Source organism: Juglans microcarpa x Juglans regia, chromosome 1D (genome assembly GCF_004785595.1).
Source record: "Juglans microcarpa x Juglans regia isolate MS1-56 chromosome 1D, Jm3101_v1.0, whole genome shotgun sequence".
Lineage (NCBI taxonomy): Eukaryota > Viridiplantae > Streptophyta > Magnoliopsida > Fagales > Juglandaceae > Juglans > Juglans microcarpa x Juglans regia.
Window position 1 is genome coordinate 22,445,551 of NC_054594.1, and position 66,461 is coordinate 22,512,011.

Consider the following 66,461-nt stretch of genomic DNA (forward strand, 5'->3'; position numbering starts at 1 on the left):
TCAATAATTGACTAGAGAGATTTTAGGAAGAGTGATTTAAGGGATTGAATGTGATTGTTAATTTCTTAAATTAAGGGATTTGAAATGGGATTTGAAATTGAATATGAGAAAGTCAAGACTCCTAAAAGGAATGAGTTACCTTATAGGGTCTGAGGTGGGCGGCTAGGGTTTTGTGGAGGAAGGATTTATGGGCAAGCCACTTATGGTAAGTGAGACGCACGGTTAAGGCAAAATGAAATGAGGAAATATTATGGTGGCTGAATATAGATGGAAGCCAAGTATGGGGAGTAGATTTCAGCTAGGGCAAGTTGGATGATGAGAAGAATTTATGGAAAGTGACAAACACTTTAGTGGTTAAGAATGAGGGTATGGAAGGATCAAATGAGCAATGGAAGAATGAACACCAAGAACAAAATGATGAACACTCAAAAACAAGTAAAATACTTAAGAACTTGAATGAACAAAAGGTAACAAATCAACTAATGATTCACGGATTGCACAATAGTTGAAATAAACATCATGAATTGATAACTTGATAAAAACAAGGATAATAACAACTTGGATTCACGAATTGCACCCAAAAAGCCTAAGTGCCTAGCACCGATTGTTGATCTTCTAAACAAAATAATCCTCCTCTAGGGAATTTGCCAAAAGATGTAAATGCAAAGACTAAGGGTCCTATATATAAGGATTACAACTTGGAAACCCCCAATAGGTCCATTGGAAAATAAATAATTAAAATAAAATAAACAATAAGCAATAACATAATTGGCATGGGCTAAGCTGACCCATGACATGCATGAGCCCATGGGTGGGCTAGGCTGGCCCATGGCATGGGCCATGGGCATGGCTGACATTGTTGTGGGGCAGTCCAGCCTTGTCTCGACATGGCTGGTGGCTTAGCCATGGGCCACAAAACATGAGTTCCTACCAGGAAACCCCTAGCGTGGTCGAGGTCTGTCTCCTGCCGCAACAGTGAGAACGAGCTCTGACTCCCTCAAAAGTAGCACAATTGAGCCTTGCCTCCCACAATAGTAGTCTGGACAAGCCTCATTCTCCTGTCACAACAGTGTGGTTGAGCCCTAACTCTTGCAATAGCTATGTGGTCGAGCACTGTCTACTATCGCAGTAGTGCGGTTGAGCCATTTCTTCGGCAACTGCTACGCATTCAAGCTCTATCTCCCATCGTAGCAATGCAGTCAAGCCCTGTCTTCAGCCGCAACAGCGCAATCGAGCTCTGTCTCCCATTTCCAACAGTGCACAGGCTCTATCTCTAGCCAGAGCTGCAAGGTCAAGCATCTCTTTCAATAAAGTCGAGTCACTTGACTCACTCTAACAACGGATAGTGAAAGTCCCTTGACTGGCCACAAACAACGGCGATGATTGCTTTGACCCACACGCATGAAGTCCAGTCCCTTGATTTGCCATGAACTATGGGCGATGATAGTCCCTTGATTATTCGGCCCTTGTGCACAAAGTCAAGTCCCTTGACTCACCATGAACTAGGAGCCATGATAGTCCATTGACTACCTAGCCCTCGGGCAGAAAGCCAAGTCCATCTCCTGCCTAGCTTCTTCTCTTGCTAATGTTGAGTGTTGACACTTGTGCCACAACCGCTGCCAGCGGGTTACTTTCAGGAACAAGCTTTTGATCTCCGTAGCCGCCTTGTGTGGGTTACCTTAGGAAGCAAGGCATGGGCTCAACAACTACCTAAAATGGACCCAGTGGGTTGACAGGCTCCCTGACCATTTAGCGCAAGTTACAACAAATGAACTTCGACACCAATACCAAAATGGAAACACCAACAGAAAATTACATCAAGGGGCAAAAAATTTGCCAATGCCATAAAAACAGAAGTGTTGGGAAGAATATACACTCTTTGCGAACGATAAATAGTCTCATGCAACCAATCATGCAAACGTTCATGCAAACAAACTTCAAGCTGAGCTCTGCGCTCGCAACTAGCATTGTGGAGCACATCTCCTGCCTTCCTCACCAAGTCGAGCTCATCTCACGCCTACCTCTCCAAGTCGTGCTCCGCGCTCACAACTAGCGCAATCGAGCACATATCTTGCCCAGCTTTCTAAGCCAAACTCTGAGCTTAGAGATCTTCATTGCTAAGCACGAACAAATAGAAAACAAAGGACCAGTTCCTAAAATTGATTTTTCTATAGTTTCCTACAAACTATCTCTATCACGGTTGACCTGAAAATTCTCAAGCCCTTCTTGTTGGGAAAAATGACTTTAATAATCACGAAAAAATAAATGGGATAAAAATGGCAAGTCCAAATATACTAGGCCCAGCCCATCAAAGGGCCATCATCAGGAGGCAAGTGAGAAAATGAAGGAAAAGGACAAGACAAAAAGGAAAAGTAGTGTGTTAGAGATGAGATTGGATAAAAAAAGGTTGTTCGACACATAAGGGAAGACATAAAACTGTCATTCCTTACCACTCCCAAAGGCCAGAATAAAAGTGATGAGATCTGATGAAAAAGGTTGTTCGAGACTTCTGAGTGACAATTACGAGAACACATAGGTCATCTTCAACCTCATGATGATAGCTCTAGAGAGATTATCTTCTCCAGGAAAAAGGCATCTCTGACCTTCATTGTACAAAGAGGAACGAGAGACCATGAGAGACTGTAAAAAACTAATATGATAGTGGATTTGCCCTCCAAATGGTCTATGTATGTAGGTCCTGTGCCGAATCACTTAAATATGTGTGCCTCCATCTCTATTTACAGTTTTAGTATTGTTTTTTCTATTTACTGTTGTAGATGTATGTACAAACACCATATCAATGCCCCCAAACTACCACCATGGGCTCCAGACAATACCGATCGAGGCCCGAGTCACCACTATGAGCTGAGAATGACTCTTTCTACAATTTTGGCTTGTTATGCCATTTTTGGCATTAACAAAAACCATATTGATCATCGATTGTCCAGCTCTAACCAAGTGGATTTCCAATTTTCCATCACATATGAATCTAGTAGAGAATCTCATTCCAACAACAAATTATTGCTCATGCCCGAGAACACCACATGAAGTTCAAAGACCAATTGATGGAACAATCTTCAATACACATTGTCTTTCTCCATGTATAATTGTACCTCGAATACTCTTTTCAACTGTAAAAAGGAAAAATTAAACAATTTTGATATTGTTGAAAAAACTTGTTACCCTAAACAGCCTTATCCATTATTTTGTGGAGTACTGTAGCAATCTTTTATTTGCAAAACTTTTATTTAAGAAATCGTGAGTAAGCTTAGGGCTTACAAGCCTCATACAACATTATCGAGAAAATTAACTCTAGTCCTACCCAAATCATTTTTCAAAGATGATTAACTAAAGTCCAAGGTATGGATACAAATCATGGGTTGCAACTTTGAGACATATGCCCCCTTTCAATGGCTTCTAGCTACCAAATTACCCTCCACTACTACCCTTTGGCAAAAGGTAGATGACACTTCCATATTATAATATAGCAACATTAATTTGAATAAATTTGTAATAAACTGAGAAAAAGAGAATATTTTATTGTATTGTCTTTGTTACCACAATAACCTTTCATTGTATTGTCCTTGTTTCCATAATAAACTGACTTAATGTTTTTCAAATTAAGATATAGGGATACTAGGCCAATAACCATTTGTGCTATGTCTTGACCTGCCAATTATGATTGTTAATTCAATACAAAGGAAATAAATACTTTTCATCATATAATAGTTATTGATTTCTCATTACTCATCACTTTGGCTTTCCCACCACTTAACCCTTCTACCATAGAAAGATTATTCATCTTATTATAGCTATTGTGTGAGGACCATGCCCTTCAAATGAAGGAGTTCACCTAGATGGGCTAGGTAAGACTACGTAAAAGATTCACAAATCACAAGAGCAAAGGAAAGGACCTAACGGACAATCAAGACAACAAAAACCTATGGCAAGTAATCTTGAGGTAAGCATGACCTTGGGCAAGCAAAGGTTCAAGTTAAGGAAAGGTAGTGTAAGGAAAGGCTTAGGCATGAGTGAAATGGTTAACGCATCATCTGGGTGAGTAAGGGTGTAAGTGAGCAATGGTAGATAGGCAAGATGGCGTTTTGTGTGAACAAAGACACGGCCGAGCAAAGAATATGAAAGTGAAAAAAGGTACGAGCAAAAAGGAATATAACTGGCAAGCAACGTGTAGCACGTACACATGATAGGGCAAACAAAAAACAACACGGTGCGAGGTTAGTCGTATAAAGAAGCAGATATTGCTGTGATTTCAATGAATAATTTCCCACATATTTTATTGATAGAGAGTCTATGTTATATACAGAGTGGTTGAGGAGCTAATTTAGGAAACATGTAAACGGTAAAGCTAAAACTATGCAACTGTTACAATATACAGTTATACAATACAAACTTAGAATCAGCTCAAAATATAGATTAATGACAGAATATTTGACATGATTTTAGGCTAAACATGCTTCGTTTTGATTTGAGTAAAATCCTCGCATGCTTCTCATATAAGTCGGGTGCCCAAAGAACTATAGTGCCCATAAATAACATGGGAGTGCTTAGAAATGATGTCTCAAACCCACACAATGCCATCTAAATGAAATCGCAATGAAAGAAGGATTCACTATTCGTTGACCATGAGCAATGACATTATCATCATGTGGACAACATTCAACTGCTACAGTCTAGGACGCCAACCCATGGCTCTGTCACTCACTGACAAGGCTTCTGAACTCCGGCAAAGCTAATCACTTCAGAAATCTTCCACCGTCCCAATCCGGCATACACCTAGACCTCTAAGGAACCACCGACCAACAAATCAACCCCACTAAAAGCTACAAAGAACCCATGAGAAAATTTCCTCCCTTTTTATTCTCCCCACCGAAAGTCACCTTCAGAAACTACAAACTCTCTCTCTCTCTCTCTCTCTCTCTCTCTCTCTCTCTCTCCTATTTTTGTGAACCCTCAATTACAAGAGATTCAAACTCATGCACGCACTTGGAAGATAAAAGGGTACCACTTGGATTCCAACATCTAAACGATGACTAGACTCAAGAGAGGTTTATGCTAAACTAGCAAGTATCCGCCATACTGATACATACAAAATAGATGGATAGAGTAGTATGCAAGCTAGGGGTGGCAATATGTGACACGAGCTGTTAACCCAACACAAACACAACCCAAAATTAACGGCTTGAGTTTGACATTAACAGGTTCAGATTAAAACGGGTTGACCCATTAAGATAAGATTTATTAACAGGTCAACTTTCTTAACCCGTTAGTCACCCATTTAAACCCGTTAGACTTTTAGTAAAAATCACAATTATATCATTTTTAACCTAAAAACAAAAATAACCTAACCCTATTCCGTATTTCCTCTCTCTCTCTCTCTCTCTCTCTCTCTGTTCTAAGTTGAGGTAGTTCTCACGAGTCATGACTGCCTCCCACACTTTCTCTGGATTGTAATTTTGGTGTTTTTATTGTTTGAATTATAATTTTAGACTTATGTAGTTAGTTTTGTATTTTTTGGAGATATTGTGATTTTAAATTTTATGTGAAATTATGCTAATTAGGTCAAATAGATTATTTGGGTGAATTCAACCCATTTACATAAACAGGTCAAAACGGGTCTTGTCGTATCGATATATTTTTAATTAATTCATAATGGGTCATGTCTTATCAACCCGTTATTTTAATGGGTCGTGTTAGGGTTTGAAAATTTAATCTGTTAAGCTTAACAGGTTGTATTCGGATTGACCGTATAATATACACGATACGAACACGACCCAGTAAGACAATTTGCCATGCAAGCCCTATGTGTATGTGAAGAAGAGTCCTCATTACGTTAAACCCCTTTATTTGGATTTTCTCCAGAGTGTTATATTTGAGATTTATTAATTCTCTACAAGAAGGAAGTAGATTGTTTTGTTGGTTAAAGGTGCTTGTGAGTGTGTGGTCAATAATTAAGAAATTATTTAAATAAAAAATAAAAATAAAAATAAAAATTTTATAACTAATAAGTAGAACGTTTATTGAATTAGAAAGTTGTAAAATTATAAATAAGTAATATGTAACTAGTTGGTGTTTATCGATAATAATAATATTTTATATGCCTATATAAATTACTAATACATACACATAATGTAATAGTATATATCAACATTTCATATAGCTAACAAGTGTATTCAAAATATAGGCACAAGTGACTAGGCATAAGTAATTTGGTTACATAGTATATATATATATATACACACACACACACACACACATATTCCCGCTGGTGGTCCTTGCAAAGACAGAGATTCGTTCTGATTGGACTCTTGTTTTTTAGTAACTTTCCTGTGGTCAAATTCACTGTTCACTACAGTTCATTTTACTTGTATTACTATTCACTAATGTTAACTACTGTTGAAATAATTGTAAAGAGGCCTCCTTGATCTATAAGAGAACCTGGCAATATGCATATATTAATTAATGTATGAATGAGTTTTAATCGATTTGAGCTAAGAAGTCGGCTTAGGAATTAATGAGCAGGCCTTAACGAGGCTTAGCCAAGTCGAGTCAAGTTTAGTCAGGTATGTGTCATTTACTAATCGAGTGGGTATCTACTTTCATGAGCGAGTTTTTTTTTTTTTTTTTCATGAGTCGAGTTCGATTCGAGTTTAACCAGACAAGAGCTAGACTGTGTTAATATAGGGGAGACTGTGGCACATACATTAAAAATGCGTGTTTAAATGATGGATGAGTAAAAGAGCCTTAGTCATCAGTGATATTTGTGGCTAAATTGAGGACCTGACGTTATTAGGTTTATGAAATTTTGGAAATATGTTTGAAGATCGGAATATTTAGATGGCTTACTTCGTTGAAACAATATTTATTACTTAAGATTGTCCAAAATTTTTTTGATGATATTAAATCCAATGCTTGCCTTTTCAAATTTTTAAAACTTATGAGTTACGGGCAGTATTACTTGGTTTCCTAGACTTATTGGAATTTAAAAGTATACATGTGAAATTTCTTTCTGCTACTCAGGATGTTGCTTTCCCCAACATAAAGTACTGGATACTTGTTTCTGTTTCTCGATAAGTAGGCCTCTTTGCCTAGTGATTATCATTTTCCTGCATGTTTTATTGACCAGTGATTGAGATTTTCTGAAATCTCGCTGTGTAGTCCCACCACAGGTTCACTTCTCAAAATCATAAACTTTGTTGCAAATTTAGACAATTAGGACAAGTATGAGCATGGAGAACCAACCCCACCCAACGAGTAGCATGGGGCTTGTCCCCGTGCAAGAATTTGATTTCCTAGAGTATTATGGCAGTATTTCAAGTGGACAATGAATAAATTTTCAGCCTGTAATATTTTAACTATGATGGTGGTACTAATGTGACTTATGGATATTCCTTTTGGAGATTTGAATGTATTTCTCTAGTAGTCATGTCTCTATGTATTTTAAATCATTTTCGTTGCGAGTAATTTAAGCACGTATGTAGGGCATACAAGTGCACAATGTTCCACAATACGTAATGAATGTCGGTCGTTTGGTGTGCATATCGACCTCGCGGTCACACATCAAACCACATGTAGGGATCCAGGGTGTCACATATTAACTCTTAACTATTATACTTTGAACTTTTGTTTATCTTCACAGGTTAATTTTTTGTTTAGTTATAGAAATTGTCATTCCTCATGATTATAAGAATATTTTTGCATTTTCTACTATTTATGATAGAATTTTAGATAGTACATGATAGTCAGGTGATTATTCTCATAGATTGCACATGTTAACAACTAGTTTATCATAAGTAGTTATTAAAAAAAATTGGTTAAAAAAATCAAAAACTCCAAATACATCGTAGGGAGGCACGAACAGTTCAACTAAAATTTCAAACTAAAATTTGAGCTACCTTAAGTTGAAATTTGTTGATACAAGTGGTATCGACCAAATTAAAGCTCTCTGACTTTAGTAAGAGCATTAGCTTCGACTGATTGTCCATCCCAGTAGCTAAAGTTAGCCTAATAACATATATTTTGCCTTTGACCTATCTCACTCAAAACCTAATCTTCTATCGGATTGTCTATCTAAATTCTATATAATTGTAAAATATTATTAATTTTAGGCTTTTTAAATGAAAAATTCTATTCATCATTCCCACACACCACATGCAACACATTTTTTTTCTCTTACCAGATATGTGATGTATATATAGATGATGAGCAGAAGAATTCAATTTGTTTAAGAAGAATAAAATTAAATAAATTTAAATAAATAAAAATTAGTGTGATGTGTAGTGTATAGAGATGATGAGTAGTAAAGCTCTAAAATATATTTTGTATTAAGTTTCATAATTTATATATTTTTTTATGGTTTTATATTTGATAACAAACAGTTATTTCGTTCATTCTAATTAAATTAATATCTACATTTTCCATCGAACTATCTTTTTTTACCAACATTTCCTCTATCCAACAATCAAATATATAATTCCATTTTCACTCTTCTTGTGCCAAACTTTATTTTAACTAGCTACGTATATTTTTTATCTTAGCAAACTGTCTCATTGGAAGTTTATAAATAGATTAGGTGCTCTAAAAAAAACTTATTAATTGGAAAACCCAACAAAAATATCCATAACAAGAACCAATGTTTATACCATAACATCATGATCGAAAAACCATAAAATTGAAACCATAACAACAATACCTGAATCAAATCTTGTTTAATTTACACTAAACCGAAACCAAATGCCCAACACGAAAGGAAATCATTTACATTACACAATATTTATGTATCATTTTGAAATTAAATTCTCCCAACCTTGTTAAATGTTTATAGCCAAAACCAATAAACATTGTACTTGGGAAACCCTCAGACCATTCAGGCATAACCAATCTATTTTTACCTTTTTGATTGGAAACCACAGTTTGAGATTAGTAAAACAAAATCATTTTGTACATTACCTAGCTTGAACATGATTGGAATTGGTACCCAAGTTAATGTGTTTACCTCAGCCCACATGGAGAGAGAGAGAGAAACAAAACAATCCTGTACTTAATAATTAGCGTGGCAAAGCTGCTACTGGGTCACAACGACAAAAAAGGATGTTGGCAGAAGGGGAGAGAGAGAGAGAGGGAGAAACAAAATAGTGAGATGCTAATTAGAACAATCATGTGCCTAATAATTAGCATGGCAAAGCTACTACTAGGTCACAACGACAAAAAATGATGTTCGCAGAAAGGGAGAGGGGAGAGAGAGAGAGAGGGGGGAGGGGGAGAAACAAAACAGTGAGATGCTAATCAGAATAATCGTGTGCTTAATAATTAGTGTGGCAAAGCTGCTACTAGGTCACAACGACAAAAAAAAGATGTTGGTAGAAGGGGGAGAGAGAGAGAGAGAGTAGCTGACTTACCAACAATGGTGATGTGAAGCTCTGTGCAGTGATGCAACGTATATTAATCATGCACAAATGGTCTCTATTTATAGACTATGACATACTGGTTGACAAGGGTCTCTGTGCAGTGACACAATATTTTGACTAAATCAAAAGGTTATATCTCTTGACACTTCCTCAACCATCACCCCCATGGGAACCATCACCATGGAGATGTGTCATTCCAAGTGGTATAACGTTTGTTGATCACACCCCTTAGAATTACATCTCCCACTTGATCACACAAAATGGTGATGACTTAGTTGAGTATTTTACCTTGGTACCAATAATAAGATTTACACTCCTCAACATTCATTTGTAGACTTCTACAGATTAATGTTAGAGCATGGCAAACCACTACGTGCGCACACTTTTTTCATTACCTTATCTAACCACACCCTCCACCATATGTGCTCCCACTGACCACATTTAAAGTGTGACTTCATTTCACTAAAAAAATTTAATGAATGACATCAATTCTCCATGACTGGATCAATAATCAAAACACTGTCACATTTGACGACTTCACCTGAATACCTAATACTTGTATTGACCTGCGCTGAACTTTTGTTAAGTTTTTCCACTAGAGGCTCTTCTTGTGGCTTTCCATAATCATCTTATCAGCTGCTTTACAAATGATCAACAAATTATTTGGTTAATCAACTTGCGCTAAAATCTCATCAAGTACTCACCCTAAGGCCATTCTAGAGGTCTTTCTTAATCACCTTATCAGTGACTTTACAAATGATCAAAATTTTCATTTGGATAAATCATCATAACTCCATTTATCTAAGCATCCATAGAATTTCCTAAGTTATGCATGTTGACTATGAGATTGCTTCACCTTGGTCTCTCTCAACACCATTCTAGTCACATGTTCTCTGAATTTCTCTAGAGACAATTCATTGGTCATTGGATCTGCTACCATCTTGGTCGAGAAAATAAAATTAATATTGACCTTAGCTCTTTCCACTATATCCAAAATATAGTTATAATGCACATCAATGTGTTTTCACTTGGAACTCTATGTTCCATTTTTTATTAATGAGATGACAAACTGATTATCACAAAACACATTGATTGGTTCTGTGGATGTATCGAGATTTAATATTTCAACAAAGCGTTTCATTCACACTGCATTACTCACTTCAGTATTACAAGCAATATATTATGCTTCCATAGTAGACTTAGCAATAGAACCTTGTTTCTTACTCAACCAAGAGACTGCTGTTCCACCAAATAGAAATAGATATCCACTTGTACATTTTCTATCATTTACATCACTCCCAAAATCAGCATCATTATAATCGATTAATTCTAAATCACTAATCCCAAAGCACAATCTCATATTGTTGGTACCTTATGAATACCTTATTATATGTTTCACTGCTTGCTAATGTTTCTTACCTGGATTGGATTGATATCTATTTACCAATCCTACTACATGACAAATTTTTGTTCTCATACTTGTCATTGCAGACATGAGACTTCCCACTACTTGAGCATAGGGAACTTTAAGCATTTCGCTTATTTCCTCCTTATTTTTTGGGCATATACTTTTACTTAAAGCATAACTTTTGCAAACATGTGTACTTAAAGATTTATAATTTTCCATACCAGATCTTTTAAGTACATTTCTAGATTTTTTTTTTTTTTTTATCTAAATATAACATTTTTTAATTTCTATCTCTCAAAATTCTTATACAAAGAACATAGGCAGCTTCACCCATCTGTTTCATTTCAAATTTAGATTTTAATAATTCTTTTATTTTATTCATCATATTTAGACAATTACTTGCTAATAATATATTATCAACTTATAATGATAAAAATGTTACTTTATTATCATTTATACACACACACACGCACATAGAGGAATCTAGTGAACTCATTTTATATCCCAATTCTAAAATGGCTTGGTGAAACTTCAAGTACCATTGTCTTGAAGATTGCTTAAGCCCATACATTGATTTCTTCAACTTTTAGACTTTTTCTTCACATCATTTAATTTAGAATCCTTCTGATTGGATCATAAAGATATTATCTTTTAACTCACCATTAAGAAAAGTCGTCTTTACATCTAATTAACGTAAGTTCAGATTCATCTTGACAGCAATAGACATGATAATCTTTATAGATGTGAACTTCCCTATAGGCGAATACGTGTCCACAAAGTCTACACCTGGATGTTGGGTATATCCCTTAGCCATTAACCTTACTTTATACATTTCCAAACTACCATCAATTTTAAGTTTTCTTTTGAAAATCCACTTACAACCAATAGTTTTTCTATCTTTTGGAAGATTTGTTAACTCCCAAATATTGTTTTTATTTATCGATTCTATTTCATCTTTCATGACCTCTAGCCATTTATTTGAATCGACACTATTGATTGCTTCAAAAAGCTTTACAGGATCATTATCTAAATTTTCAAAATTGGTATTTAGAGCATAATGATCTTGAAACAATACTGATGGTCGTCCGGTTATTTTTGTTTTACTCCCATTATCTCCAACATCAATACCTGAAAATTAATGTTTATCTCACTTTCTTTCATTTCGTTACTTTGTGTCTGAGTAATGCCAAGATTTTCATTGTTAGGTTCTAAAGAGATTCGTTGATTTTCAAGATCATTTAATGCATTTATTTGATCAACTGGAGTAACAAACTCAGTATTTTCTAAGAAAATGACATCTCTACTTTCTATCAATTCTCTATTAGAATAATAAAATCTATAGCCATTTATGTTTTCTACATACCCAATAAACCCGTATTGCTAGGTTTTATTTTTCAATTTGTCCCTTAGTGGCCTTGGGATGAGCACTTGTACCTTACAACCCCACATTTTGAGTTTACTTAAATCTGGTTTATGTCTTGTCCATATCTCATAAGGTGTTAGTGGTTTCTTTTTTGTTTCAATTCTATTTAATATATATAACGCAATCGATTTCTCCCAAAAAATGTGTTGGTAGATTAACACGTGTCATTATTGATCTCATTATATCCAATAGAGTTCTATTTCTTTTTTCTGCAATGCCATTTTGTTGAGACTTATATGGCATAGTATAAATATGTCTTATACTATTCAATTTACAAAAATTATCCAAAGTTTCAAATTCACCTCCTCTATCACTTTTCAAACCTTTAATGGACTTACCCAACTGGGTTTCTACTTATGCTTTATATTTTTAAAATTTTTCAATTGTCTCAGATTTATGTTTGAGTAAGTAAATATGTTCATATCTTGAATAGTCATCAGTAAAAATTAATATAAGTACTATTCATTTATGGGTTTTTGTTTTAAAAGGTCTACAAACATCATAATGTAGCGAACCACTATTACTATTAAAGGGATCTGTGTCACTATGCACAATTTCAAGTAAATCTATGAATTTCCAACTTTTAAAAAAAGATTTACTACTCATTTTTTCTTTGATATATGGTTCGCATATATAAAAATTATTTAAGTTTATTTGTGGGATTAATCTAATTTTATACATTTTGATCATCTTATTTTGATTTATATGACCTAATCTTAAATGCCATAAATATGCACAATCAGTAGATGCATTCAAATAATTAGAAAAAGATAATTTATTGATATCAACATTCAATACATACATATCATGATTTCTCATGCCTTTCACCGATACATCACCCATACTTATAACAATGGTTTCAGATTTAAACTCAATTGTGTAGTCTTTCTAATCTAGTACAACCACTAATACTAAATTTCTATGAATACTCGGTACATATAAACATCACTACGTAAAATAACTGAACCATTAACCTTAAATTTACATGTACCTTGCCCCAAGACATCGTGGTATATGTTGTTGCCCATATACACTCTATGATCACCTGTTTGCTTCTCTTCAAGTTTGACAAACACCTTTTTGTTCATGCATATATGTCTTTTGATGCAGAGTCAACCCACCATGAATCTGATGCTGGTTCCACGAACATGACTTTTGAGACTGTCATCACAATTAACTTGTTTTCTTTTCATTTTCCTTTATTAGGATATTGTGATTTGTAATGTCCATTATTCCCACATTTGAAACAGTTTCTAGTAAATGGTTTACTTTGTTTATTTTTCAACCATTTCTTCTTTTTTAAACTGTTTTGACTTCATTTTGTTCTATGTAGCATTTTTATCCCGAGCCATCAACAAATTAGATGCTTCACTATCTCTATTCCTCATCTTCATCCATTCTCCCTCAAGTACTAAAAGTATTTAAAAGCAATGTCATTGTTATTTCATTTCCAATTTGTGTTAAAGAAGTAACAATATGATCCCAAGATGAAGGAAGACTATTCAGTATAGTTGTAACTTGCATTTTATCAATAAGAGGATGATCAATATCGTATAATGCTTTTGCAATCAATTATATTTTAAGCATATGATCGCTTATGTCATCATTCTCTTTCATACAAGTTCTGTTATGCTTATCCAATAATAGCTGTATATAATTATCCAACCTTAAACCATATTTTTTCTCAACTGCATCTATAACCTCTTTGGTAGTTTCATAGACTTAAAAGAGAAGAATGACATGATCATTCATACAATACAAAATTAAAATTTTTGCCCATGCATTGTGTTCTTTGCACTTGTCTCTAGTTTGTACGCTGCTTCCACTTCAATTAGGCCCATTTTTCTACAGTTTTTTTATAGTTTTGGTGTTGTTAATGTGTATAAGGTCTTTTCATGAGTTAAAAGAAAAGTCTTATACCTTTTCAAGGCCTAGAAATTTCTTTCATTCAATTTTTCTATCCTTGATAGATGTATACTCTTCTTCTGTGCCATAAATAATAAACCTTAAAAATTAACAACAAAAATGTAGAAATAATAATAGTGTTCTATTGTAAGTAAATTAAATACAATAGTTTTAATGGTGAGTAAATAAAAATATTACAAACTAAAAAATAATAATAATCCTTAAATTTAATCCAAGGTGGCACTCTAGAAATTCTCCTATTATATTTTAAATAAGAATAATAATGGAAGAGACTCCTCGATCGAGTATTCCTATGAACTTGCCTTGATATTTCTCCCCTTTCAAAGAATTTCTAGCGATAATTTCAACCAAGTAATGCCTTATAATGATTTGGCACGAAATTTGAAGTACAACAGGTTTTGAAAGGACCAAATCGGTTTTTAAATGACCCAAAATAGCAAGTTAGAAACCAAGTCAGCCAATTCAAATCGGGTCTAGGAGAAAAAAATTTGTAGTCAGCGGCGCGGTCAACGACTCTGTCTTCAGCTCGACCCGCGGCTTGCAATGGTGGGTCGGCTTGTGGGCTGATATGACTTGGGCTTGAGTGCAATCCCTTATAAGCCCACAAGCTTCAGAGAAGTTGCTTGGAGGCTTAGCCCGAATTATTGTCGTTAGAAGTAAGTCTCTAATGCTTTTGAATCCTGGTGATGGTGAGCGACTGTAGCGATCGGCCAAAACAATGTTTAAAAAATTGCTTGAATTTTCTATTTCGGGAAGTGCACTATTTTTTCCGTGTAAAAATATGCCAATAGCTTTATTCAAAATAATAACTTCTTACCAAATTTTGAAGATTCTCAATATACTTGAGGCCTCTCACTGTAATTTGGAAAATTTTTTCCCTTGGATCCGAGAGTCTTCAAAGATAATGGTAATACAAGTGTAGTTGTAAAACCAAGCACTTGCTTCTTGATAATCTTCTAAATTCGCGAAAATAACCCCTCTGTCATGACCAGGCTTTTGATACCACTATAAAATTTTATAGAATGAAGAGTTTCATTAATATGGTGATACTCCCGTGAGGGATTTGTCCCACAAGTTGGTGATGGACAAAAGGAAATTCAAGTATGTTAGACAAATTATACCTATCTATGATCATGAGGCACTGGTTGGCAAGATGCATAACCATTAGTAAGTGACAAAACAATTTGACTAAATAAAAAAGGTTGTCTCTTGATACTTCCTCCACCATCAACCCCTAAGGATCATCACCATGGAGAGGAGAGGTTGTCATTCCAAAAGCTATACCGTTTGGTGATCACACCCATTAGAATTACAGGTGTATCGTCTATTCAAAATGACCAGAACAAAATAGAGGGAGACAGAATGAGAGAAGGGAAAGAAATTGAGAGGGAAGCTCACTTGCGTTGGTGTGGTGAGGCTACAGAGCTAGTGATGCAGGGGCTTGGGTGACACACAACAGAGACGATAGCGCTAGGAAACAAAATAGAGTGAGATGCAGAGAGAGAGGGGTTTGAGAGTCTCAGTGGTAATGATTTATGAGTTGAAGGTTTAATGAGTCAAAGCTTGGCGCTTGGGCAACACACAACAAAGACGATAACAAGGTTAAACAGAATAGAATGAGATGCAAAGGGATAGGGATAGGGATAGGGATTTGAGAGTCTCGGTGGTAATAATTTAGGTGCCTTTTGGATAGTGAGTTGAGATGAGATGAATTGAGATGAAAGTTGAAAGTTGAATAAAATATTTTTAGAATATTATTTTTTAATATTATTATTGTTTTGGGATTAAAGAAATTGAAGTGTTTATTATTTTGTGTGAAAATTTGAAAAAGTTGTAATGATGAGATAAGATTATATGAAACACTTTCACTATCCAAACGTGGCGTCTTTGTGGAGGAGCTTTGCTTTTGAAACTGAAGGAAATCGAATGAGGGAAGGCTTCAGCTAGGTGAAAGGAAAAGGAAAAGGGAAAGGGAAAGGGAAAGGGAAAGGAAGAAACATGTGGGAAAGAGAAATTAATAGTGGGAAATGTACTATTCAGTTGGTCAAAATCAGGGCCTCCTGGGAATGAGCCAGGCCCGTCCCCCATCTAGTCGAATTCCTACCACGTGTGTAGTGAGAATTTTCTCTTTTTTTCTCCCTTTTCTCTTATACTTTTTTTTAAACCATTAATGTTCCAGCGGTGTATAATGCCCAATGGATGGGTTGCCATTGTGTGTGCTCTTCCATTTCCCCATGTCTAGAGTTGCATTTGATAGCTCGATCCCACCCTATCATGTGCAGTAGAAATCACAGGATTTGTCCCATATCATTTCACCTTTAGTGACACGTGTCACTCTCCTTGTTAGGGTAGTCTAGTCAACGCAAACGCCTATTTAAACCCAAGTCCCATCCTCTTTCGTCTTCCTTCTTTCAAATTTCTCCCATTCCTGTTGCTATCTTCAATAGTTCCCAACTTTCTAACCCCCTTATTTCATTCACCCTTCGACCATCTCCAATCTGCATTCTTCCTCTCTTCAATGGCGCCCAAGAAGACTTCTCCTTGGTCATCCCGGGGCTCACGCTTGCCCCGTCTGGATGGCCCTTTAGGGTTCCTAGGGGACTAGATCCTCCTGAGGTTTGGGGTGACTCTTAGTACTTCGAGGGGTACCATTAGGCCTCAGTCATTTCTTCTGTCGAACTAAGGATGATGAAGTCTTCTTTCGGAGATCCTAGAGGCTCTCAGGTGGACGTTGACTCGGAAGGTTTCACTGCAAAGGTGGCATTATACCCTTCGATGTTCTCCAACAGATACGGCTTCCTTTCTACCTCCTAGTGCGAGACGTCTTGGACTTCCTTCAATTGGCTCTAGCCCAGCTTTACCCCAACGCCTGGAGGATTTTGAAGTCCTGTTGCATTGTGCAGCTTTCATTCCTGTCCAGGATACAAGGTTGCCCGCTTGGAAACCCACTTTTCTCGTGTTAAGAACTAGTTCAAACAGTTCTTCTTTGTGTCAGGTTAAGGTTGGGAATTTCCCGCTGGAGAGGCTGTCCTTCATGAATTTCCAGTCTATGCCATTTGGGGAATCATGCTGAAGGACAAGGAGATTTACATGGCTATGATCGAGTAAGAGCAAGCTCGATTGGAGGTGGTATACGCTCGAGGGGAGACACATCAGGAGGAAGTCCATACTGACACCTTGCTAACCATAGCCAACATCGGTTGATTCCTACTGTCTCGAAATTGGTCTTGTATTAGTAGTTGTTGTATCCTTAGGGGGCTACCTATTTCTCAGGACCGAAATAGACCCCATATCCCTACGCTAGAGGGGAAGAGGAAAAAGCCTTGTACCAAGGACAAGGTGGCTCGCGAGCCATCGGAGTCAAGCAATGGTTACTAGAAATCTGCTAGAATGCCTCCCCCTGGCCAGTCTTCACAACCCCCATCCTCATTGAGGGCTGCAGAGGCATCTCGTGTTCAGTGACCTACCTCGAGTCGTGCAGACTCCCTCCGATTCGACAAACTTACTACTTCATCGCGGCCAGTGTTCCCATCTTCTACCCCTCTGGGCAACATGGGACTGATGGGATCCTTTGTCGGGAACATGAAGAACTCGAGATGGCCTTCTTTTCATCATTCCTTGCCTTAGTAATCTTATGTTCATGTCATGACATTCGAGGATGTCTCAGAAATGGCTCCTTCCCCATGCACTGATGCTAATGTGTGTGTCGTTGCTCCCAAGATAACAGTCGATGCCGAGGTGTTGGGGTCCCCAAGCAATGGCGAGGATGCCCATTCTCTGCACTTGGACCATTCCACAGGGTTGTCCCAGGGCCATCCCTTGGTTTTCGATCTCAGTGAGGAAAGGGTCTCCATATTGGACTCTCTCTTCAGCCCATCTCTTGAACCTGAGGTAGTTTCATCGCGAGCCAAAGGAGCCTTCTCGGACGACCCCTCTATTGGTTGATAAAAATGCACTGGGTGAACAAAATGTTGGTGGCATCTTCGCGGCTGACTAAGCTGAACAGGAGCTGACTGTTGATGGTTGTTCCCCGAGAGGTCCCTAGCTAGAATCAGTGGCTGATACGAACACCCTAGCGAGTACTAGGCAGGTGTTGGTGGCCATTTCAGTCGTGACTAAATAGAAGGCTTCAACCGGTGGGAATGTCAGGGTGACACCGGAGTCGAGGCTGGTAGCTGATATAAACTCCTCGGAGGCAGTCGGGCTGGTGCCAACTTGTGGTAAGGGCGCCTTGGCGATGCCCAAGTTGGAGATTGTGGCTGGCAATGGGACCAAGGGGAGGCCTGAATTGTAGTTGGTCGGAAGCGCAAATACCCCGAGGACATTCGGGCAGGCATCGAGAGATGGTGTCGTAGGTGTCACCGAAACCCAACCTGAGTCGGCGCTTGACAGGGGTGAAGGTTCTCCTTCCTAGGTACCTCCTTTGATGTTATGGCAACTGGGATACATGGGGCACACCTCTTGAGCCGGTGGGAGTGGGGCTTCAAGGAATGGTCCGGGCTTTGATAGAGCTCGAGTTGAGGCCATTAGTCGAAAAGCAGACAAATTGTTCTCCTCGGTAAGGCATTTTAGTCATTTATTGCTATAGTTTTCCATATTCCTTCTTCCCTGCTTACGTTTTGCTTTATCTAAAACTATTTGGCCTGCCAAGGAGTGGACCAATTGGCCACCTTGATCATGGATGAAAGGGGGGAGTTGGAAGAGTTGGAAGATGAAAGGGGGGAGCAGTGCGATCCCTCGTCATTCTCGCCTACAAGGTAAACAGGGAGAAGGATGAGGTTGAGGAGGCCTTCATCCCACTACACTCCAACAGCAGGCGCAAGAAAAGAAAGATTGTCAGGCTTCCCCAAGAGAAGGCCTCCAAGAAGACCTGGCTAAATCTCAAGTAAATCTCAAAAGGAGGTCGCCCAACACTTCCTCAAGACCAACCTTCTAGGGGAGGAGTGGGACCACTTGTGAGGCCGTGTGGGACCTTCAAGAGGCGGAGTTCGAAGGGCTCTAGAAATCATGTCGTGACCTCCAGGGTGAGAAGGACAAGCTGGTGAAACAGCACAACTCGGACCTGAGGTCGCACAACTAGCTACAAAAGACCTACTTGGACCTCACCAAAACCTGGAAGCATAAGACAGACCTCCTCGGATCTTAGGACAAGCAGGACAAGACCTTGGATTCTGAATTGGCTTCGACCAGGGGCGAGTTACAGTCTCGAGATCTGCAGGTAGAGGCTTTGGAGTCTGGGTTATTGCTTGCTGAGAAGAGTTGGTCTCCCAAGACCTGGATGTCGAAGCACTACGATCTGAGTTTGATGACACCAAGGGGGCCTTGGCCTATCTTTCTGCGCAGATGTAGGGTCCAAAGATAGTCTGCAACTTGGCTTGGGGTTACGACTACAAAGAGGGACTGGACAGGCTGAGGGACCACTTGTTGGAGAACCCCCAGACCGACTTGAGGACTCTGAATCTGATGTCTCTCCAGTTGGACTATCTAGCGCTACCATTTGCCAACTCCTTGGCCAAGGATTTGATGTCTGACGCTCTCCTAGACACAACTCTAGGCTCTTAATTGTATACTTGTTTTTCTGTATGTTTATTTTTGAATGTAAACAAGATGTATTTTTTCAATGCAGAAAGATGTTCTTACCTAACTTATTTGCTTTCTTTCTTTTTGTTGTTTTCTTTATTCTTCTTTATTCTTCTTCTTCTTCTTCTTCTTCTTCTTCTTCTTCTTCTTCTTCTTCATTCTATTGCATTCCTTTCCTTTTGCTTTCGTTCGTGTGAGGGTCGGCAGTCAAGAGACTTGCACCGTCCATTGGCTCAGCCTGCTGGTTAGGAGCTAGTCCAGAGACCTAACTTGGTATGATAGGGCCGGATAGTCAAAAGATCGTCACTGCCCATGGTTTATGGCGAGTCAAAGGACTTGACTTGGTACGCGAGGGGTGGGCAGTGAAGGGACTATCTCTGCCCATAGTTCACGGCGAGTCAAGGGACTTAGCTGGGTACACGAGGGTCTGGTAGTCAAGAGACTATCACCGCCCATAGTTCACATCGAGTCTAGGGACTCAGTTTGGTACACGAGGGTCGGACAGTCAAGAGACTATCTCATCCCATAGTTCGCGGCGAGTCAGGGGACTCGACTTAGGACTCGAGGTTCGGGCAGTCAAGGGACTTGCACTGCCTATAGTTTGCGGTGAGTCCAGGAACTCGACTTGGTATGTGAGGGCCAGGCAATCAAGGGCTGTCACTGTCCATAGTTCACGGCGAGTCAAAGGACTTGGGTTGGTACGCGAGGGTCAAGCAGTCTAGGAATTTTCACCGCCCGTTGTCAGCACCATACACTTTCATAGTCCAATCAAGCAAAATACTTTCGCAAGTGGTCTGCGTTCCACAGAAGTGGTAGTTCATTTCCTTAGGCATCCTTAAGCCGATAGGAGCCCAACCTGTTGTTGGCGGTGATTACATACAGTCCTTCCTATCGTGGCCCTAGCTTCCCCTCCTCTTGCGTGGTCTTTCTCGTCTGCCTCAAGACCAAATCGTCCATTTTAAAGGACCTAGGTCTAACCCTCTTATTGGAATAGTGCTTCACATTTCTTTTATTGATCACCTTCTGGATTTCGTCCTCCTATCTCTTTCCTTTTAAGAAATCCAATGGCTCTTCCAATTTCCCGTTGTTGGAGTTTGTTGTTGAAGTGCTAGACCCTATAGGTTGGCATCCCAACTTCCACCAATACCACCACTTCGCTTCCATAAGTGAGGGCGAAAGGGTTTTCTCCTGTTCGTGTTTTGAGGTAGCCCGGTAAGCCCATAGGACTCTCGGGAGCTCCTTTGCCCAATTTCACCCTCCAGTCTTCAAATCTTGCAAGTAGCACTCCCGCGCTAGTACCTGCTCACCTCGAACTTCTCCTACACCCGTCTCCATCGGGAATTTCATCTTCAAGTAATAGGTCAATGTCATCGTTCGTAGGCTATTCAGCATCAATCTCCCTAAAATGGCGTCATAGGATGACTTAGCCTTTACAACTAGGAAGTCGATCATGGTCATGGCAATGTGGGGCGCTTCGCTAACCAAGATCGTCAAAGTTATGATGCCTACGGGCTGGGCGTAAGTAGTTTGGGTTGATTTCCATTTTTGTGAAAGCATCCTAGAAGAGGATGTTAGTCGAGCTGTCGTTGTCTATCAGGATCCTCTAGTTCGTATAATTGGCCACTAGCATGGTCACTACTAGTGCATCATCGTAAGGGTAGAGCACCCCTTTGTTTTCTTCCTCATCCTACCCAACACCTTACCTACTTTGCCAGGTGCCTCTCTGTGGAGAACACTTCCTCGTACTTGGCTTTTCAAGCATATGCCTTTTTGATAGAGGAGATAGGGCCACCACCGGCAAAATTGCCAACTATGGTGCAAATCTCCCCAAAGGGGCTATTAGCCATTGCCGTGTGCCGGGGCCCGATGGGGTGCCTTTTGATCATCCTCCCAGTCCATTCTGTACCGCTTGGGAATCTCACTCCTGCGCTACTTTCGCGGCCATCTCATTTGCTATTCGGACGGTTGTCCCCGGTTCATCGAATGTTGGGCAACCAGTCGTTCCAGCTCTCTACTCCTTTTCATTTCCTTTATCTTCTTCTTGATAGTGTAGTAGTCCTCGATGCTGTGACTTTCTATTTGGTGGTAGGTGCAAAAGCAGTGACCTTTCCATTGGCAGTAGTCAGCATCACAATTGGTTTGCTTGCTCTCTTCTTTCACGTTCAAGCTGGCATATACGTGTCAGGCGCTCTGCCTTATCGTGAATGTCTTCTCTTCTCGCCTTCGGTCAGGATGCCCTTTTTTGGACTTCTCCAAGGCCTTTGTGCGGCTCAGCCTACTAGACCCCTTCTCTGTTCGCTCTAACTTAGCTTCCTCTGGGCCGTTAAGGCCCTGAATGTGTATTTAGTGTTGATGAAACTATCTGCTCGGTCCATGAGCTCTTGCAACATCATAGGGGTCATTCTTGCCAACTCGGCCATGAATGGGTTCTGAGGCCAGATGCCCCCAAGAGTGCCACCAATGTGATTTTCTCATCTCGGTCATCTGTCTTCATGAATTCTTTATTGAACCATTTCAGATCCGCCTTGAGGGACTCGTCGTCCCACAGGCCTCCTTCTTCTCCTGCTCGCCATAAACTACGTTAAAAACAGCGGAGCAAGTTCTCCGAAGCTATCGATAGAGCCCTGCGATAGAAATACGAACCATCCTCTTGTCGTGCCTTTAAGTGTCAGTGAGAAAGCTCGACATGACACTTCTTCGTTGAACCCTTGAAGAGTTATATGCACCTTAAAGGTCTCCAGGTACTCAATAAGACTTTGGACCTATCCTAAATTTCTATCTGCAGGAGTCTGAACTTTGGCGGGATTGGTGCTGCCATCATCTCCGCACTATAGGGCAAGTCCGTGCTGTTGAGCAACCTGGTCAACCGATGACAACACGCCCATTCTCTTGGTCATCTCCTCATACTTGTCCACGAGACTACATAGCTCGTGGTGCATCTTCCTGCTCTTTTCTTCGCTGGTGTTCATTCTTTCATAACTTCGCGACTTGACACTCTCATTCTGGCTTGGTGTTGCGTCTTCTTGAGTCTCCGGGCCCTTCTCCTCAGTGTTTAATTTTTCTATTGGAGGTTTTCCATCTCCGCTGTCATTCTCTTCTTGCACATTTCCATCTATGCAAATCTTCCTTCCATATTTCTTGAGGTTGCTTCTTGATCGCAGGTAGTTTGAGAGTGTGTTGTAGCCGGCATGCGAAGGATACGTTAAGTTGCAAAGGATCCCACAAACGACACCACTATTGACGATGTGTTTCGTATACCAGTCACCGAGCTCAGTCTCTTACCACACAAGGAAAGTGAGGGCTCGAGATTAGTGAAACACTTCTTATGTCTAAGTCCATTTTGATCCTTAGAGAGGATTTTTTGGTATATTAGAGAACGTAATAGAACATTTCTAACATGTCATTTGGTTTTTATACATCCGGTCGAGATGGTCCCCCATATCCGGTGTCAGAGATGTTCGTCCTCCATACTGGGTACCATGTCGTCGCCTTTAATGCGATGTAGCTCCTCGAGTCGTGTCCTATGTTGCAGGCTGGTGAGTGCGGCCAACTTCGCGCATTCTGTTAGGGACAAGGGTCCTCGCTGGGATCTCTACCCACGTTTTGTATATGGGCTTTTAATGCAACGTGACTCTACTATGACATGCGTGTACATGGTAGTGTCAGAGAGGACATCGTCCCTTCGTTCCACATCAACCCTCTTTCCATGTTGGTTCTGGACCTCCTTATTCTTATCCTGCCTCGTGAGCCGATTACGCTTTGGCTGTTGGGCCTCACGTGAATGAGTCAAGTCCGTGGGGTGGGGGGTAGGAACATCACGCCCAATAGCGAAGTGATTATTGAAAGAAATACGTGCTCCTAAATCCAAATCAGACTTTACATATCGGATGGCCAACAAATTTTCTTTATTAATCTGTCAATTATCTGACATCACTGCCCACGGGTGAAAAAAAATACGAATTTTCTATATAATATATTTTTCTATATAAAATAATGCCAACTCATAATTCCCGCCAAATGACCACACTCTTCCCGCCATAGAAAAAGCTTGGTGAACTTATTCTTCAACTTTACCCGCCATCTCCCACTCCCCCCCTCCCCCATCTCTCTCTCTCTCTCTCTCTCTCCCTCCCTGTGACTGTCTCTGCAACACAACCATCAGGATGGACGCAAATCAAAGCTCCAAGAAGCGAAAGCTTCCGCCTACCCCATCCCATCCCTTGGTAGGCATCTCGACCCGCAGGAAATCTCATATCCAGCTCCACCGCACATTGCACAACAACGATTCCTCTTATCCCCTCAAAAACGATCTCCGTGTCCTGATCAAGGATCTCCGCACTAGAAGGGTCTTTTCGCCCAAATCAATTGACTCGTATGGTCCGAATCTCCACGAAAATGTAAATAGTATTCAGAAATTAGGCGTCGCTGTTGAGAATTTAGATCAAGGGATTTCTTGCGGAGGCGGTGAGAATATGGACAAAAAAAACTTGGTGTTGTCTTCTGCTGTGGAGGAGTTCCGATTGGATGAACATAATGGGGTTTATCCATATAATGATGAAAGTGAAGAAGTTCAGAAATTTGATTTTGGGATTTCTTGTACAACCCAGGATTTGGTTGGTGTGAATCCTAGTTCGTTGGCGACCGAAGGAAATGGACTAAAGGGTGATTCGGAAGATAATGGTGTAGATGATGGTGAAAATGATGGGCTTCCGAAGGGAACTGGTGATTTGAATGAATGCGAATTTCAGACGACGCCGCCTGATTCTGAGGCGTTTGGTAATGGGCATGCTAATGAAAAAGGAGGGAAGCCTCCAATTGGAAGTACTCAAAGAATTGATACGTGCGTTGGACGGGCTTCTGGTAACGACTATAATGAGAAGAAGAATGACTCAATTTCTTCCTTCAAGTCGGTAAGAATGACACTTTTTATGCACTTTTTTATTTCATTCCAATATATAACGATAAGAAAATGGTCTTGTGTTTGTGTACTATTATTTTTCCCTTTAATTTATTGTGCTTCGTGTTCATGATAATCAGTACTTCTATGCATTGGGAACTTTCCAATGATAGAACTTAAAATATTGAGGTGCTACTTCATTTGATGACTATAAAAGCATTAGTATTCTCTTAAGGTTTGTGCTAATGTGATATGGTCTGGGATTCTGGAATAGGTGCTCAAACCATGTTCTAGACGGAAGCTATTCAAAACTCCTGGTTCATTTAGCTATAAAAGAATGCTTCCTTTTCTGATGGACATCGACAAAGACAATTCTTGTAAGTTGCAACTCCTTTTTGTCTACCCTTTTAATAAAATTTAAGTTCTCAAGCTGATTGTCGCAAAGGAGAAGCATGTACATGGAGCTGACAAATCTACTAATTAATTTCTATAGATATTCCAGAAAGTGCTGAGTGCCCAAAACTGGTGAAGTGTTTGGGACAAAAGTTGCTCCAACCAAAATTGGGTTCTAATGGTCAAGAAGCTGCCATGCATAAATCTATTACAAGCAGCTGTTCAATGGAGTGTTACACTGCTGACTCTGGCAATTCTGCCAATGAGTCATCAGATGGTAACATGGCGGATTTAACATCGTCTAAACACTTTACTGAATCATTAATACCAATTGATTCGAAAAAATTGGTTGATGATCGCCATGAAAAGCTCTTTGGGAATGGAAAAATTCAGAAATTTGAGTTGGGTTTTACTAGTAAAGATCATGAGATTGACTTAAAACCTGTTCTGTCTTCGGGTTTGGAGGATAATGCAAAGGGTCAGAGTGACAATGTAGAAACTGAGAAAAGGGCTACCAGGATTCCTAGCGAAGCTCAAGATGACGATGTAAACACCCAGTTGTCTTGGATTAAATACGAGTGTCATCCAGGAAGAGATTATGGAGTTGCTCAGCGCTCTGATGATGTAAAGCAGTCTGAGACTGGAGGAATGAAGAAACCTAGTAATTTTCCTTGTAAAGCTCTGAGTTTGAATCCTATTTTTTCTGAATTAGATAACAACAAATCATCTAATTTAGAGCTGAGATATGTTGATGATGGTATGGTTCAAAGTCAAATCGATGATTCAAATGAAGAGCATGTCCAGATGACACCAGATGCTGAGGTCTTTACTAAAGCAGACGCAGAAGAAAATGAAAGTGCTAGAGTGGATTTTTTTTGGGAAGAGTACAGATCATGGCCTTGGGAAGCCACTTCTTGGAAGTAATACAAGAAGTACTAGCCGTGCTAGTGATAGGAGAAACTCCAATTCTGTAAGCAAACTGGTAAGAAACTTTCAATTTTTTAAATTCTCAGATGTTGGAAATTTATTGTGAAATTCTTCTCACATAAGATGGGCTCTGTACTCCAAAACAGATCTTAAATCCATGCTCAAGACTTAAGTTATACAGAAGTTATGGCTCATTCAGCTATAGAAGATTGCTTCCATTTCTTGTTGAGCTTGCAAAAGATAATTCTAGTAAGTCCTGTTTTGCCTTCTCTATGATAATTCTAGTAAGCTTGCAAAAGATTGCTTCCAATTCCTCGAGTAGATATTAGTGTTCACTAATAATAGAAAGATAACATCTGCTAGCCTGGATTTTTTAGGTGCTTCAGGGAATGGTTATTGCTCAAAATTTGAGAAGGATCAGGAAGAAATGCGGCTTCCATCATGTGTTGCTTCCAACTGTCAAGAAAATCCAGTTGTATCAAATGGCCACAGCTTTCATGCAGAGCATCAAGCTAGCCATTCTGGTACTCTGCCAATGATTGGGTTGAATTCTGCTCAATATTCATCAAACGTTGATGAACCGAAGCTAAAATCTCCTCAGGATGATCCTGAACCCACAATTTCGCTTGATTCTCTGAAGGAACATCAGTCGCAAGTTGAACAGGTCAAATCAGATAGATACAGTCAATTGGAAACTTCCCCTAACCAAGTGATTTCTGTATATGAAGTTGATCCACCAGTTACCTCACCGTCTCCTGTCAGTTGTGGAACTTTGTCCAGGGAAGAAGGTACAACGACGGTGTCACGATTGTCTTTTGACACTGAAGCAGACTGCATTAGTTCATTCAGAAACAATTCTTCCAGTTCAAAGCCAGTTGAAGCAGATAGCTTGTCTGGGAACATAGCTCAACACGCAGCCTCAGTTCCTCCGGCAATTGTTGGTACTGGACTCCTAAAGGGGATTCTTAAGAGAAATCCACGAGGATGCAGAGGGCTCTGCACTTGTTTGAACTGTGCTTCTTTCCGTCTTCATGCAGAGAGAGCATTTGAGTTTTCCCGAAATCAGATGCAAGATGCTGAAGAGGTGGCCTTGGATTTGATTAAGGAACTATCATACCTACGAAATATGTTGCAAAAATCTGCTGATGGTCTCAATGATAATCCGACTGTTCATGTCAATCAGGTGAGCACTGCAAGAACAACATTAAATGCACCTATCTGATTTCTGTGTTATGTGCATTTGATTGACCTAGTGGATGCTAGTTTGACATACACCATACTTGACTAGGGCCACTTCTGAATGCTCGCTTCGAAAGTCTATAAAAGGAAGCTTTAATATTTAAGAATCTTAAAATTTGAAATTTTAACATCCAATTTTCATCATAACAATACTAGAAAGTTAAATGGATCTTAGGCTTGCATAAAAGCATGTCTCCACTTAATATGTATATGTATAAGAGTTGTGTTGTAGATGGGGCCAATATATGTTCATCACAGCTTGAGAAGTCCTGTGAGCTCAGAGAAGTATGAAAAAATGGTATGAATATGTGGATGAGTCTATAGGAGTTCATACAAGCTTCATTGATTGACTTAAACCAATGCTCTTCCTGCAAGTTTTTCGGCCTTTGTCATTGCTTAGTCAATGGAGACAAGTTCGGACTTGTATTTTGAAGTATTGTTATTATTTATTTTCTTGGAGAATCTAACTTAAAATACAGTTTAGTCTTGCATTTGGGAAGTATCTATCATATATGATCTTTTTTACTCCACTCGATAAAAAAATCACATTGAAAAAACTCTTGTGCTATTTTATTAGAATACTGACCTTAATAATCCTTTCAATTGCTCATCTGGTTTATTGTCCTCTTTAAACTGAACCATTTCTTATATTGTTGTCTTGAGTTCACTGGTCAGTCCTGTTAACAAACTATTATCTTTACCAGAAAACAGGCAGGAATCCGTTGCATGTTTTCGAGGATTTTTAGCACTGTCATTACAACTCATTACTTTTAATTTGACGCAGATGCAAGAAGCGTGCAGGAAAGCATCTGAAGCTGAAGAATTAGCAAAACACCGCCTAGGCCAGATGAACTATGAGCTCAATATCCACGGCAGAATCACAGTAAGCGGCCTTTACTCCGAATCGAAGTGCTTCTCTTTTTGTTCTAAATTTTCCCCAATACGCTACTGAATATTATACGTTACGTAAGCAGTCAATAAACAATTTTCAACTTATTTTTAACAGTGCTTGCAACCACCAAGTGTTAGATTTGTCAATTACGTTGAAGAAAGAGTCACTCCAGAGACAGACATGCATAGCAAATAGTGTTGACCATATGTAAGATAATGCCAGCGGATTTCGCCTGTAGGCACATCCCTTCATAACGAGGGAATTTGGCTATGTTGACTGTCACATTGCTCGATTCTAGCTGGAATGGTTGAAATGCTAGCAGCAGTGAAGCAACTTGGTTAGATATTTGGAGAATGGGATTCTATTTAAAATCTTACTTGGATCCCGAGATCATTTCTATATGCAGTGTGGACCTATTCTTCAAGTTGGAGAGTTGTGAAGCTTCAATTTACTTTCAGCAGTCTTCTCTGCTTCACCATTTTTTAAGTCTCATTCTTTATTTTTCCCTTTTTTTTTTTTTTTTTTTTTTTTTTTTTGTTAGAGTTCATGGAAATATTCAGAGCGGAAGGAAATACCTCAATTTGTGTAGTTCCACTGGTGAATTCAATGTTCAAATCTCCGTTAGTTCTGAGCTTGTCTCTACTCGGTGTGTGATTTTGCCATGTAAATTAACTAGAGACACCCAAGATGCCTATAGCCTTAAAGCTTTTACACAGAACAAATATTTGAGAGAGGGTATTCCAACACCAAATTTCGTGGCCATCAAAGGGTCCTTGTATAATAACACTCGATTGGCCTTCAAGGCTAGCCTTTAGCCCCTCATTACTCCAGGCATAACGCCTTGAGTAATGCCGGGTGTTAATGCCCAGCATCCCAATATGGGAAGCACGAGGGGCATGCCCGCTAAGGGCGCCCATCTGTTTTATTACATCTCTCATTTGCACATCGTGGCCATGTCCCATACATGTATTTCTGAACGTGATCTCTATCTTTTTGTTTTTTGTTTTAAACTCTATTTCATTCATACAAGTAAATAGGTTGTGCAACCATTGAGTATACCTTAAAAAAATATGTGGGAGCACTATCCCAAATCTCTTACAAATAATACCATTATAGCAACATCCCTAAAGTGTCCCGTTTGTCCTAAACTCATTTGATCACATCTGATCAAATATATTAAAATATATTTGATCACACTTCTAAGTCATCGCGACGTGTTCATGAATTTTATCACTACCACATTGTAGGCCCAAAATTTGACGTCAACAAACTCAACCAAGGATGTGTTGTCGAATAGCCTTCCCTACGCCCTCATGTTACTCAACTTTAATCCAACCGCTTTTCCAATAATACATCTTTAAACCGTATCAATCATAGTCATAGACAACATACTAGAGTAGCAAATATTAGAACCTCTATCTTATGACAAACTCAAAGTCAAGGACACTTGAAAAAAACATGACTCACATTGTGAAGAAACAAGGAACCATTCATTCATTTCAAAATTTGGTTGTATAAGCACATGTATTATGAAATACATGCTACAATAATTCTCTCTTTTTCAAAGAGCATATGTTATGTCCACATCAAACATCATACAGATCTTAGTCCAGATGACATTTCCACGTCAAACTTGAGTCTTTCCATTTGCTTACCTCTAAGGTGTCAAAGAGGATCTTACATCTGGCTAACTACAGGCTACATGATTATGGGGTGTCCATGCACGGCTCTCTTACAAATGATGGATCTCATCTTAACTCTCACTGAGGCGACATATCTTTTGTATCTTGCAAAATATCCCCCTTTGGACAAATACCAAGTGACAAAATATCTTATCTCTACTCGCTACCTCTTTGTAGTGACAAAATGAACCGATCTAAACCAATTGACGTACTTTGTGTGTGTGTACAAGTCATGCCATATGATAAAGATAAACTAGAAAAATATCATACTACATTAACATCTCAAATGAAAGTTTATATTACTTTATCAACTATAAAATAAATTATAATCAATCTATGCAGTCATAAACTCCTAACATTAGCTATAAAAGCATCTTTAGCTTTAGGCATTGTTAGGGGATCAACAACCATGTGACTCGTAGAAAAATATTTCAGAACAACTTCTTTTTGTGGGACTATGTCTCTAATATAGTAGTATCGGATATCAATGTGTTTGGTTCTTCCATGATACATTGGGTCCTGAGCATATGCAAGAGAAGCTATGATGTCACAAAAAATCGTCATTAGATCAGAAGTATCTACGCCGATATCTAGCTGTAGAGAGAACCTCTTCAACCAAATAGCCTCCTGAACCGCTACTAAACATGCTACGTACACTGCCTCCATGGTGGATAAGGCTATGTAGAGTTATTTCTTATTACTCTATGTAATGACACCATTGGTTAGTAAGAAAACATACACAGTTGTCGTCTTGCGCTCGTATAGGTCACTGCCCCAATAAGCATTATTGTAACCCTTCAACTGCAAATCTAAATCTTGATAGTACAATACATAGTCTGCAGTTCCTTGAGATATCTCAAATTCTCTTAACTGCGTTCCAATGGGCTAGTCTGGAGTTAGATTGGAATCTACTAACCAAGCCAACTACATATGTCTACCTGAGTACACATCATCGCATATATTAGGCTACTTGTAGCGCTAGCATATGGAACATGGGCCATCTTCTCTATCTTGCTTAGAGACTTTGAACACATTTTATGGCATAAGCTCTCACCTTTAGTAATATGGGTATCAATGGGTTTACATTTACTCATCTGAAAGCGCTCAGGGATCTTCTTTATGTAAGTCTGTTGAAATAAAAACATAAGTCACTTTGAACAATCTTTATAGATCTTAACCCCCAAAATGTATTTTGCCTCATTCATGTTCATCATCTCAAAGTTGTGAGACAACCACTCCTTAGTGGCGACAATCATCCCCTTATCATTTCTAGCAAATAGAATGTCATGAATGTATATGCCAAATATATGCAGTTGTCCGTTTTGGACCATTTTATACCACTCGTTTTGGACCATTTTACATATATGCAGTAGTTTTCTACTATTATCCTAATCTCATTTAAGATAATGGATCGATGGAATCAGAGATACTACTGTCTAGATGATTGTTTTAAGTCATATATAGATCGCTTGAGCATGCCACTTTGCACTATTTACCGTCGACCATCAAACATATGGGTTGATCCATATAGGTCTCTTCATCTAGTTCTTCATTGAGAAAACCAGTCTTAACATCCATTTGATAGAATTCCAAATCCAAATATGCTACTGTGACTAGAATAAGGTGAATTTAGGTCAGCCTTACCACGAGAGAAAAAGTTTTCTCATAGTCTACACCCTCTTATTGGGTATATTCTTTCACCACGAGTCGAGTTTTGTGCCTCTCTATTGGCCCCTCTGCTTTGCGTTTGAGCTTTAGAACCCATTTGTTCTCAATGGCCTCCCGCCCTGGCGGTAGGAGCCTACCAGATCTCATACCCAATTAGTACTCATAGACTCTATTTTATTATTTAATACTTTCACCCACTCATCTTTAGTTGAAGATGAGAGAGCCTCTTGGATAGTCATGGGCTCATCATCATCTTGGAAACCTACCATAAAAGTTTTCCTTCAATCTTAAATCGACAATCGGGAACATTTCCATGAAAGCTCTTGCGCAGTTGAAGCTATTGTGGATTACCAGCAAATGGTATGTTGCCACTTATAAGTTCTTAGGAGCTTAAGGAATTCCCTCACTCTAAACTAAGATGTTTGGAGTGGCTTGCTCTTCATTTACAACTTCTTGGAGTTCCAAACTCCTATCAACCTCACTTCTAATCAGAAATTCATCATTAATGAAAATCACATTTCTTGACTCAATTTCAGATAATGTTCCATCATGTTATTCACCAATCAATACAAATCCCTTAGAGTGGTCAGGATGTCGTATAAAGATACACTTCTTCCCTCTAGATCCCAACTTCCATATTTATGAGAAGAATCATGAACGAAACCCGTTGAAGTCCATTGCCGCAAGTTACTCAAGTTGGATTTTTTCAATCCAAAGTTCATACAGAGTGAATGGAGGGCACTCGGTTAAGGATGTAAGCTGCAGTCAAAAGTGCATCCCCCCAAATATGATATTGGTAGGTTTGTTTGCATCATCATCAACCTAACCATCTCAACCATGTCCAATTTCTCCTTTCTGTCACACTATTTTGTTGTGGCATATACAACATTCTCAACTGCAATTTGATTCATCTTTAATCACAAACTTTTAAACTGTTCATACAGATATTCACATCCATAGTCAATTCTTAGTACTAATTGCAAGATGCCCTTGTTGTTTTTCTAAATAGTTTCTCCTTACTTTAGTGACTTTAGTGAGATTGTTTATTCAGCCTTCCCTAACTAATCTACTCATCATTTATTACCCGATATGATCAAGCTTAGCATGTCACTTATACGAAATTAAATAATCATATCTTGCAAGAAAAAAAGTGAATTTATTCAGATTTGAATAATCGAAATCTATTATCATAAAACCGTTTGAAAGAAAAGTACAATCATAAAAAGTATTGCCAGAAAATAAGAGAACACTATTATTCTCAAATAAAATACAGAAACGAAGTCTAACCAAAGTAAGTTTCGTCTTATTTTTTGAGCATATAATACATCGTGGAGTGATAGAGTGCAACCACCTCACAAGTCTAACTTGTACGTCCCAATTTTCATCACATCCATGTTAATTTCATTCCTTAGCTTGATATCACGGCTCTTAATTGGAATTCAACGACACTCCAGAAATCGGGTTCTATCTCTTAATATGTGCTCAGTCGCTCCTCAATCAACAGTCCATATAGGATAGGAGTGAATAACCATCACATAGCTTGTTACATAAACAGAAATAGAATAGTTAGATTGTATCTTCTTTGGCTTAGTACAGTAACCAAAGAAGTGACATTTCTTTACACAGCTAAAATAATCTAACTTAGACTTGTTCTTCCTACAATTGTCTCTCTTAATGCGTTTCATTGGTCCTAACTCATTCTACATACATCCAATGGCTACCCTAATCTTGGTGATCTTGCGCTTGTGCCTTAATGCCTTGCGCGAGCCAGATTCAGTCATATAGCACGAATATTTGGGCTTTATAGCCTCTAGGCGCTTGACCTGAAGTTTCAAGTGACGCGGCACATCTTCAAAGGTTTTGATGTACTATTATGCATCAAATTCTGACTCATTCGTGTCAAGCAACAACTTAGAGCAATTTCATTCATGATCTGCGAACTTAAGGTGGCCGGAAACAATTTAATTAATGAGGAACAAGTACAGGCAGTGATACGCTCGCTACCCAAAAGTTGGAAAACAATGAGCCAAAATTTGTCGCACAATGAGAACATCAAAATCTTTGATGACGTGTTGCGTTACTTGAAACTTAAGATCAAGCGCCTAGAGGTTGTCAAGCCAAAATATTCATCCTATATGGCTGAGTCTAGCTCGCGCAAAGCATGAAGGCATAAATGCAAGATCACCAAGATTGGGTAGCCACTAGACGTGTGCAAAATGAGTCAGAACCTTCTAGATTGTTTAAACTGTTGAAAAAAAAATGTTGCTTCGCTCATGACTGCACTAAACCGAAGAAGGTACAATCTAATTATTCTCTTTCTGTTTATGTAACAAGTCATGCGATGGTTGACAAGCTGCTTACTCCTATCCTATCCTATCTCTTGTGGGAGTGTCGTCGGATTCCAGTTGAGAACCGCGGTATCAAGGTGAATGGAGATAGCGTGGAGGTGCTGAGAGTAAGTACCTCTAAGCTAGATTTGCGAGGCAGTCGCTCTCTATTACTCCACAATATGTTATACACATCTGAAATACCAAGAAACTTACTTTCCGTAATTAGTTTAGATAGACTTGGTTTTCACATTTTATTTTAAAACAATGGTGTTTCCATATTTTTGGACAATACTTGTTATATCGTGCTTTTCTTTCAGACGATTTTATGATAATTGATTTGGATTACTCAAATGTGAATGAATCTACTGTTTTTCTCACTGCATCTGATAATTTAGATTCGTATAAATGGCATGTTTGGCTTGGTCATATCAGGCAAGATAGGATGACTAGATGAGGTAGAGAAAACCTGATAGGCAATCTCGCTAAAATCACATTGTCCAGATGTGAACATTGTTTGATGGGAAAAGTAAAGAGAACTATTTGGAAAAGCAACAAGGGAATATTCTCCATTGATATCAATCTACTCAGATATTTGTGGCCCAATGAGTGTAAGGAGAAGACACAGGTCTGTCTATTTCATCACATTTATAGATATTTTTTGCTATATAGTCATATTTATTTGATCTTCCACAAGTCTGAAGCATTGGACTGCTTCAAACAATTAGTAAGCTTGGTTGAGAATCAATTAAACAAGAGTATAAAGTCTCTAAGAATTGACCGTGAACCTGAATATCTGTCTAAGTATTTAAAAACATCAGTGATTAAAAATGAATCAAATGGCAGTTGACAATGTCGTATACGCCACGACAAAATAACGTGGCAGAAAGGAGAAATTAGACACTACTTGAGATGATTAGGTTAATGATGGTGCAAGCAAACCAACCAATATCATATTGGGGGATGCACTTTTGACTGCAACTTACATCCTTAACTGAATGCCCTCCAAATCAGTATCGTCCATTCTGTATGAACTTTGAACTAGTGAGAAACCCAACTTGGCTAACTTGTGGTCGTGGGGTTCTGCGAGCTTCATTCACAATTCTTCTAATAAAAATGAAAAATTGGGCCCTAAATGGAAGAATTGTATCTTTATAAGGCAACCAGACCACTCTAAGGGATATGTATTGATCAGTAAACAACTTGATAGAACTGTATTTGAAATTGAGTCACAAGATATGAATTTCATCAATGATGAATTTCCAATTAATTAAAGGTGAGGTTGATAGAAATTCGGAACTCCAAGAATCATGAATCAAGAGAAAGCCACTTTCAGGCATCCTAGTTGAAAATGAGAGAATTCTTCAAGCTCCTAAGAACCTCTAAGTGGCAACATAGTACTTGTTGGTCATCCAAAATAGCCTCAACCACACAAGAGCTTATGTGGAAATGTTCCCCTCTGTCGATTTAAAGAAACTCTCATGGTGAGTTTGCAAGATGATGATGAGCCTAGAACAATCCAAGAGGCTCTCTTATCTTCTACTAAAGATAAGTAAATGAAAGCACTAAATAATGAAATTGAGTCTATGAAGACTAATTAGGTTTGGAGTCTGGTAGACCTACCGCACAGATGGAATACCATTGGGACAAAATGGGTTTTAAAGCTCAAACTCAAAGCGGGCAGGTTAATAGAGAGGTATAAAGCTCTCCTTGTGGCGAAATGTTATAACTAGTCTCCCCCTCCCCCAAGTTTGGAAATATATATATATATATATATATATATATATATATATATATTAGTTTTTTATGATTTAATAGGATGATATTAATTCATCTTGTATTGGCCCCTTTCTAAAAAATTATCTTGGCCCCTCCTTTATAAAATTATTTTGTTCTTATAGATTAATTACTTATAAGTCTAATTTAAAAAATTTTAATCTGATTTAAAAATATAATAAATAAAATATATTTCACATAAAATAAAATGATTGAATAATACGATGATGCGTTTTTACTATAGAAAAAAAAAAAAGAAAAAAAAGTTTGATGGTTTATAGCCTACAATTCTGCAGACTCTAGCCTCTCCTTTCCATTTTCAAAATCATTGCAAGTCTACATACCCACGCCATTGCAGTCTGCCATTGCAAGTCTCCATTTTCCAAAGCCTCTTTTAACTTTTTCCATTATCCATTGCATTGATTGCAAGTCAGTGAAGTCCCAAGTTGAAATTCATACTAAGAATTCTCTCACTCATTCCTTTTCAAGTTTCATCCATTACTGAGTGCTTCTCTGACGATGACGCCCTATCCTACTCTCCCACTCCCTCTCTAATCTCCTTCAGGCATCAAGGCTTCAAGGTATTCTTCTCTATTGACTACTCTACTCCGACTCAATCTCGATTCAAAGTATTAAGTGATATATGATTTATGATTATATCACTTGTTTCTAACTTATGTTTCACTATTTTAAATCAATGCTATATTTCATTTTTGTTTATGGTTCTATTTAGTTTTTGCACTCTTCGATAGTCTCTATGTTCAAGTATATTGTATATTATACACGGTTTGATTTTTGTTGATTTCTCATGTTTTACTTTTGATAGATTATGTGTACTAATTTAAATTGCTTGATTTTAAATTTGATTTTAATGAATGATGTCTAAATTAAAACTATCTATAAGGAAAGTTGTAATTCTTCCCAAAATTAAGCAATCAAGCACAGCAACTCAAGCAACCAATTTCTGCAAATCTGATTCTACAATATCAAATTCTTAATGTGTAAAATCGTGCAGCTCATAGTTGTAAATGTACACTTATTAGGCAATTATAGAATAGCTTTATTTCTGGCTTAACTCAAGCTTTTCTACATGTATATATACCTATCTTGTAAATGAAATTTAGTGTGAGTCATCTTATTCAAATTCTCTTTTTCAGTTTCTCTTTATGGTATCAGATTGCCCTCTCTCTAATGAGTAAATTCTGATCTTTCTTCACCTTCCTCAAATGGCAAATTCTGCACCTTCCCCTGTGGCCATCAACGCCAACCAGCAGATCACCACAAGGCTCACCCCAACAAACTATCCCTCTTGGCATGCCCAATTTGAGTCCTTTCTTCTTGGCTATAATCTATATGGCTATGTTGATGGAACAGTCACATGCCACCCACGAACTCTGATGCAGCAGCCAATGCTGCTCATACTCAATGGTTTTGTCAGGATAAACTAATCCTAAATGCCATTCTCACTTCGGTGTCAGATGCTGTGATACCCTTCATAGCAGTCTCAAAAACATCCTCTCAAGCCTGGAGTAAACTGACCAAGCTATATGCCAGTTGTTCCCGAACACGAGTCATGCAACTCAGGAGGATCTTACTCTCATTCAACGTTGTACACGCACTGTTGCAGAATTCTTACATTCTGTCAAAGTCATTGCAGATGAACTGGCTTCCATTGATGCCCCTCTCTCTGCTGATGACATTACCTTATATGTTCTTAATGGCTTAGGCCATGAGTACAAAGAAATGGTAGCACCGATACGTGCCCGAGAATCCTCTTTATCATTTGAAGAACTTCATAATCTTCTCATAGGTCATGAGTCTTACCTCAAGAGGTTAGACAGCAACAATCAATCAATGGTGATCACTGCAAACAACACTCAGCGCAAGGACTTCAGGCCTTCCAAAAAACAGCAACCATCATCTTCATTCCATCAGAAAAACGACTTCAAGTCTAAGCCCCTCAACTTCAAGCAACAAAAATACATGCCAAAGTGTCAATACTGTGAGCAACTTGGACATGTTGCCAAATATTGTCCACAGCTACAACCTTATAAAGTTTCGGCTCACTGCACAACCACTAATTCCAGTCTAGACCAGCGGTGGTTAATACACTCTGCAGCCTCTCATAACGTCACTTCTCAAGTGTCAAATCTACAATTTCACTCGGAATATGATGGAACAAATGAAGTGCTTATCGGGGATGGTTCAGGTTTGAAAATCACTCATTCAGGTTCTCTCACCTTGCCCTTTCCTAAACGCAATTTTCAAATTCAAGACACTTTTTGTGTTCCGAGTATTAACAAAAATTTAATCTCAGTTCATCACTTTACAAAACACAATAACGTGTTTCTTGAATTTCATCCCAATGTCTTTTTTGTCAAGGATCAGAGGACGAGGGAGACTCTTCTTCAAGGCAAGTGTGAGCATGGCATCTACCCTCTACCTGAAATCGGTGTGCTTAAACCCATTGCAATGGTTAATGAACACACGTCAAAACTGGCTGGCACCAGCGCCTGGGCCATCCCTCCCCCAAAGTTGTTGCAAGACTAATAAAGTCATTTTCTCTTCCTCATGACAACAAATCTTTTGTTTCTCATGCTTGTAATTCATGTTCTATCAATAAATCTCACAGATTACCTTTTCATAAACATGGTCTCACAAGCTCGGCTCCTTTTGATTTAATATACACAGATGTTTGGGGTCCATCCCCACAAACCAGCATTCAAGGTCACAAATACTAGGTGATCTTCATTGATCACTTCACCAAATATGCTTGGTTTTTCCCTCTACAAAATAAATCTGATGTGAGAATCGTTTTTCCTCAATTTCACAAAATGGTTGAAAATCGATTCAATGCTAAAATCAAGAGTCTATATTCTGATAATGGAGGAGAATTCATTGCACTTCAATCTTTTCTTACACTTCATGGAATCAACCATTATACCACAGCGCCACACACTCCTCAACAAAATGGTGTCTCAGAGCAACGTCATAGACACATTGTTGAAACAGGAAAACTCTCCTCAGTCAAGCAGGTCTTCATTCAAAATTCTGGTCCTATGCTTTTGCTAAAGCCACGTACCTAATCAATAGGTTGCCGTCTCCTGTTCTTATCCATAAATCTCCCTTTCGAAGCTTGTTCAAGGAAGCACCAAATTATCTCAAACTCAGATCCTTTAGTTGCTTATGTTTCCCATGGCTTAAGCCTTATAACAACAACAACAACAACAAGCTTGTACCCAAGTCTGTCCCGTGTGTCTTCTTAGGTTACTTGACTACACAAAGTGCCTATCTTTACTTACATACACCATCTCGACGTCTATATGTCTCTCAGCATGTCACCTTTGATGAGACTATATATCCTGAATCTCAAAAACAGGCAGCTCAAAAGTTCAAAGTACCCGAATCAACTCCCTGCTTCTCTGGACCACTACTGCAATTTGCATTACCTGACAATCACCCTTCACCAGCGCCAAGCATCACACCACCTCAAGAAGAGAGCTCTCTCCCTCCTGTCAATCCAGACATTACAGCAACCACCTCAACAACTCAGGTAAATTCTCCACCCCTTGTTGTTTCTCAAAGGACTCATAGCATGACTACTAGGTCCATGAACAACATTTTTTGTCCAAAACAATTTCATACCACCACCAAATACCCATTACCTGAATTAGTTGAACCCACATGTGTTAGTCAAGCACTAAAAGACCCACTTTGGCGTAAGGCAATGTCTGAAGAAATTATAGCATTGCTTAATCATGGAACTTGGGAACTTGCTCCTCCTGCTTCTGGACAAAACCTTGTAGGCTGCAAGTTTGTGTTTCGGATTAAAAGAAATCCAGATGGCACCATTAGTAGGCACAAAGCATGCTTAGTTGCTAAAGGGTTCCACCAAAGACCAGGCATAGATTACTCCCAGACATTCAGTCCAGTTGTAAAACCAGCAACAATTAGGCTGATAATCTCGATTGTTGTAATGAATGGATGGTCACTTCGGCAACTTGACATCAATAATGCATTTCTTCATGGCAGCCTTGATGAAACAGTGTTTATGAATCAACCTCCAGGCTTCGAAGACACGTCCAAGCTACACTTTGTTTGCAAACTGAAAAAAAACATCTATGGCTTGAAACAAACCCCACAGCAATGGTACAAGGCACTTCGAGATGCACTACTCAGCTTTGGCTTCGTGCACTCAATTACAGACACATCTCTATTCATTTTTTCATCTAACAATGTCTTATGCTACTATCTTGCGTACATTGATGACATTATTATAACAGGAAATACATGGACACTTGTTACTAGCATCATCGAAAAAATCAGCAACAAATTCTTTGTGAAAGACATGGGAAATCTACATTTTTTTCTAGGTATTGAAGTTATTCCTACACCAAAAGGTGTCTTCCTTTCACAACACAAATACATCCACCAAAAAGTGTCTTCCTTTCACAACACAAAGACATCCGAGATTTACTCCATAAGACTTCAATGGATGGGGCAAAAGAAACTCAAACACCCATGTCAACAACCAGACAGCTTGCTTTAAATGACGGATCCGAACCTGCATACAGCACTGAATATCGAAGAATAATTAGAGCATTGCAATATCTATGCCTAACCAGACCTGACATTGCTTTTACAGTCAATAGGCTCTCGCAATTCATGCACAAACCAACAGCTTCTCATTGGACTGCAGCCAAAAGACTTCTAAGACATCTCAAGAACACATTGTTCCATGGCATCCTCATCCAGTAGAACAGTCCACTAAAACTAGACACATATGTTGATGCTGACTGGGCTGCCGACGCTGATACAAGAGTCTCAACCACGGCATTCATCACCTTTCTTGGATCAAACCCAATCTCATGGTCTGCTCGCAAACAAAAAGTTGTCTCTAGATCATCAACAGAAGCTGAATTTCGTGCATTAGCTGCAGCAACATCTGAAACAGTTTGGCTTCATTCCCTACTCAATGAACTTGGTATAAAACTCATGCAGCCACCAGAAGTCTTCTACGACAACATTGGAGCTACTCAGTTCAGCTTAAATCTTGTTCAACATACACGCATGAAGCACATTGAAATTGATCTCTTATTTGTCCGTGATCTTGTTAAGAAGGGTCGTATAACTGTCAATCATGTTCACACCTTAGACCAGTTTGCAAATCTACTCACAAAGCCCCTATCTCGACAACGATTTCAAAATTTACGTTCCAAGATTGGAGTTACTGATGGCACCTCCATCTTGCGGGGGCATATCAGGAAAGCTGTAATTCTTCCCAAAATTAAGCAATCAAGCCCAGCAACTCAAGCAACCAATTTCTGCAAATCTGATTCTGCAATATCAAATTCTTAATGTGTAAAATCGTACAGCTCATAGTTGTAAATGTACACTTATTAGGCAGTTATAGAATAGCTTTATTTCTGGCTTAACTCAAGCATTTCTACATGTATATATACCTATCTTGTAAATGAAATTTAGTGTGAGTCATCTTATTCAAATTCTCTTTCTCAGTTTCTCTATACTATCAACTCATTCTTCAAAAGAAAAGAAGTTATATTTCAGAAAATTCTTCAAAAATTCCAAGGATTGAACCTGAGGAAAATCCTGATCTTAGCTCTTCAATTTTGGAATCTAACTAGATTCATTTTATATCGTCAACACTTGATTCTAAAAAGATTGATATATTTTCTCTATAACGAGATCCAGGATTACATCCTCCTATGTTGGACTATTCAGTCAATCAATATGATGAAATAAGAAGAGTTTACTTGAAAATGGGTCCATATCAAATACGTCTCTCAAAATATCCATTTTCTGAGTCTGAAAAGCGCCATCCTCGTCCCTTTCAAGCTTCTTGCTTTGCTCAATTTGCATCTTGGCTAAAGTATTCTCTATCAAAGGATGTTGCATATTATTTATCTTGTTATATTTTTACAATGAAAGCATCTCAACGTTTTGGATGGGATGTATTTACTGTCATAGGGTTAAGAAATTAGAAGAAGAATAATGATGGAAAATATTCTGTCTTTTTGAATCATATTAAGAGGATCCTTGCTCTTGTCATAATAATATTGTGAAATCTTGTGAGGATTTATTAAAACAATCACATCATATTAATAAAGTAATGAATGTACAAAACTCTAAACAAATTCTCAACAAAAAATCTATTGATGTTGTTTGGTGGCTTGCATTTCAAGGATGTGCCTTTAAAGGTCATGATGAGACCCCTGAGTCAAAAAATCGAGGTAATTTCCTTGAGATGCTTAAACTCTTGATTTCATATAATGATAAAGTTGGAAAACTTATTTTGGAAAATGCTCCTAAATCTTTAAAGTATACTTTAGCGAAAATTCAAAAAGAGATTTTGGAAGTTCTTGTACGAGATGAGTCTAAAAGGGAACAAATGACTATAATCTTGAAATTTGTTGATAATGATGGTTTTATTCAAGAACAATTTTTTGATCTTGTACATGTTAAAGATACATTGGTATTGACTCTAAAGAATGAAATATCTACATTTTTCATCATTGTCTTGATATTCAAAATATTTGTGGGCAAGGATATGATGGTGTTAGTAATATGCGTGGTGAATGGAAATGATTGCAAGCATTATTTCTTAAAAATTGTCCATATGCATACTATGCTCATAGTTTTGCTCACCGATTACAGTTAACATTAGTTGCTGCATCTAGAGAGATTTATTTAGGAGTTTCAATCCAAAACCCCTAAATTGTGTTAGCTTTGCACTTTGTCTTGTTTTTTCATGTGTGTTGTATTATTATGATTTTCTTAGGTCGTGTGTTAATTGATTTTATAATTTTTTATTGTGTTGTAGAATCAGAAATGTTTTCTCAAAGGGATTTCACTAATAGCTCTCATACACCTACCAGTACCCCTACCCCAGTAACTCTACCCCAGAACCTAACCCTACTTCAACCCTTGGGAGTGGGAGCACACCATGTCCCGCCTCCAAACCCACACAAAGCAATAAATCTGTTTTCATAATTTGACCTCATTTTACCAAATTAGAAGGTGGTGACCCCAATAGCCCCCAGCTAAATGTAATTATTGTGAGAAAATATATAAATGTCACTATAGGAAACATAATACATCTCAATTAAAAGTCTATCTATAGGAACAATGCAGGAAGAGCGCAATATTAAGATCTTTACTAGAGAAGAGTCAATCTAGACTAAAAATTAGACTAAAAAAAATGGCAAATGGGAGTAGTAGAGGTCCAACGTTGAAGGAGTATACGAAATATAATGCTGATGAATGTAAAAGGAAGTTAGCTCATATGGTTATCATAGACGAGCTACATTTTCAGTTTATAGATGGGAGAGGATTTCAAGAATTTGTCCAAGAATTGGAATCTAGATTTACGCTTCCTTTTGCCACACTGTGGCAAAAGATATTAAAAAGATGTATTGGAACGATAAATATGTTTTGATGGGCCAATTGTTGGGTTTGGTAGTTTGCCTCACTACCGATACTTGGACTTCTGTCCAAAATTTCAATTATATGTCTTTGAATGTTCATTTCATTGATTCTAATTAGATTCTTCATTGATTATTAAGTTTTGTCAAATAACTGATCACAAGGGTGAGATTATTAGGAAGGTCTTGGAGGCCTCAACAAAGGAGTGGGGGTTGGCACGGGTTTTGACAGCTTCTATTGACAATGTCTCGTCTAATTATGTCGCCTTGGGATATCTGAAGACTTATCTTAGAAAGGCAAATAAGACATTATTGAGTGGTGAATATTTACATGTTAGATGTTCTACACATATCTTGAACCTAATTGTGACTGAAAGGTTGAAAAATGTTAATGACTCGGTTGCATGAGTTAGACTGGCTATGAAATTTGTGAGGTATTCTCTTTCTAGATTGGAGAAATTCAAGATTGTTGCGAAAACTGTGGGCATAACATCAAAGAATGGTCTTTGTACTGATGTTCCTACTAGATGGAACTCAACCTTCTTGATGTTGGAGGCGGCTCAAGAATATAAGGCAGCCTTCAATTATTGGGTGATGAAAACATTCAATATGTCAAATACTTTGATGAGCACGGAGGTTTAGGAAAGCTTAATGATGACGATTGGGAGGTAGTTTCTACTTTTGTTGATTTTATCAAGTTTTTTTACGATGTCACATTGAAGTTATCTACTTCTTTGCACCTTACATCCTATGAATTTTGTCAACAAATATGTAGGGTGAAAGAAGAATTAGACGACATGTGTAGGGGTTTCAATCTAAGGATGAAGGGCATGGCATTGATCATGAGGGTCAAATATGACAAGTATTGAGGAGATTTGACTAGACTAAATATTTTATTATATATGGCTGTTATTCTTGATTCTCGTCTAAAAATTTCAAGCATGTTATACGGTTTGGGATTTGCGCACGATCAGACATTGACTGATCTTATTGGTGAGATGGCCTGAGGTACCCTTTATAAATTATATGATAAGTTTAATGCAATTAAGGGTGATATTTTATCTACTACAGCTACACCTACCCCCAACATCTCCTCCAGACACCGAGGCAACAAAGAAGCTTAGATTGGCATGGATTAAGACCCTCACACATAATCCCACACTAGTTTGTCAATCTACAGAGGTGGTTTCAAAGTTAGACAATTATTGTCAAGTGATCTTATTCAAGATAATGATGATTTCGACATATTAGGATAGTGGAAGGCAGCATCAAAAAAATATCTCATCCTTTCTGAGATTGCCAGTTGTATATTGGCCATCCCTATTAGCGCCATTGCCTAGGAGTCTGTCTTTAGTACCGGAGAGTGCATATTGGATCATTTCCATAGTTCATTGTCCCCTACAAATGTGGAGACATTGATATGCACACAGAGTTAGACGCTGAAAAAAGATATTTATGTTCTGGATGTTTTAGATTTTAAAGAGACCGACGAAGAGGGTGGTGATCAGTGTGAATCTGGACCATCTGGTAGTTGTTATTTTTATTTTATTATTTTGATTTATTTATATTCATTTCGATTTCATCAGTATTAATTTTAGTATTGATTGTTGTAGCAACACATGAAACGACTCAGACGATGTCTACCTCTACTACAATATGAATATGTACTCAAACCTCAAAAGACTACCTATCCGGCCGCCCCAAATGTCACAATTAAAAATCCAAACAGCTCGCCTCTATTTTTAGATTTTTAATTTCTTAGAATATTGAAATTTGAATCAGTTGTATGTATTATGTATTTTATTTGTAATTTTGTAATATTGATAAAATGTCCATTTGACACTTTTTTCTTTGTAATTTTGTCATTGTTTAGACTTTCCATTTTATTTTTGTAATAGTTTAGTTATTATTATTATTTATTAGTTTATTAGGTAGTAGATTTCTAGTCGATAGTAGTACTTCATTAGAGTCTTAATTATATAAATTTGTATCATGTATATATTATTTTTATTCATGTAACTTCTTCTTTTTTAACTCTTTAAAAAAAAAAAAAGCTACTAATTTTAATTTTATGGATTTCAGCAGTTTCTGAGCTATTTTCACTTCTGGACCTTTGGCCCAGTAGAGGGCTTGGAGGGCGGGTGGATGGACGACCCCCCCCCCCCCACCCGCACCCCGTTATCCGGGACAGGCTCCCTCACCCCTGTAATCCTGAGATGGAGATAGGGATGAAACTCGCCCACCCAGCCCATGCGGGGGTGGGGCTACATCGCCCCGTAGGGGGCAGGTATCACCCCTACTATCAAACGAGCCAGTGATACTCGTTGGGGTTCTCATTTTTATTATATTTGCAGTCTACAACGAATGTTTGGAGCCACTTGCTCGATACTTGAAAACATAATAAAAGAATGATCTACTTATTCTCAACGCAAGGATGCAAATTCTGCTTATAAAATAATTACATCATTCCAATTTATATTTATTTTGTATTTAATGAACGAAATCATGGGTATTACTGATGTTCTTTATCAAGTTTTGCAGCAAAAATCTCAAGACATCTTGAATGCTATGAATATGGTTTCTACTACAAAAGGACTCATCCAAGAGTTGAGAAATGAAGGTTGGGAAAATTTGCTTGAGAATGTTGTCTCTTTCTCCAAAAAATTTAATATTGACATTCCAGAATTTGAGCTCTCGTTATGTCCAAGGTTGTGATCTTCATCAATGAGATCACATTACGATAGAGCATCATTATCATTTTGAAATATTTAATGCTATATAGACTTTCAAATGCAAGAGTTTGACAATAGGTTTAGTGAAGGAGCGACAAAACTTTTAACCCTTAGCTCAGTTTTGGATCCAAAGAATGTTTATAAATTCTTTAATATTGATGATATATGTCATCTTGTGGAAGAGTATTATCCTTTGGATTTTTCTGAGAATGAGAAAATTAATTTAAGTTTTTAATTGAAGCATTTTGAAGTTGATATGCTTTCTAATCCGAAGTTTCAAATTTGTCATCCATTACAAATTTATATTGAAGATTGGTAGAGATAGAGAAATCAAAGACATACTATTTTATTGATAGATTGATTCGTCTTGTTTTGACTCTTCCAGTATATACAGCGACCAGTGAACGAGCATTTTCAGTTATAAAGATTGTTAAAATAAGACTTCGCAACAAAATTGAATATGAGTTTCTAGCAAATAATTTAATTATCTATATTGAAAGAGAAATAACTAAAAATTTTGATGTACATTCAATACTTGATGATTTTGTTTTTTAGAAGAACATAGGTTACAATTTTAGACATTATGTTTCTTTTGTTTGATATATTTATGAGTATCCTTATGTTATTTTAATGATATATTGTTCTTGACACATGATGTAACGCCCCAATTGAAGGCCCAAACCATATGGCCTATACTCCAAAAGGACTAGTCAATGATACAATTGGAGCCCCATTGGAACCTTATAAAGAGCAAGAACTTCTCCTTCCCAAGCAATGTGGGATCCCATACACCACCTACCCTTATACATATCATATGGGGTATCACAATCTACCCCCCTTAAATTCCCGACGTCCTCGTCGGGCCTGTCCATTATAGGTGGTACGGCTCAAGTCCCACATTTCTGGTTGGGATAGCTCTGATACCATTTGTAACGCCCCAATGGAAGGCCCAAACCATATGGCCTATACTCCAAAAGGACTAGTCAATGATACAATTGGAGCCCCATTGGAACCTTATAAAGAGCAAGAACTTCTCCTTCCCAAGCAATGTGGGATCCCATACACCACCTACCCTTATACATATCATATGGGGTATCACAATCTACCCCCTTAAATTCCCGACGTCCTCGTCGGGCCTGTCCATTATAGGTGGTACGGCTCAAGTCCCACATTTCTGGTTGGGATAGCTCTGATACCATTTGTAACGCCCCAATGGAAGGCCCAAACCATATGGCCTATACTCCAAAAGGACTAGTCAATGATACAATTGGAGCCCCATTGGAACCTTATAAAGAGCAAGAACTTCTCCTTCCCAAGCAATGTGGGATCCCATACACCACCTACCCTTATACATATCATATGGGGTATCACACATGATATACTTTTTTAATACATAGGTTGCATTAAATGTATTTTATTTTTATTTTAAATTTTACTATCTGATTGTTCTATACTGCAGAAAAAATTATATAGAAATAGAATGAAAAACATCTTATTATATTTTTAGCTTTACTAGGCCCCCCAAAACAAATTCCTGGTTCCGCCACTAGTTATAACCAACAAGTGGGTGTTGTCTATGAGAAGACTTTTTCTCCAAAAGTAAGGTTTGCCTAAATTCACCTTATTCTAGACATAGTAGCATACTTGGATTTAAAACTTTATCATATGGACGTTAATACTACTTTTATCAATGAAGAATTAGATGAAGAGATCTATATGAATCAACCCACGAGTTGTGGTTAGAGGTCTAGAGCGTAAAGTGTGAAAGATCAAGCGATCTATATAAGGCTTAAAGCAATAATCTAGATAGTAGTATCTTCGATTCCATCAAACAATTATCTCGAATGTATTTACGATGATTGCAAAAGACGACTGCATTTGTGTAAAACGGTTCAAAATGAGTTTCGTATTATTGTCCTTATTTGTTGATGACATTTTATTGGTTGGAAATGACAAGGGTATGAATGTCACCACTATGGAGTGGTTGTCCTTCAACTTTGAGATGAAGGACGTGGGTTAAGCAAAATGCATTTTTGGGGTTTAGATCTATATAAATTGTTCAAATAGAGTTATGAGTTTGTATCAATAGATTTTACATAAAGAAGATTCTTGAACGCTTCCAAATAAGTAATTGTAAGCTCATGGATACCTCTATTGCTAAAGGTGATAGCTTATGCCAAAAAAATGTGTTTGAAGACTTTAAGACAAATCGAGAAGGTGGCCCTTGTTCCTTATGATAGCGTTATTGGTAGCCTGATCTACGCAATAATGTGTACTCGGCCATACATATGTTATGTTGTTGGCTTGGTCAATATATTCCAATTTAACCCCATATTAGCCCATTCAAAAATAGTCAAGAGGGTTTTGAGATATCTCAAGAAAAATGCATACTATGTATTGTGCTATCAAGGTTGAGATTTGCAAATGAGGGTTACAGTGAGGATAATTAGGGTAATGACCTAGACAAGGCAAAGCAGACAATTGGGAATGTTTTGTTACTGAACAATTGCAACATTACATGGAGTAGCAAGAAAAAACCATGCATAACCTTATCCACCACAAAGACAGAGTACATAGCATGTTCAACAACAATTCAGAAGGCAGTTTGGTTGAGGAGGTTCCTTTAACCACTAGATATATTTGCACTGATACTTCTGATCCAATGATGATTTTTTGCGATAGTATGGTTACTTTCTCATATGCTAAGGACCTAAATATCATGAAAAAACTAAACACATTGATATCCAATACCACTATGTTAGAGACATGGTGCCACAAAAAGGAAGTGGTCTTAAAACATATTTCTACGAGTCACATGGTTGCTAATCCTCTAACAAGCTCATAGCAAGATATGCTTTTATGGCTCATATTCGGAATTTAGGACTGCGTAGACTTCGATTATAATTTATTTTTCAGTTGACAAAGTAATATAAACTTTCATTTGAGATATTAATGCAATATTATATTTTTTCTTGTTTATCTTTATCATATGGCATGACTTGTACAGATACACAAAGTATGTCAACAGACTTAGATGAACTCACTCATATAAGCGATCATTTTTTTATGCTACAAAGAGGCAACAAGCAGAGATAAAACATTGTGTCACTCTATACTTGTCCAGAGAATGATAAGTTGCAAGACATAAAAAATATGTCACCTTAGTGGGATTTAAGATGAGGCCCATCTTTTTTAAGAGGACCATGCATGGACACCCTACAATCCATGTAACTTGTAGTTAGCCATATGCGACTCTCTTTGACGTCTTGGAGGTGAGCAAATGGAGAGATTCAGGTTAGATGAAAAAAGGATATCTAGAATAAGATTCATATAGTGCTTTACATGAACATATGCTCTTTGAGAAATACAAATCTACAGTAATATGTATTTCATACTAAATGTGCTTATACGATCAGATATGGAAGTGAATGAATGGTTCTCTATTTCTTCTTTGTGTGAGTCTGGTATTTTTTAGTGCCCTTCTTGAACTTTGACTATTTCATAAGATAGAGTTTCTAATATTTGCTACTCTCACATATTGTCTATGACCATGATTAATACAGTCTAAAGAGGCATTGCTCAAAAAGAAGTTGGATTAAAGTTAAGTGACATGAAGGCGAAGAGAAATTATTCGACAATGCATCCTTGGTTGTGTTTGTTGACGTCAAATGGTGCTACAATGTGATAGTGACAAAATTTGTGAACACATTGGGATGACTTAAAAGTGATCAAATATAGTTTTGAGTTTTTTATGGAACTCAAGAGGGATTGAATATGCTTGTTCAGATATGATCAAATGACTTTAAGGCATACAAGACACTTTAGGGATGTTGCTATTTTGGTCTTCTCTATGAGAGATTTGGTATAGTGCTCCCATATATTTGTTTTAAGGTGTACTTGGCAGTTGCACAACCTATTTGCTTGTATGAACGATATAAAGAATAACTTCATAGATACATGTTTGGGGCATGCCCACTATATGCAAGTGAGAGATGCAATAAAGTAGAGAAGCACCCTTAGTGGGCGCGCCCCTCGTGCTTCCCATATTGGGATGCCAGACAGTAATGTCTGGCATTACTGCAGGCTTTATGCCTAGATTATGGGTGGTAAAGGCTAGCCTAAGGCCATCCGTCTGTTACCATATATGGATTGATTTTAAATTAGTCATCCTTCCTAAGATGGACACAAATTTTGGTTTTTGAATACCTTTTCTCAAATATTTGTCTCTATGAAAAATCTCTTAGGTTGTGGGTATTTTGAGTGTGTCTCTAATTTTATCTATGTAGCACACTAACGTACCAGGCTGAGATGAACTCAGATCAACTGGAGCTTTGTACTCTAGATTCACTTGTAGAATCACTACAAAGACTGACCTAGGGTATTCTCTCTTCTGCTATGAATATTTTCATGTTAGAAATACTAGATCAAAGTACAATGAAAAGTAATGTTAGCTCGACCGCATATCATGCATCTAATCCCCATCAATAGTGGAATGTGCTACGTGGTAAGACAAGAGCAACACTCACATATTTCATAGTTTAAATGTCAAGACTAGAGAGAGAGATTATCTATTTATGCATAATATGCCTCCTCCAAAAGGTTGGACCGAAAAATAAGCCCACACCCTTATTTTTTAAAAGAAAGAGATATAGGCCGATCTGTATTATTAAAACCAGCACAGGCCCATTTTGAACATAGATGACCGAAGAGGGTCATCTATTTCATTAGTTTAGGGTATTGTTCATATGAACAGTAACTATATAAAAAAATACAGCAACGCCAGAGTCGTCACTGCTACAGTGAGTTGCTACATCTCAACGTTGCTCTAGGCTGGAGGAGCACTCACAGTGCCATCATGAGTCTCTGCATCTTTGCTTTCCCCTTTTTTCAACATGATCCGAAATATATAACACAGAGGCTCACTCATATGATTAGATATATTTTTCAATGACACAAAACAAAGGTTCATATAGATATAGGTATATTACACAACATAAAACATATCCTTATTTATCCAATAGAGGCTCAAACAAATGCTTAGGAATGTAAATATAAACATATAAAAGTAGTGCATTCTCTGAGTAAATCTACGCATAAAAGAAAATAGGCATGCTTATATCATGAACAAAATAGAGACATATATCACTGGGAACGACAAATCATGCTCTGATACCAATGTTAGAGTTCATGAAAATATTCACAACTGAAGGAAATACCTCAAGGTCAATTTGTGTAGTTGTTCCACTAGTGAATCTAGCGTTCAAATCTCTATTCAATCTGAGTTCATCTCCACCCTATGTGTGAGTGCACTACATTAATTAACTAGAGACACTCAAGATGCTCACATCCTAGGGGCTTTTTCACATAAAAGAAATATTTGAAAGAGGGTATTCCAAAACCAGAATTCATGCATATCTCGAGAATGATGACTAATTTAAAAACAATCCTTGTATGGTAACAATCGACTATCCTTAAAGGCCAGCCTTTACCACCCATAACTCCAAGCATAACGCCTAGAGTAATACCGGGCATTATTGCTTGGCATTCCAATATGGGGAAACACAAGGGGCACACCCACAAAGCCCTATGCTTTGTTACAGTTTTTTAATATGGAATCTGATGATAGATTGAAATATAGTACGAAAGTTTTATTTTTTTATTTTTATTTTTTTAAGCGTAAGAAAGTTTTATTTACAACAGCAACAGGATGTCATGGCTGCTTTAGGCTGCAGGGTAAATAATCATCTATAATTCCTGGAAATTTTTAAATATAATATGCATAAGGCTTTTTTCTGTGACCATAAGTTTATGGATTACTTTCTTTGACACTTACCATGATGAAGACGAGACATTCCATTGGATAGATAACGTTTTGTTTAAATAATTCCTATAGTTGTTCTTCCCTAATGTTAGTTATCCAAATCATTTGGGAAGAAGTCGAGAAAGGCCTAATCTTTAGTACTACTCAAAAGTGTATGCCAAATGACTCACTTACATTAGTTTTATGCGGGAAAATAAATTTGGGTAGTTCATTATCTGATAAGCCTTCTCGTGACTTTGATTTTTCTGAAAAGAAGGTACCTTTCTTTTTTTGTATTTCTTCCCTTGTGTTTTGCTGCACCATTGAATGGGACCAAAACAACTTGATGAAATTTTGAAATTTTCAAAGAAGCAGAGTAGCCATGTCATTCTCTGTGCCAGACTTGTGCTTGCTTTTATGACAGCATAGAGTATCGTCATGTTGCGTTCACATGTAACAAAAGCGAGACTATGGCTACTTTTGAAAAGTTAAGTTTATCACAGTATTCGGAAAAATTTAATTATAAGTGATTTTCTATATTAATATGTATATTTATTCAATATGAATAGTTAGAAAGTAGATTTTATTAAAAATAATATTAATTTAAATTTAGAATATGAAGGCAAAAATATTAGTATACAGATTAGTATGCAAACTTACTTGTACATAACAAAAATATTTATTCAAACATATATCTTACTCTATTTATATTTAAATATATTTCAATAATATTTATAAAATATTACTATTTACATATAAATTCAAATCATCTAAAATTACCTCAACATTCAAACTAAGTCGTAGTGAAGGAAACTGATTGGTACGCCTGCCTCGTTAAAAAAGTGAGACCTAAATAAATAAATTTTGTATTTTTATAATGGATCTTATATTTAAAATAAAATAAAAAAAAGCTCTGCACGAACTTTATATACTTTAAATTTATATTAAGCATTACATTTCCTAGAAGAGGTTTGCTACGTAGAAGTCACTGTAGCAGTGCACTCGTTGCACACACTACGTGGCTTCATCTTAAAATTTAAAAAAAAAAAAAAAAAAAAAAAAAAAAAAAAAAAAAACCAAAACTTGCAATTTGAATAATTTCATCCTCATTCCGCAGAATACCTTCTCCCTCGAAAGCAACCCACGTAAGGTTCCTTTACCCAGTGCGTCCCGGCGACACCGTCTCTCTCGTCAACGCCACCGAGCGGCGCTCCTCCCCAACGCCGCCACTTTCCGCGAGCTCGTTGAACAGAGCAAACCCGAAACCAGATTTGAATCCAGCGAAACCCACCCTCCTTCCTAGCCACGAACCTGTGTTGGCTTCCTCTTCCCAGCGCCACCTCGCAACGGCGTCTCTCTATTCATCGCCACCTCGCGCCGCTCCTACTTCTTCCCAGCACCGCCACTCCCCTCTATAATAACTCTCTCTCTCTCTCTCTCTCTCTCTCTCTCTCTCTCCCACCCTCTATTTCCTTTGCATTTTCTCGTTCATTCACTCTCTGTAATACTTATTTATTTATGCTTGGGTTGATTTCAAATTAATACATTTGTAAATGTGAGATTCTCCTCCCTCCCCCTTATCGTCAATGGCTTTGTTTTCTTTTTTCTTTTTTAATTTGATTTGAGTTTTCTGGGCTTCAATATACCTTTGTATGTTCATATACTTGAGTTTTCAGAGAATTTTTATATAGCATTTCCATTTTTCTCTTCTTTTAGTGATTTTCAACGCTTAAATATTAGTCCACGACTCAAAGTCCTGCCGCTAGTTTTCCCTTTTTTGCTTATTTTATTTCTTTGTTTTCTGCATCTCTCATTGTTTCTCTTCTAAAATCCCTATTGAAAAAGAGGATAATCTGAGTAATCCGAGAGATATAGAGAGAGAAACATGGAAAGTATAGCAGCATGGCGAGGAGTGACTCTATATGGGTTGTCCTGTGTCGTGTCTGTGCATTTTTACACTGCCTTTCTTCCTCTGCTCTTCTAGGTATGTTATGTCTCTCTATAATGTGGTTATTCTTGAAATCTGAGTTGGGTTTTTGTTGTGTTAACAGGAGAGAAGAGTGTTTCTAGCTTGGGATTAAGATGGGAGTTCGGTTGTCAGTAGCTAAAAGATAAAGATTTTGAGGCTGAGAAAGGTATTAGACCCAATTTGGCACTTTATGGGCTGCCTGTCGTTTGGAATGTGCATAATCCTAGTGAAAAGGTAGAAGAACGTGCTTTGAAAAATTCAAAGTTTTTTATGAACTAAAACAATGCATAGTCTTATGAGTACAAAACTTGCCCTGATTTTTTTTTAGCATGAAAAAAAATACCCATGCAATCCCCGAAGTTCCTAATGTCTAGCATTATCTCGTTTTTTTTTTTTTTTTTTATATTGCTTTGGGTGGCAAATATATGTTTATCCAAAAGGTGAATTCATCTGGAATATCTCTTATAAATGTTTTGGAGCCATTCCTTGGTTCTCCAGATATGATTAATGGCCAAGATTATGGATGCTTTCTCCTTTGTGATTGTATTTTGGGAAAAAATTGGTGGTGTTGAATAGAGGATTCTTAAGTTATTGCCATTAATATTGATATGGGATTCAAAATTTTCAACATAATATTGGAATTTTATTCGCTTTAGCCTTTTCTTTATTTTAAATTTTATTTGTTCTTTGAATTTTTTTCCTTGATTTTTCATTGGTAGATAGTCAACAACGCTGCTTATTTGATCAATTTCTTCTCTTTTTCTTGTTAAAAAAGAATAGCTATACTCTCAATCCCCTTATTGTCTCCAAATAGAAGGATCCATTTCTTTCGTATCACTTATTAATAAGTGTGGTTGATGATAAAATAGAATCTCACAAAGAAAAAAGAGTTGTATTTGTGGTGGTGTTGTATTAAGCTTCTTGTGTATTTGACCGGGGATGGGACATAAGGATAATGCCCATGTGGAGCTGTTTTTTGGACTACAGGTATTGTTAAGACGTGTTTTTGTTTGTTATTGGAAATTTAATCTAGTCCCTCATATATGTTTCTCTGTTTTTTTCTACAGAAATAATGATGGATATCCGAAAATGGGATTGGATAGCACTTTGGATACTTGCAAGACTGAAGATTTATGGAAATAGTTGCAGCCAAATAATGGCTTTAGCCGCTGATTTTGTTTTTGTTGTTGTGTTTGTTTACATTCAAGTTAGAGAAGTACAATACATTCTTGTTGTTTTATTTTGAAAATTGAACTGGTGTATTTCCTTCCATAGTTGTATGTTGAATTGTAAAAGTTAATTAATACTTGTGAAGTAGAGAGTATGTTATTTAGATGAGATGGAATGAGGTGCTGCTTGGACAGCCCAAACTATATTTTGTTACGGTTAAATGAGGGATTTGAATGAGGTTCTGATTATATGCAATGGAATGAGGTTTTGTGGCCTTCATTTATATGCAATGAAATGAGGTTCTGAATATTTGATTAATGGATTTGAAGTCTTGATTTTTTTACACTTCAAAAATATAGTACCCGTTCTACATATCAAATTACCCTTTTACATATCATGATTTACACTTCTTGAAAATATTACACTTGAAGAAAATTCTTCGGCAGTGCAAGAGAATGGTTTTGAGTATGGACCTCTAATCCTAGCCAATGCAAAGCGTAGCTGACCTTTGGGACCATGGGGACTGATTGCTTAGTCATGCATCAAAGTAACTATACTCCATTACTTTAAAAATAGAAACTTAAGACAAGTATGAAGTCAAATCTACTTCAAAATTATAGCAGCAAAATAAATATTTTTCATAGGGTCAAGAAACCTGTTTTCCATATGGTCAAGAAATCTCTTTATCTCCTCTTTGTACTTGTATAGGATCTAATTGTTAGTTACAACCAAAAAGACAAAGGGAAAAAATTAGAAACCATAACCTATAAGATTGATCAACTTGCATAAATGATCAGGAATTTTTGTATTTCATTTACATATTAACTCTTACAAGTCCACCATAATTTTGTATTGTATAAGACCGACCATTTGGCTCTAGTAACTCACAACAAAAATAGTTTCCATACCCCATTCAACTATTTTACAAGCACACATTTACCCATAGATAAAAACTAAACCCATTTACAAACTAAACCCATTCAACCATTTACAATCACACATTAAACCATTATCAAAACAGCTAAGTGACCCTCATCAACCATCAAATTCTTCAAATTGATCAACTCCAAATTTCTCAGCTGCAGTGTCCTTTGCATGTTTTCCCTTCTAGTGTCCTTTGCATATTAAACTTTCAATGTATATACCTGTAGCAACCAAGGAAAAAAACAACTCATAACATGTATGCATACCAGAAATAATTTAACAAAAGAAAAGATGGAAATAGTTTTTTTTTTTTTTTTTTTGAGAGAAAATATGGAAATAGTAACTCAAGGCTTGAGAAGACACTCTTTAAGAAACCGTAGGTGGCAAGATTGGCAATGGAGAATGTGAATAAGGAAATTATTATGGTCATCAACCAATAATTGGAAATAAAGAAAACCCAATTGTTGGAAATGTACAAATGTTCCTTATTCGTACACAAGTCCTATATAATTTCGGGTTTACTCGCATGTATATATCGCCTACTTAACAAAAAATTCTTGGAACTGATCTCAATCCCCAGATTTCTTTTAAAAAACTCATATATGACAGATGAATACAATGGTAACAACTTCTTAGGTTAACTCGCATGCATATATCACCTGCTTAACATAAAATTCACGGAACTCACACATGCCACTCAGGACATCTATCAATTAGTAAAATCTGGGGCAGTCAATTTGCAAGTTCATCAAAACTAAAGAAAACCCATTTATGATTTATCATGCAACCATAATCCTCATATAACTATTAACCGATAATAAAATTATTAAAAAGAAAAAGACAATCAACAATTCAAGCCCACAAGACAAAAAAAGAAATATGAGAAGCAGGAAGCGAGATATAATCTTAGATCTTTAAAGAAAATAATTCAAAAGAAGCAGAACTATAATAATTCAAAGATGACAGGCTATACCGGAAAATTCTTGGCAAAGAACAACAGATTCTCCAATGATATGAAACCATCAGATAAATCAAAATTCAATTAAATAGAGGAGAAAAAGGAAAATCAAAATTAAAACAAGGGTTAAATACACTTTTAATCCCAAAACTACCAAGGGTTTTACATTCTGCAACCTAAACTTCCAAAACTATACCCTCAAAAGGCTAGAAACTGTTAAGCTCTCAATACCTTATACTCCCCCACAGGGAGGGCTTAGTCTTTAAGCATGTATAGGCAAGAAACCAGGGAGTTGGTTTAGAGTTGCCGAGAGAGAGGCAAAGCCATGACAAGCAACATCTGCAGAAGGGTAACATTAGTTTGTAGCAAATATAGAGAGAAAAAAAAGATGGAGTAAACAGAGAAAAAAAAGAAAGAAATGTATGCTAAACCTCATATGCAGATCTGAGGGCTTCGATGGATTGAGGGTGGCTTCGCGTCGGTGGACTGAGGGCGGCTTTGCGTCGGTGGACTGAGGGCTTCGTTGGTGGACTGAGATGAGACTGAGGGATTTGGCGGACTGAGGGACCGAGGGCTTGGGGACTGATCTCCTCGGGAGGGCTGAGGCAGTGGTGGGGAGGGCTGAGGTCGTGCTTGGCTGAGGTCGGTGGCTATGCTTGGCTTCAATGGTTGAGGTTCGAGAGGGCTTTGAGGGCTTTGGGGGGGGGAATGGCTGAATGAGAGGGGAATGACTCTGAGGATTTTGTAAATGGTGGGTTCGGGATTATCAGTTCTAGAGATGCCATTTCTATCTATATATATATATATATAAAAGGTTTGGGACTTGGTAGATTTTACTAATTACACTCCCATTTACTTTTAGAATAATATTATTGTGTAGTTTTATTTTATCTTCTCATTTTTACAGTTTATATATTTAAATTTTTTTACATTTTTTTAACTTATTGATTAAAGAAGTGATTATTAGTATGTTGATTTTTTTTATAATTTTTAAAAATTTTTAAAAAAAATTTTTAAAAAATAAGAAAATTTTATCTAAAAATACGCTCAACAATCCATACTGGACGACAGCTTAGCAGCAACTCTAATTTTTATCCGGCTATTGACGTGGCATAATACTATAATCTATTGACTTTTAAAATTTTTCTTTTAAAAATATAAAAGATGAACGAAGAGCGATGAAAAACGCCAAATTTTACGAAATGCTATCAAAGTTGGATAGTAATGCCACGTGTTTTTTCTACCTAACATTCAATTTGAAGTCTGACTTGACAATCATAAATAATTTTTTCTTTTATTTTTTAAAAATAAAAAGCCTTATAAATAATCATTTTAGTCTACGAAAAATCAGGAAATTAAAAATATTTTTTTTTTTATTGAGTGTTGTCAAATTAAATACTCCCTATCGCGATCTTTTTTCAAATGCTTGCTGCCTAGACGTCTCAGATATTTTGACGTGTGACGTATGACAATAATAGAAGGCAGGGTCAGGTCTGGTCAGGTCTTCCCCCAAACAAAAGGGCGCCCTTCCATAAAAGCTCCTTTATTAACATGCGTTGTCAATACAATTAAAGTTGTCACTTTTCTAGAATTTTGTCACTTTTTTTTTTTTTTTTCTCAATTCGGAAAATAAATCTCAATTGGTCTCTCCTCGTTCACTGAGACATGATAGTTAAGACACAAAAAATTAGTTATCTAAATGATCCTTAAATTATAAAAAGTGTTAATTTACTTTTTTATTATTATTATTATTATTATTTGGTGAATATACATCTATAATGTTTAAATTAAAAAAAAATGATAAAAGAATGATGTTTCCATAATTATGTTATGGATCAAGGTGAGACCCTCAAGTTCCGGCAACAATTTATGGTAATTTTTCCCTATTTCACTTGCTTTCATCCTTCAAATTCGAAAATAAAAAAAAAAAAAAGTAGAATAGTAGTAAATTTATTATTTGAAGAAAAGCGATAAAATTTACAGGGCGGCTGAACAGAGTAAGGAGTCATCAAGTGAGTCCCCTCTTAACAAACAAGACACAAAAGAATTTAACTTATTTGCTGCATGGTTCCAGATCATTCTCAAGCTCAAGTGACAAGTGTAGGTCGATCAAGAGGCCAGAAGTAGTTCATGTATAGAATCTCGACCCACCAACACGCATGAACTATATATATATATTATACAGACTCCATTCAAACTCGACCGATTCTATCAGCTTTTTTCTTTTACAGAAACCTCGATCGCGAGCTGCACTCAGGAGGAAAACCCTGCGGGAAGCGTTTTAAATCAGTGCAGTAGTTGTAAATCATGAAGTATTTCTGCACCCATCTCAGTCTTCTTCGGCCTGGGGCATCAAGCTCGTTCGTCTGCCATGCAGAATCCGATTGAGAGCTTGTACTCTTGAATGCTGTAACCTTAAAGTTCCGGTAGTAAGCTGTGAAGGGAGCCTTCGTCCAGTCAGTTTTCACCAATCCCCCTCTCGTGGCCCAGTCGTCTGCGTTCCAAAGGCTAGAGTAAATCTTCATGGGTTGGCTCTTTGGGAAAGGAACGCCAATCGATTCTGCATTCTTGAATACTCTCAATGGAGTGTTATCGACCAAGAAGCTGAAAAGAGAATAAAAAATATGTTGGGAATTGTTTCATTTCATATAAAGTTATGAAAAATATGGTACGTCATTCATGGAATCCATTTCCCTCGTGTATGTTGCAGCATGCAGTACTGTGCAACTTTGAACATAAAGAAGCAAGAAAATGGTAGGGAGGAAAGTGCATGGGATGTTTAATATTCTTACATTATATGTTGGGGTTTCCATATAATGGAGTAAGTGTGAAAGTTTCTGGTGGGGTCGAACCAAAGATGGAACTGCTGCTCCCTGTTTCCCTTGCCTTGAGTGAATACATTGGTGTGCACAATATAAGGATCACCACTAAGATTTCCCAAGAATTCAAAGTCGATTTCATCATGAGTTGGCCCCTGAGAAGACAACTGCAATAGAAAAAAAAAAAAAAAAAAAAAAAAAAAAAAAAAAAAAAAGGTTAACAGTCGTTTATATATATGTGACTATAAATAGATCAGAAAAATCTGCTTTAAAGTTTTGAGGGTGTTTTTGGAAAGCATGCCATGAAAATGACTTTTCATGGTATAATATCTATGCATTAGAGACACCTTTATGGATCCTCATCAAGTGTATTTCTTTTGATCTTTAAGAAAAATTGGCAAGGCTCAAATATTTCATCGAGTTAGAAACATCAAGGAATTGACTAAAGTACCCTCTATGTTTTGAGAGAAAAAAAAAAGCAAGTAAAAAATATTGTTAACACGATACCAGTTGATTGGAGATGGCTAACCACAGGTCCACCTCAAGTAAACCAGTAGTTGTTGCGTCAGCAGAAATGAAATATATCATTTAATCAAATAAGTAGCAGTTAAAATCAAAGCTCAATCTCATGATGCCACTTGTTACTTTACTAATATCACATGTTTCATTTGGTTCGTGGTAAACATCAAGCTAAAATTCTACTGAGATGCAAAATCTTGAAAGTTGTTTATGAGTCGTCAACTTTCACTTTTTTGGGGGCATGCAATAGTCATGATCTAATGGCATACATACATGTGTGTGTGTGTGTAAAAGATGAGTAGAAAATGGTGAAAAAATGAAGAAGAAAGTTTTAAGACATACATAGTATGCAGTAACAGTGCCAGCAGAGTTGCCGGCAACAAGTTTGAGCTGCATATCAATCCTCCCAAAGAGGTATTCATTCTTAGAGCGGAAGCCAGAGCCAGAGACCCTGTCTAGAGAGAGAGACAGAAGCTGTCCTCCCTTGAATACCTTGGCACGGTTATCTCCCCATGTTAAATCAAAGTCTTGGTAGAAGTTACCAGCAGAGGTGGCAACTACTAAAGAACTCATGACCACCACCACCAGACCAACCAATACACACCCAGAAAACCCAATACTAGAAACAGCCATTTTTAGAGAGAGAGAGAAAGAAAGAGAGAGAGAGAGAGAGAGAGACTGTGATTGCTATGAGGGAAAGGTACTCTTGAGGGAGGAGGTATATATAGGAGGGAGGAAATGGTTGTAGAGATAAAGAAGGGAGGGATTATTACTAGTGAGGTTATGGAGAAGGGTGGGGGACGCGTGAGCAATAACTGGAAGAGCCAAAGCTGGTGCCAGCTGAGCACTCTATACTCTTATGAAGCTGGAAGCTAATTTTGTTTGGGCATCCGTCGGTTTTTTGGTTTCATTTTTTTAAAATGTATTTTTCTTTAGTGCAGATCAGGATGCTATTACAATCATTCTGTTCCCAGGACGATGGGTAGGACCCCCCCTCTTTGCTATGATTTAAAAAGAGGTGGTGGATGACAACGGGTGTGGTATGGAGAATAATAAAGTCTTGCAAGTTTCCTTGGGACCACCAATCATGTATTTGAACTTTTCAATTTATCACCTAAATATCTATGCAAGTTTCATTTATTAATTAATATACAAAATTGTGAAATCATAGTTATTTTTTATAATTATAATGAATTTTTAATGTGTTAATTCATAGATCGTTGTAATTAGTGTAACTCTTTATTAAATAGTAAAATAATATCTTTATTACTTTATACGGTTTTGGAAAAAAAAAAAAAGTTTGTATATTACATATTAGAAATGATGTTTGTAATCGTAAAATATGTAAGTATCGTATAATTCTTTTAAAAAAAATAAATAAATATAATTACGTAATATTTATACACTATATGATTATATATATCACTATTCATTACTTATTCCTTAATTTTGAGCACTGGGTTTTGGATGATCAAGTGGATATATATGATTAACTTGGAAGTAAGAGAGAGTCACAAGGCAATTAACCAATGTACTGTAGGTGAAGAGTAAAAGATATGTACCGACTATTTTGGCTGTTGCAATAGGCATAGTTTGTTATCGAAGAGGACAGAGTCCTACATAATCTAGCTACGATGACTTTACAGACAGATGTCTGCAAAAGGCCAAAACCTTATCACTTTTATTTTTTTCTCCTTGCTCGTGAAAGTGGATTAGAACAAATTCACTAACACGGGATATATATATATATATATATATATACATATATATATATATATAGTTTTAGTGTAGGACCATGCTAGCTATTATGCTGCCGGTCGTGCCGACTAATGTGAATTATATTATTTGATTTTTTCTTTTTTTCATATTTTTTAAATATTTTTAAAAGATAAAAAAATATATTAACATACTAATAGTCACTTTATCAACTATTAAATAAAATAAATAAATAAATATATTAGAGATCAAAATGAGAGGACAAAACCATAAGACATACTATCATTTTCTTTTAATTAAGATATACAAATTCCGTATACTCTCAAAGTGAAAATAAATATATATTTTTAAATTATAAATCTCATTGTTTTTTATATACCATTATATATACCATTACTCACACATTTATATATATATATATGACACATAATGCGATATTGGATTTTATGACACCAAAATCAAGATGCACTCTTTGTGAGTGATCAGGCCGAAATGAAATCTATAGGAAAAGATATTAATTCCTTAAACTGCAGAGCAATTTTTGAAGAAATTTGTAGAATATTAGGCATGGAAAATCTGAAGTGGGCCCATCTAGTGGGGGATTTGAACTCTCGCCACAATATTCTAGAATTTATATTACATATTCAACGTACGTTCAGCTAATTCGTTATTCCATTTCCTGTAAATACGAGCTCAGGCTCTCCGATCCCGCGAAAATTATTGTTGATTATCCATTCGAAAGTCTCCCATAACCCGTGATACATCTGGAGATCATGTCTTGGATTGTGAATTTCAATGCACATATATAGGAGACATTGAGACTCATCCACGTCTTTCAGCTCAAAATCTCGTGCCCCAGCTGGTCCAGATCACTGCCAACATGAAGCAGTACACTGTACCACACGTACACGTACTTGTCAACATATATATATATATATAGGATTTTACCAAGAGATATATGGAGACGTGCTCATCACACTGAACTAATTAGCTGGCTGACATGCATCGATCATGAGTATCTTTCATGTTCAGGAATAATGATCATGTTTTGCTTAAATTTGCAGTTTTAGTTTTGAAGATCAGAAGAAGAAACATCTCTCCATTTAGGGGGAATCTTCCTAATATATGTTTAAGAAGCCAAATTAATGAGAAACGTACGTACCCGCAGTCTTAAGAAAAAAGAAAATTAACTAATAAAACATATGGGGACTCTCTTCTCCCAACAATATATATACATATATATATATATTCATATATATAGCTCCTCAAGCACCTTAGCGGAGATCTAGTGACTTTCCATTATGCCACGGCCATTTTCTTAGCACAGCCTTATAAATTAATTAGCTAGGCTCTTTCCTAATAATTATAATTTTAATTGATCTTGGCTTCATGCTGCATGCTAAACAATTACAGTACTGAAAAATGGAGGTTATAAACTGTATGTCTGAATTTACTCGTTTATTATCTTGATCATGTTCCAGTAATTCTATTTACTGATCTCGACCTAATTTCAATGATAGAAACCTACGCAAGTTGTCTCAATTAGGACCTGATTGTGGCTAGAATTTGGTCTAAAGGTTCTCTCAAAGATTATCTAGTGATTGTGATCGAAACTTCTAACTCGATGAGATCAATTTTCCTCAAGATGACATGAGTATTTGATGGGTGGCTGCACCCATCTACAGCCACCGCTCCCACCTCGTTGGGAGCTACCGTTAGTTATAGTAGCTTTTTCTTTTTTCTTTTTTTTTTTACATGTAGTTTTTTAATATTTTTAAATATTTTTTTAAAAAGAAATCACAATATTATTAAAAAATACTTTTTTAATTAATAAGTAAAATAAAAAAATAAAAAATTCCAGCGAGAGCACCAGCGATTGCTCCCAGCAGGAAGAATAGGTTTTTCCGTATATACTTGATTAGCTATCAAAGATATAAATATATATATATATATAATATTTAATGGCTCTTAGTCTTCACAAATCACAGGAACCATCAAAAGTGAAGCTTAGAATATCAAATGATCTGTGCTTTATTCTTTCCATGATGACTTTCCCACTCTCCTCATTGGTTCTCAAGGAAGAGATGCCCAAAAGAGAAAGTGGGAAGAGGTATATACCGCAACATTAATAATAATGGTTGGGATAATAATTGTAGTAACAGCTAGCAATACCACCACTTGATAAACAAAAGCAAAACCCTATATACCTAATCGGTGGTATTGAAAATTCTCACGAGCCAAACTACTACTCGACCCTCATGAAAAATAAATTGTTCCTCACGTAATGGGGCTGTGCGGTTTAAACTTTAAAAATGCATGATGATCACCACTAACTACTATTCGGTACTACTGCTAATTACAAAGCTGTATTCAGACCATCTCAAGCCAATTAAAGCCATTTGATCAGGAGAATTTGCATTGGAAAATTAGTGTTGGGTTGGTGCGTTTAGGTTAATTAATACATTATATGCATGCATGGGACCTGATGCCAACTCGTTTCAAGCCGATTGATGGAGATGTTTAAACCAACCTAGAGCTCTTAACAAAAGTGTTTTCTCTGTTTTTGTTTCTCTTTACATGCATGCATACATATGATGCGTGTATATATGTATATATGCATGTACTCTTTTGGCTTCTTCTACAAGAAGTCGCACTCAGTTTCAGCTATGATCGATTGAGTACAAAACAGGTCATGACTCTCTAACAATAACAAGCTTTAAAGTGATCATTTATTGCAGGGAAGATTAATCGAGGAGTCAGGTGCCATTGAATCTGGTCGAGATAATAATATAATTCAAAGACATTGTATAAAACTTGAGCTATATAGCAATTTGTTGATCAAGTAATTACGTACTGAACAAATAATAATTATAACTTGAAGTACTTAATTGGATGGCATCGACCAATAGTTCTATTTAGGAACTATCTTTAGTTCAATCATGCACGCTTTGGCCTGTTTCCCTTTTGGCAGGGAACAACTGAGAGTGGAAGAACAATAAAAGAACAGTAGTAACTTTGCTTTGGCTTTGTTGTTTAAGTTTTGGACGTTTCAATTAATGTGGCCTTGCTAGCCCGGCCATTAGCCAGCTTGGTTGTTCCCATGAAGCATCAATATCGATCTCGCGAGCAGAAATATTGCAAGAAGATCATGATCAGCAAAACCCCACAGAGAATATGTGGTAGGAGGAGTGCGGGCCAGAGGGGTTTTCTTTTCCTTTTGGGTAGGCAAAGGGAATATTACAAAAAATAGCTAGGGTTGGTTCTGGGTGAATTAACATTGAAAAGGATGGACAAGTACTGAATGAGGCTGCAATTAATATCTAAAATACGACGTGCTTCGAAGGGAATTGGACCGATGCCAGTTTCCCAAATTTTTATGAATTTAAATATTTTTATATATAATTCAGAAAAATATTATAAGATATAGAATGAAAAATGATACGTACACAACATTTTAACAACCTTATATATAAATATATTTTAAATAAACGATATTTTAATAAAATAATTTATAAAAATAACATAATTTTATTAAAATATTCTTATTTTAAAAGATAATTGTATAAAAAAAACTATAAATAAAATTGTAATGATATTAGATCGATGATATCATGTTAAGGGAGGAAAGGCAGCTAAAGGTTCAAACCTTCGAACCCAGCACCGACTACTTCTCCAACCAACCAATCGATCGAGCTACCGCGGCGGTGATTAATAATATACTGAAGTGGGGCCACGTGTATATATACATTATAATTTATTATATATTTTGCTTTGTTAAAGAAGATTCCTTTATATATATATATTCTGATTTCTATGATTAGAGCAATATCGGTGATTTTCTTGTAAGAGGTGGGACATTTTGGGCTTTGAGCTATTTGATCACTAATTCGACTCTCGAAGAAAACGTCTAATGAGAAGACATATGCATGCATGTACATGTACATGACTAGCTACAGGCTAAATCATGAGAAATATCTAATAATCTAATTGGCCGGTGGATTATTTGCATGAGAACTCGTTTTAATTGAGCTCCTTTTTCATATCTACAAGTAAGAATTAATGGCCAAAGCATTTTTTTTTTTTAGTTAACAACACTAAGTATTATATACACAAGCGCGCAGTTTTCTTCTCAATTAATATGCATGGAGAGTGATTTTTTCCATAATTATTTGGATAAATCTGTATATATAATTTTATAGGTGGATTAGTACTTCAGTGTCAATGGTCGGATTTCATCTATTGATTAGTGAAACTAACAAATTACACCCTATTTTAACGATGTTCATTGAGATATAATGAAAATAAATAACATGATCATGACACAATTTTGGCAATAAATTCTGAACATAAAGAATGCAAATTATCAATTTCAGTTGTTGTATGGTAATGAGAAATGAAAAATCGAAGTAATTTTAGAGTCCAAAGTAGACGTTTTTCTTGACTAATATAAAGATATTGAGCTAAGGAGAAGAAAACAATTAAAATAAGAGGAAATGTATTAGTAGTCGTAGAGTGCGTAAACGCTGCATAATCTCTTTAAAAAAATGAATAACTACAAAACTCCCATAAAAATTTAATTTTTTAACAATAGACATCATTATTTTTTAAAATAATTATATAATTCTTATATATTTCATGACTATACGTAATATTACTCTTAAAATATTGTGATGGATTGGTTAAGGCCTATATATATAACAATTATATATATATATATATATTTAAGAAACAAAAAATACAAACCCGTGCTTAATTGTGGACTTCTAATGAAAAAAGCGTAATTAAAGAAAGAAATCAGTGGGCAAAACCAACCTTGAAGTCTGCAACCGATAGACAGCAATCTCCATCA

General features: G+C 37.0%; 2 protein-coding genes across 4 annotated transcripts; one reads left to right on the forward strand and one right to left on the reverse strand.

The window, feature by feature from the left end:
- Positions 1 to 23,850: 23,850 nt before the first annotated feature.
- LOC121242609 lies at positions 23,851 to 28,738 on the forward strand. 2 transcript variants are annotated; one of them, XM_041140529.1, is made up of 5 exons: positions 25,734 to 26,034; positions 26,126 to 26,228; positions 26,357 to 27,162; positions 28,003 to 28,101; positions 28,225 to 28,738. In XM_041140529.1, exons 1-5 carry the CDS (start codon positions 25,867 to 25,869, stop codon positions 28,303 to 28,305), a joined length of 1,257 nt encoding a protein of 418 aa, XP_040996463.1. In that variant the 5' UTR covers positions 25,734 to 25,866; the 3' UTR covers positions 28,306 to 28,738. The 2 variants fall into 2 exon arrangements, with proteins under 2 accessions (XP_040996454.1, XP_040996463.1); XM_041140520.1 differs by lacking the exons at positions 26,357 to 27,162; positions 28,003 to 28,101; positions 28,225 to 28,738 and adding exons at positions 23,851 to 24,672; positions 24,934 to 25,036 and having other exon boundaries at positions 25,153 to 26,034.
- Positions 28,739 to 35,556: 6,818 nt separating this feature from the next.
- LOC121266714 (xyloglucan endotransglucosylase/hydrolase 2-like) lies at positions 35,557 to 60,744 on the reverse strand. 2 transcript variants are annotated; one of them, XM_041170524.1, is made up of 4 exons: positions 60,239 to 60,731; positions 59,351 to 59,544; positions 58,739 to 59,162; positions 35,557 to 35,574 (listed from the first exon to the last, which is right to left on the reverse strand). In XM_041170524.1, the coding sequence occupies exons 1-3, from the start codon at positions 60,527 to 60,529 to the stop codon at positions 58,784 to 58,786; spliced, it is 864 nt and encodes a 287-aa protein (XP_041026458.1). In that variant the 5' UTR covers positions 60,530 to 60,731; the 3' UTR covers positions 35,557 to 35,574; positions 58,739 to 58,783. The 2 variants fall into 2 exon arrangements, with proteins under 2 accessions (XP_041026458.1, XP_041026452.1); XM_041170518.1 differs by lacking the exon at positions 35,557 to 35,574 and having other exon boundaries at positions 58,497 to 59,162; positions 60,239 to 60,744.
- Between the last annotated feature and the right edge of the window lie 5,717 nt (positions 60,745 to 66,461).

Bases quoted from the DNA above. Each gene is read 5' to 3' on its own strand.
- LOC121242609 (XM_041140520.1), top strand. From the start codon at position 23,926: ATGGACGCAAATCAAAGCTCCAAGAAGCGAAAGCTTCCGCCTACCCCA. The intron at 24,673-24,933 runs GTAAGAATGACA...ATTCTGGAATAG, and splicing joins CAATTTCTTCCTTCAAGTCG to GTGCTCAAACCATGTTCTAG. The intron at 25,037-25,152 runs GTAAGTTGCAAC...TAATTTCTATAG, and splicing joins CATCGACAAAGACAATTCTT to ATATTCCAGAAAGTGCTGAG.
- LOC121266714 (XM_041170524.1), bottom strand. From the start codon at position 60,529: ATGGCTGTTTCTAGTATTGGGTTTTCTGGGTGTGTATTGGTTGGTCTG. The intron at 59,545-60,238 runs GTATGTCTTAAA...TTTCTATTGCAG, and splicing joins GCACTGTTACTGCATACTAT to TTGTCTTCTCAGGGGCCAAC. The intron at 59,163-59,350 runs GTAAGAATATTA...TTCTCTTTTCAG, and splicing joins TGGAAACCCCAACATATAAT to CTTCTTGGTCGATAACACTC.